General features: G+C 38.2%; 1 protein-coding gene across 2 annotated transcripts; it reads left to right on the top strand.

Annotated features, from left to right (window-relative positions):
• The first annotated feature begins 17,994 nt into the window (after positions 1 to 17,994).
• FGF5 (fibroblast growth factor 5) lies at positions 17,995 to 49,860 on the top strand. 2 transcript variants are annotated; one of them, XM_082389443.1, is made up of 3 exons: positions 17,995 to 18,786; positions 26,236 to 26,339; positions 37,215 to 49,860. In XM_082389443.1, the coding sequence occupies exons 1-3, from the start codon at positions 18,426 to 18,428 to the stop codon at positions 37,560 to 37,562; spliced, it is 813 nt and encodes a 270-aa protein (XP_082245569.1). In that variant the 5' UTR covers positions 17,995 to 18,425; the 3' UTR covers positions 37,563 to 49,860. The 2 variants fall into 2 exon arrangements, with proteins under 2 accessions (XP_082245569.1, XP_082245570.1); XM_082389444.1 differs by lacking the exon at positions 26,236 to 26,339 and having other exon boundaries at positions 37,215 to 37,324.
• The last annotated feature ends 22,229 nt before the right edge of the window (positions 49,861 to 72,089 follow it).

The raw sequence follows: 72,089 nt of genomic DNA, 5'->3' as shown, positions 1-72,089 counted from the left end.
AACGGATAAGTGACCTGGAAGACAGAAGGGTGGAATTCACTGCCATGGAACAGAATAAAGAAAAAAGAATGAAAAGAAATGAAGACAGTCTAAGAGACCTCTGGGACAACATTAAACACAACAACATTCACATTATAGGGGTCCCAGAAGGAGAAGAGAGAGAGAAAGGAGCCGAGAGAATATGTGAAGAGATTATAGTCAAAAACTTCCCCAACATGAGAAAGGAAATAGCCACCCAAGTCTAGGAAGTGCAGAGAGTCCCAGGAAGAATATACCCAAGGAGAAACACGCCGAGACACATAGTAATCAAATTGACAAAAATTAAAGACAAAGAAAAATTATTGAAGGCAACAAGGGAAAAACGACAAATAACATACAAGGGAACTCCCATAAGGTTAACAGGTGATTTCTCAGCAGAAACTCTACAAGCCAGAAGGGAGTGGCATGATATACTTAAAGTGATGAAAGGGAAGAACGTACAACCAAGATTACTCTACCTGGCAAGGATCACATTCAGATTCGACAGAGAAATCAAAAGCTTTACAGAGAAGCAAAAGCTAAGAGAATTCAGCACCACCAAACCAGCTCTACAACAAATGCTGAAGGGACTTCTCTAAGTGGTAAACACAAGAAAAGAAAAGGACCTACAAAAACAAACCCAAAACAATTAAGAAAATGGGAATAGGAACATACATATCGATAATTACCTTAAACGTGAATTGATTAAATGCTCCAAGCAAAAGACACAGGCTTGCTGAATGGATACACAAACCAGACCCATATATATGCTGCCTACAAGAGACCCACTTCAGACCTAGGGACACATACAGACTGAAAGTGAGGGGATAGAAAAAGATATTCCATGCAAATGGAAATCAAAAGAAAGCTGGAGTAGCAATACTCATATCAGATAAAATAGACTTTAAAATAAAGAATGTTACAAGAGACAAGGAAGGACACTACGTAATGATCAATGGATCAATCCAAGAAGAAGATATAACAATTATAAATCTATATGCACCCAACATAGGAGCACCTCAATACATAAGGCAACTGCTAACAGCTATAAAAGAGGAAATCGACAGTAACACAATAATAGTGGGGGACTTTAACACCTCACTTACACCAATGGACAGATCAACCAAGCAAAATTAATGAGGAAACACAAGCTTTAAATGACACAATAGACCAGATGAATTTAATTGATATTTATAGGATATTCCATCCAAAAACAACAGAGTACACTTTCTTCTCAAGTGCACACGGAACATTCTCCAGGATAGATCACATCTTGGGTCACAAATCAAGCCTCAGTAAATTTAAGAAAACTGAGATCATATCAAGCATCTTTTCTGGCCCAACACTATGAGATTAGACATCAATTACAGGGAAAAAAACGTGAAAAACACAAACACATGGAGGCTAAACAATATGTTGCTAAATAACCAAGAGATCACTGAAGAAATCAAAGGAAATCGAAAAATACCTAGAGACAAATTACAATGAAAACACAACGATCCAAATCCTATGGGATGCAGCAAAACCAGTTCTAAGAGGGAAGTTTATAGCAATACAGGCCTACCTCAGGAAACAAGAAAAATCTCAAATAAACAATCTAAACTTACATCTAAAGGAACTAGAGAAAGAAGAACAAATAAAACCCAAAGTTAGTAGAAGGAAAGAAATCATAAAGATCAGAGCGGAAATAAATGAAATAGAAACAAAGAAAACAATAACAAAGATCAATAAAACTAAAAGCTGGTTCTTTGAGAAGATAAACAAAATTGATAAACCATTAGCCAGACTCATCAAGAAAAAGAGGGAGAAGACTCAAATCAATAAAATTAGAAATGAAAAAGGAGAAGTTACAACAGACACTGCAGAAATACAAAGCATCCTAAGAGACTACTACAAGCAACTCTATGCCAATAAAATGGACAACCTGGAAGAAATGGACAAATTCTTAGAAAGGTATAACCTCCAAGACTGAACCAGGAAGAAATAGAAAATATGAACGGAACAATCACAAGGAATGAAATTGAAACTATGATTAAAAATCTTCCAACAAACAAAAGTCCAGGACCAGATGGCTTCACAGGTGAATTCTATCAAATATTTAGAGAAGAGCGAACACCCATCCTTCTCAAATTTTTCCAAAAAATTGTGGAGGAAGGAACACTCCCAAACTCATTTCATGAGGCCACCATCACCTTGATACCAAAACCAGACAAAGATACCACACAAAAAGAAAATTACAGACCAATATCACTGATGAATATAGATGCAAAAATCCTCAACACAATACTAGCAAACACAATCCAACAACACATTAAAAAGATCATACACCATGATCAAGTGGGATTTATCCCAGGGATGCAAGGATTCTTCAATACACGCAAATCAATCAATGTGATACACCATATTAACAAATTGAAGAGTAAAAACTATATGATCATCTCAATAGATGCAGGAAAAGCTTTTGACAAAATTCAACACCCGTTTATGACAAAAACTCTCCAGAAAATGGGCACAGAGGGAACCTACCTCAACATAATAAAGGCCATATATGACAAACCCACAGCAGACATCATTCTCAATGGTGAAAAACTGAAAGCATTTCCTCTAAGATCAGCAACAAGACAAGGATGTCCACTCTCACCACTATTATTCAACATAGTTTTGGAAGTCTTAGCCACAGCAGTCAGAGAAGAAAAAGAAATAAAAGGAATACAAATTGGAAAAGAAGGAGTAAAACTGTCACTGTTTGCAGATCACATGGTATTATATGTAGAGAATCCTAAAGATACCACCAGAAAACTACTAGAGCTAATCAATGAATTTGGTAAAGTAGCAGGATACAAAATTAATGCACAGAAATCTATTGCATTCCTGTACACTAATGATGAAAAATCTGAAAGAGAAATTAAGGAAACACTCCCATTTACCACTGCAACAAAAAGAATAAAATACCTAGGAATAAACCTACCTAGGGAGACAAAAGACCTGTATGCAGAAAACTATAAGACACTGATGAAAGAAATTAAAGATGATATCAACAGATGGAGAGATATACCATGTTCTTGGATTGGAAGAATCAATATTGTGAAAATGACTATACTACTCAAAACAATCAGATTCAATGCAATCCCTATCAAATTACCAATGGCATTTTTTATAGAACTAGAACAAAAAATCTTAAAATTTGTATGGAGACACAGAAGACCCTGAATAGCCAAAGCAGTCTTGAGGGAAAAAAACAGAGCTGGAGGAATCAGACTCCCTGACTTCAGACTATACTACAAAGCTACAGTAATCAAGACAATATGGTACTGCCACAAAAACAGAAAGATAGATCAATGGAACAGGATAGAAAGCCGAGAGATAAAACCACACACCTGTGATCAACTAATCTATGACAAAGGAGGCAAGGATATACAATGGAGAAAAGACAGTCTCTTCAATAAGTGGTGCTGGGAAAACTGGACAGCTACATGTAAAAGAATGAAATTAGAACACTCCCTAATACCATACACAAAAATAAACTCAAAATGGATTAGAGACCTATATGTAAGACTGGACACTATAAAACTCTTAGAGGAAAACATAAGAAGAACACTCTTTGACATAAATCACAGCAAGATCTTTTTTTGATCCACCTCCTAGAGTAATGGAAAAAAAAATAGTATAAAAGGCAGTAGGCTTATCGTTTTTTGTCTCCTTTTATTGGTCAGTTATTTAAAGGACTGAATAAACCAATGCAACACTTTGCACACTGTAGCGTGAAGAACTAAGGAGAAATGATCAGTCACGAGCACTCCCTTCTAAGATCTTTCTGTGCGTAAGCCATACTCTATATGACTGCTGGTTCTGTAGTAAGACAAAGTGAAAGAAACCTTTGTTAGCATTTTGGTTGCCTTTCTTACCAGTATTTGAACCTAGATCAACCTTTGTGGGCCAGCCTGGCTTAGAGCTGATTGTCCATTGAAAGCTACTGAAAAGTGTAGCTGACTATAGAGTCTAACCCTAAGAGGAGAGAGACTGGTGGTAGATCTCATGCCATTTGTTGGTTGGAAACAAGTTCAAACAAGCAAGCCTCCACATTTAACTTCATTTATGTACTTTATAAACCCTAATGCTGATTTTCAGCTGTACACACTGATCTTTACTTTCACACAGTTTTTACCCAACCATTAGAGAAAGGTTGGTATGGTATGGTCCCACTCCTGAGCATATATCTGGAGAAAACTATAATTCAAAAAGATGCATGCTCATTGCCGCACTGTTTACAATAACCAAGACATAGAAGCAACCTAAATGTCCATCGACAAATGAATGGATAAAGAAGATGTGATATATATATATATACACATACATATACACACAATGGAATATTACTCAGCCATTAAAAAGAATGAAATATTGCTATTTGCAGGAACATGGATGGACCTAGAGATTATCACACTAAGTGAAGTAAGCCAGACAGAGAAAGACAAATATCATATAATGTCACTTATATGCAGAATCTAAAAAAATGATACAAATGAATTTATTTACAAAACAGAAATAGACTCACAGATATAGAAAACAAACTTATGGTTACCAAAGTGGAAGAGGGGGAAGGGATAAATTAGGAGTTTGGGATTAACATATACACACTACTATATATAAAATAGATAACTAACAAGAACATGTTGTATAGCACAGGGAACTCTACTCAATGCTCTGTAATGGCCTATATGGGAAAAGAATCTAAAAATAAAAAAAAAAGAGTGGATATATGTATACATATAACTGATTCACTTCGCTGTACACCTGAAATGAACACAACATTGTAAATCAACTATGCTCCAAGAAAAATTTAAAAATAAAAATAAAAAAATAAAATAGATAACCAACAAGGACCTACTATATAGCATAGGGAACTATACTCAATATCTTGCAATAACCTATGATGGAAAAGAATCTGAAAAATAGTATATACATACATATACATATATATAATTGAATATCTTTGCTATACACCTGAAACTAATACAACATTGTAAACTATACTTCAATTTTAAAAAATAAATAAAACAGATAAAAAAAGAATTTGATAGTATTAGGCTTTTTTTACCCTTGAGCCTGAAAAAATTGTTGAAAAAAATACCATTTTTGGAGAGACTAGCAGGACCAATTGTATTCTCAACTCCTTTTTCAGCTTAGGTGTTGTGGGAGATGGACTTTGGTTAATTATCCCATAAAAAGCTATGTAGGATAAAGCTGTATAGATACAATTGTGGCAAGTAGGAATACTTTATAAAGAATGGGATACATTGAAAAGACATCAAGGGAGGACCTAATCTAGATTTGGAGTGGGAGATGAGTCAGGGAAGGCACTTGAGAGGAAATAGCTTTTAAGCTGAGATCTTTTTTTTAAAAAAGGAACAAAAGAGAAGAAATTAATTAAGAAAAATTGTGGGAAGTGGAGGGCTTATTTCAGAAGACAGAAGCCCATGTACCTTTCTTCTAACATTTCCCCCCATTCTTTGTGTTTTCCATTTAAAGGACTGAATCACTTACACTTTGTACTTATATTTCGTTACATATATCTTAGGGCCAATTACAACCAAATGAAGGTCTTGATTGTGGCGATGGTTACATGTCTATGCATTTGTAAAACTGAGATCAGTACACCAAAAAAGAATGAATTTTACTATCTGTAAATTTTTAAAAGAAAGAAAAACAAAATAAACAAAATGGAAATAAAGTAGAGCATTGACTACTGTTGTCCAGTTGCTCCTTGGGCTTCATGTAAAGAAGCAGCAAGTAACACAGAAATAAATGTGTGCTTCCTGGAAACTCTAATCTTACCCTGGACTGTTTGCACTTGTTTTTATTTGAGTGTTTTATGTTTTATTTTTCTAATACAGGAAGGACTCTTTAATATGCCTCTAATATGTGGACTGGCTAGGAAAATCCCTGCAAGAAGAATACTTTTTGTGACATACGGACGTGACAAATGGAGTGTCATTTGAAGGCTTTATTCTGGCATTACATGGCAGGTGTCTTTGCTACCTAGAAAAGATATGCTACCCGCACTGGGAGAACCCATGATATAGGTGCCTGAATATCATCACTCCAGTAATGGGAAGACATGAGTGTTCATTATTCCATAGCCTGCAAAACTTGTGTACTATTGTTGGTAAATTGGAGGCCTGTCACTTGGCTACGTGTCATCTGATGACATTGTTTCTGATATTTATGACAAAGGAAATCCCTTGTGATTTTTACCCATCCGGATAAAGAGCACTTACTTTTCCTTTCACAGAATTGAAGAAATCTGACTTAGAAAAGGAAGGTCCATTTAGATGCATTTGTTAACTTGCATCAAAATGTGAAGCCCTCTCTCTTCCAAAATGATTTCCCCCAAAATAAGTGAGTGGAAAAGAGGGACTGTATTTTGATGGTTAACAGTATTGAGGCACCCAACGTGCCAGGAAAGGATAGTACTGCTTCTTTTATAAATGTGCACTAGTTCCTTAGCTTTTACAACAATAATCAAAACAGCACTTGGAGACAGAGGTTATCACCAGTTCCATTTTACCAGTGAGGAGAGTGAGATTCAGAGAGGTTAAGAAAGTTGGTCCAGGTTGCAGAGCTAGGAGTATTGTGCAGAAGATTGAGTGTGTGTTTCATGTGCCAAGGTCAGGTGTGTTTGTGGAGAGGAGTAATGCTGCACAATTCATCCAATCAGCCTCTAATGCTCATGTTCAGGTGCTGATTTCTTCTTGTTGGGCCTGCATCTTGTTTCAATTTATATTAAGATCTCAGTACCGTACCTCCTGGTTCCCAGAATTTACATAGAAGTTAGTTTCCTGTGATTCCCTTTAAGAAGCTGTAACCAAAGTGTCCCCCAGATTTTGCTTTGTTAACTGTCCTGCTTTCAATGTCAATAGATTAGGTGTGAAACAATTGCAATGGAGAGTGCAAGAGTTTCCTACCTCCTTATTAATCAATGCAAAGGTAATATTTTATTTATTTATTTATTTATTTATTTATTTATTTATTTATTTATTTATGGCTGTGTTGGGTCCTCCTTTCTGTGCGAGGGCTTCCTCTAGTTGCGGCAAGTGGGGGCCACTCTTCATCGCGGTGCGCGGGCCTCTCACTATCGCGGCCTCTCTTGTTGCGGAGCTCAGGCTCCAGATGCGCAGGCTCAGTAATTGTGGCTCACGGGCCTAGTTGCTCCGCGGCATGTGGGATCTTCCCAGACCAGGGCTCGAACCCGTGTCCCCTGCATTAGCAGGCAGATTCTCAACCATTGTGCCACCAGGGAAGCCCAAAGGTAATATTTTTAATAACAATTTCAAATGTTTCAAAATGCTTTACCTTGATAACAGACCGACAGTGGTCTTTGCCACTGAAATAGAGAGTTTCTTTTTGATTCTTTTTTTTCTTAAAACACATTGACCTTTACAACTTTAAATCTTAGACATGCCCCCAAATTGTCCCTATGAGGCCTTGTTATAGTAAACCTACAGCCCTGTTGCTCATCTTTCTCCGAACAAATCAAAACACATTACAGATGAAGCTTAATGAAGTAAGAGGTCCTAAAATACTTTCTAAAAAAACTTTGAAAATTAATCATATATAAGGAAAACTCTTAAAACTGACACGTTTGTGTCTCAGTTTTACTCATGTAGAAAATGCGGTGAAAACAGGTTAGAGTTTGTTGCAAGTGCTCTCCTCTGGCACCTCAGACACTGTGAGGTTATTCAACGCAGTCTGCGGAAATTATTTGTTTGATTTTAAGACAAGTAGCTTTCACTACCATGGCGTCAATGTGTCTGCTACCAAGGTATTCCCACGTGGAAATCTGACCAGAACTCCTTTTCTTTCAAAGGACAAGTTATCTGGATAAATTCTCCTACTCCACAAACTGCTGTACCTGCTAAAGGCCTTAGAGTCAGAAAAGACGACACACCAGTGACTCCTGCTGCTTTTAGAAGTGCTAGCCGTATTAGGATCACTATTTGAAGCAGACAGTTGCAAATGCAGATTGGGCTTCTTTACTTTGATTATCTTCCTTTCCTTTAGTTTTCCTCAAAATAAGGCCGATAAATCTCATTCATCTTATAATTCACAAATGTTCATTGTGATTGTCTTTCAGCTGCTGAAGTACCTATAGGGAATCACAATCCAACCTTGTAAGAAGTTGCTGGACCGACCTCTTCTGTCACAAATTATGACACACCAGCGCATTAACTTTATTTATTTTACCGGCTACATTTCTCCAAAGGCAAGGTGAACCGATTAAAATATTTTTATACTCATACATTAGATTTTTTGTATATGAAGGAAGTGCATTATTCTGACAAATTTAACATGAACAACTATAATTTTTATAATTATATAATTTTAATTATAAATTAAATGTGTGTGATAATTTCACGTTTATGGTCACACCTGTGCTCCTATTTACTTCTCAAAACAAAGAACACCAAAACAGAAATTATTACCCCTATTTTTACAGAGAATGAAAATGAGAATCTAAGGTTTGAGTCACCACACAGTAACTGTGTGTGTGTTTACGTGTGGAGGTGAGCTGTGGAATTAGAATTCAGGTATATTGGTTCTCGTTAGGGATCTTTTCCACCATTGCCTCTGCTGTCTTTACAAAATGAACTGAGTTGTGAAGCACTGCAGGCTTCCACTTTGGAATTTTTAAAAATCTGGATGCAGGAGGTTTGCTTTGTTTTGTTTGGCAAGTGTGGGTACCACAAAGAACCAGCTCCATTGCTATCACATAGTCCATCCCCATTTTCTGGCTCCAGATCCGTCTGTCTTTGTGTTGTCATCACTACAGAATTCTTAGAGGAAGTAAGGTTTAAAGGCTAACTGGTGTTTAGTATGTGTGTGTGACCCTCACTTCTTTCCTTACTTCTCTCTTCTCACATCTACCCACTCCAAATATAGGGTGGAGAGAAGTGGGTGGAGTTGTAAAGGAAACTTGCAGTGAAAACAAATTAGAGGGAAATAACAGCAGCATCTGAGGCAGTTTCTCTCATTCAAAAATAATAGGGTGAAATAAAATATCTGAACTAGAATGCCGTTTCTCCTTGTTCTTAGTCTACCTGAAGTCCCTGGAGGATAAACTGAGAAGTGGATGTTTTGGTAATGAACCCAAAATAATGTATCTCAAGCTGGGGAGCTGACTCTCAATCATCCAGTTTATTTATTCATTCAACAAATAATTATTGGGCACCCACAATATATGTCAAGCATCATTCTAGGTGAATGATAAATATTTGTGAACAGAAGAAAGATCCTTACCATCGTGGAGCTTACATGCTAGCAGGGTGAAACAGACAATAAACAATAAATACAATAACAAGAATATCCTATAGTATATTAGAAAGTGATAAGTACTTCGAGCACATTTGTGAGGGTATTGCTCCTAGAATCAGACTGAGTCTGAACCTCAGCTCTACCACTCCCTAGCTGTGTGACTTGGGTAAGTTACTTACCCTCTCTGTGCCCCAGTTTTCTTATGACTATAAAATAGACAAGACAATAGGGCCTACTCCATAAGGTTGCTATGTGCACTTGATGAATTAATACCTGGCAAGAATGCCTGATTGATAGTAAGAGCCATATAACTGTGTATTAAACAAATAGCTGCTGTGGAAAAATAATTAAAAAGAAAAGCAGCGTGTAAGTTAGGGATTGTGGAGCCTGTAGTTTTTTATAGGGTGGGCAGGTAATGTTTGGGAAGAAAACATATGAGCAAAACCTTGAAAGAGGTGAAAGAGTTAGACAAATATATTGAGAAGAGTAGTCCAAACAGAGGAAGTGACCTTGGTGAATGTCCTAAGATGAGCGAGTGGCTGCTAAGTTTTGAGAACTGCCAGGGAACCAGTCTGGCTTGAAAGGAGTGAGCCTGGGGTTCAATTAGGGGCTGGAAGGCCACTGAGAGGAGTTTAGTTTTTATTTTAGGTGTCAAATGAGAAGTGATTGGTAGTTTTAAGGAGAGGAGTGGCATACACTGACTTTTCTTTTGAAAAAGATTACTATGCTGCATTGAAAATAAATTGAAAGGGTGGAAAGGCCAAAAGCAAGGTCTTTTGGGAGGTGATGATGGCTTATACCTGGGTGGTTACAATGGAGATGGTATGAGGTGTGTGGATTCTGTATATATTTGGAAGATAAAGCCAAACGGAGCTCCTGATAGATTGCATATAGTGGGTGCAAGAAAGAGAAAAATCAAGAGTGAATCCAAGATTAAAAGTTCTCTTAATGATTTCTCCTCTCTGCTCTCCTTACCTACAGTTTTATTCATGCACCCCCATTTCCTCTTTTTATCTAATGCCAAGAGAGCTCTGAGCCTAGGAAAAGTCATGACGTAGGGAAAGGAGACAGTGGGACAGAAGAGAGAAGCAAAATCCATCTGGAGGAGGAATTTCAAGCTGGCAGCTCCTCCCACAGAATATAGTGGAAAACAGTTCCAACTGGACAGAGTTACAAATGGAAAGGCTTGATGGCCCCATTCTTAAACTCCCTAGCTCTGTGGGTTATCTTTCACCAGATGAGGCAGGATCAAGACGTTTCTCTGAGCTGGCGTGGATTTCTATATATCTTGATTATGGGGAGCAAATGGTTAGGAAATCTAAAAATAAATATTGATGCTAAAATCTATCTTTGAAAAATGTAGGCTTTTAATCTCCTCTCTCTCCTTCCCAAACCTTTGCATCATTTCATTTTCTTCCTTCTCCATGTGTGGACATAAACTGTGTCTAAATAGCTAAACTGTCAAAGAATAATCGATAAGTTCAGGAACTGACACTGACTTTTTCCAGAGAAGTCCATTAAGCTGGTTATACCTGTCTCTACATAGAACCAGCCCAGTACCACGAATGCACTCCAAACGGTGATTTTCTGAAGGAGGCTGTCATATGGAAAAAATCTTCTTTGTCCCATTTTTCTTGCTCTCCCAACATTTCTTCCCATCCTCTCTCTTTTCTTCTTGCTTCCCTTCATCCACTCTTAGCAACTGGATATTCATACATAAAAGCCATTTATAGTTTGATGCCTCAAAGCCCTCATATCTGTTAAACTACAGTCTCCTTTAGAAAGGAATTTTCCTCAAACCTGACCACATTCATTCACTCATTAACAGATGTTGCGGCCCCAGGCTGCATTTCTGGGGAGTAGGTAGAGGGAATCGACATCTTCTGTCAGAAGTCAGTAAGCTATTATTCAGTCCTCCCGGGCCCTAAGCAGGTGCTCTTTCCTTTCTTCTGACAATAGCAAAGGTTCCCAAGACCCCAGATGACAGTCTCTACATCAGTACTTAGTGACTCCACTGACAGGTGTTTCTCTGTACAACCAGACAACAGGTGTTTGCCCAGTGCAGCCTGCCAAAAGCCAAGGAGCCAGAGTAGAAAACAAGGCCCATTTGTGAAAATGATTACTGTAATTAAGAGCTATGGTAATGCAGACGATGAAAACTCATACACATTCGCACTTACACTCTCCCAAATTCTCTGTTCCCCTGGATAGAGGAAATGACAGACTACAGATCACCCAGCATTACGATATCCATTTAAATGCTAAAGTTCTCGCTTCTTTTGGGGAGATTGAAACGATTATTAAGGCATCTTTTGAAAGCATCCCTCTTAAGGATCCTCATTTAGAATTTATGTCGTGCATTTGGGGGATTACAAGGCAGTGTATGCTGAAGGAGACTGCCTTTGAGGGGCTTATGATTTACTTGAGAGCCCCATATATATCCATAAGAAAAGTGAAACAGCTAAGCAATACTCAAATCACAATAAGTTTGGTGGTGACCCTCATTACAGCAAGTTCCACTGTGTGCCCCATGACCTCCCAGCAGGAAACTGCCTCATTTACAACCAAGAAAAGTCTTGAGAGTAATATGCTGTGTGCTTCTCAATTCTTCCCCTAGGAAGCATACATGAACTTCAGAGCTAGGGCAGATAGCAGAATGGTGTGCATAAGGTAAATATTTCTTTGTAAAAAATCTGTGAACATACATCAGTCACTCATTTGTGTTTCAGGAGCTAAGGATCCTCTCGCTGCTCTGATCTGAGTGGGCTAGTGGAATGAAAAGCAAAGGGTGGAATGCACCAAGGGTGAGGACACAGGTCAGAAGATGTCATGGACTTTATCAGTATGATTTTCATATTATGCATATATGATCACAATATGCAAAGTAAATTATAACTGTTAAGTCCCTATGCTCCATTTTTAATCTTTTTTTATATGTTTACATGGGAGCTGAAGGGAGGCATGTGGGTAGTTCAATTCTAGCTGTTGCATACTGTGATTACTATTACTATTATTTTTGCCATCAGGAGCTTCTTTATTTTAACAAATTTACAGAAGTGGAAAACTTATAGATATTTTTTTCCAGTAAACAATATAATTTTTATTCATCATATATGGTTTAAAAATGCTTATACAATTTTCAATTTTGTAGGCCTTTATATTCCCCTCTCCCAACTCTCTAGCCAAGTTTAAAATTTTTATGCTTTTTATTTTGATTTTCTTAGTGTATTACATAGTAAGATCATATTTTATTTCAGTTTTCTATAATTATTAAAGGGATAAGTAATGTATTATGATTCACTAAATTAGAGTAATAAATAACTTACATACTGCGATTATTAAATACTTCTATACTGTGATTGCCGAAAGAACGGTCCTGGATTTTTCAGCTAGATATCTTTCAATGTAAAAAGAAAACATTGAAAGAAATTAAAAAGGCAGTTCACAAATAATTCTTCTAGAGGACACAGGAATGGGATGCTTTTTTCCTTTTTTTTAACAGCTTTTGGTTAAGCCGAAAAAAATTTTGGGGCTTCTCAGAAAGTTCTTGATTATAAAAAAAGTATGAAAGGAGTATTTCTCTAGAACGTGATGTCTAAAGTTTTATTGGGAAAAAACTAAACCGAAGCAAAACAACCACTTGGTATTGTTGAAGATATCTTTCAAATTCTGTGTACGTCCCTGCCAACAGTTGCATCTTCAATTTTGGTCCCCATACTGCTTTAACAACTGAAGAAAAATAAGCATCTTATTATGGGAAAAAAAAAACTGTCTGTGTGGACTGGCTCTCAGACTTAGTCTGAGAAATCAGCTTTGATCAAATTACTTTCTGAACAAATGGCCTTTGACTGGGTCGGTGAAAAGATAGCCCATGTGTCCCGGGTTTCAGCAGCTTCCTATCTGTTTATCACTGGTACCAGGCTTGGTCTCACTTCTGTTCTCTTCCTCCTGTCTCATTTGGCACAAAAGGGATGTCCTAGAAGAGGACACTGTGCTTCCTTTCTCTTCATCCCCCCACCCTCATTTTTCTTGAATGAGTGCCCATTTGCTTACGGCCTGTCTCTCTGGATACAAACCAAACATCCAGAATGCTAAAGCTATTCCAATAGCAGCAACTCTAATTCACCCTCTTTATCTCTCATGATAAAGATGAGAGATGAGAAAAGTCTCTGATTCCTCACTCTTTTTGCTACCTGACCCACTTCTTACTGAGAATTAAGACTGGAAGTACCACGCCTCTCCTCCTATGCTCAGAACGACCTCTCTAGACATTATTAGATACAGATTGTGCCGGGAACAAAACCCATCATAAAGGCAAAGTGGGCTCTGTTTGGGGCAGGGGATGGTGGCATGATCTCAAATCACGACTTTTGTACACATGTGTAGCCAGCACAAGGAAATACATCCTCCATCTTCAATGGCCGGCCCTGGACAGGATAAGGGGCTTCTAGTACTTTAAGAGCAGTTATTTCCTGCAATTGGATATTGTGTGCTGAGATAACTGGGGGCCTGTAGTGCTTTGGGACTCAGTGCATGGACGTACCAGAAACTAAAGCAAAACTAGTCACCAGGTTAGTTGGAAAGCACTAGAAATGAGCTTTATGAGAAAAAAGTAACTGATTTCATTGAGTCAATTCACAAAAGATCTCTTTCTACGAGCAAGGGCTGCTTTGCTTTCTGACTCCACAGATATGGAGGAGACCAGCTGCCTGTGGCCATTTCAAAACAGCTGCCTCTTGAGCAAGAAGTAATAGACCCTGGAGAAAGAAGAAGAGATCTAACCTCCGGACCTGCGGAGTGCCTAATCACTCTGTCAGCACCCTGCCTGTGCGCCCTCGCTCTCTGTTTCCTTCCCGCACAGCCAGCCCTTCCCACCCTTCTCAGCCTGCTCAGGGCTCCTTTCGCCACAGGCTATTTGTTCCTGTAATTGCTGCCAACTTGGCTGGTGAGAAGCCAGGCCTGGAGGAAATAGAGGGTCCTGGCAAGAAGGCAGACTGACGGCCCCAACAGGGTCAGCGCCTGAGTCCTCCCACAATGCAACTGTGCCTCCGACAAAAATCCTATGGAACTAGAAGTCATTGTGGGGTCACCAGGGACCTGGTTAGCAAAAAGTGGTGCTGCTGTCTGGATTCAGCCTCTTGAGTGTGTGGAAAGGCGGCAGGGATGGAGAGGGAGGGCCAGATTCAAGCCCTTCACTTAGGAAAACTTGCTGAAATCCTCTGGGCTTTTGTCTGCTTGAATCAAGCAAAGAAAACCAGTCCTTGCCTTGCACTGCAACGAACCAGGCTAGGCAAACCTCATAGATTGTGGGCACCTCCAGCAGAAGAGATGAGGAGAGACTGACTTGCTCTGAACAGAAGCCTGTGCGAGGTCCGCGGGGACCCTGGCAACCTCGTTCGTGGGTTGGAGAGCCTTCGGGGCACTGTGGTTTGCACTGTCCAGGGTTGCTCATCCTATCCCACCATCTAACTCTGGTCCTTCCCTCTATCACAGTGTGATGCACTGTAGGACGGACCAGGCTTTGGCCTCTCCTCTGGAGCCCTGGTCTCAGAGACCTCCAACATCTGTTTACAACCAGAGGACGGTTGTAATTAGTAAGCTTGTCCCTCGGGTGAAGGGAAGCTTGTCTTTGCCCTGATCTCTTTCTTCCTAGACTTTGAAGTGCCAGCCTGAGGATACAAGTCATTGTATCTTGCTTTGAATTGACTCCTGTTGCTAGTAACTGGATCATAGCTATAGCTACAAAAGACCTACGAGAAATTCATCCTTTGGTTCCCACACAGAGCTAGGGGAGGCCTGGAAAGAAAGTTCAGGTGCTGGGGCTAGGAAAGGTGAACCTGAGCTGGTGAGGCTACAGAACGTGAGGCCGACGAGGGGTTGAACAGCTGAGGCAGGTAAACCCGAAGAGATAGGGACCAGAACTGATGCCTAGACGACTGGTGGGACCCATTCACCTGTTAGTTTTCCGGTGCCCCGTCCAGTGGAGGTGAGTGGAAACTAGCCTTTATCTCTGCAGGTAGCCAGGAGCCTGCACCTTCTCCCCGACCTTGCTTCCGCGGCAGGGAGAGCGCATGAATCAAGAACAGCACGGCGCAGCGGCCGCGGGCGCGTCTCCGCCTATGCCCTGGCGCCCTTGACCAGGCTCACTGGCCTGTGAATGGACTGAGGGATCGTCTCCAGCCAGGGGGCTTTTGATGATCCAGAAAATAACCAGGAAAAAAAAAAAAAGTGGTACAGGCTTGCACTCTCTTTTGAGTGGAATTTATGGGAGCAGAGCCCGGCTAGCCAAGACCGTGAAATGAGAATTTTTCCGACCGCAGATTTGCGGTGGACACAGGCTCCGCGGATCTGCTGCGCCGAGAGTGAGGCAGCGCGCGGGCCAGGGAGGGCGCAGCCGGGAGCGCAGGGCGACTGGCTCCTCTCTCGGCGGAGCTGCGCAGAGAGGGAGCTTGGCTCTTCAGCGCACGGGACAGGCACAGGGCTGTCTTCTTTCACTGTTCAGTTTTTGCGGGTCTTTACATTAAAAAAAAAAAAAAAAAGACCCAAATACATGTTCAACCCTCTTGTAGATTTTTAAAAGGTTACTGGCACCCATCCTACTTGCTCACGCACATCATACCGATTCAGTTTTAAGGGCGCACTTTTTAAAAAAGCCTCCTAGCATCCAGTAGAGTTGAGAAGGAACCTGGGGTCTAGTTTGCCAAACTCAGTCACAAGAGCTGGTCACTGCTCTCCACTTAGGGAATGCTCTGCTTTTCCAAAAGTTTCAACCTCGGACCCCAGAGGAGGTCGGAGTGCACCTTGCCACCCTCCAGGCTGAGCTGGGCTAAAACCTGAGCAGGTGTCTTGGCCTTCCTGGGTCATCCCTAGACAAGAGTTTGACCCCCAGCTGGAATCTTGCAGGACAGGAGAGGGGTACGAGAATGGTTGTTTCACTGGGGGTGGGGCTTGAGGAGCTGAAAGAAAGAAGAAAAGAAAAGGCGTAATCGCAGTTCCAGAGGCTCAGCCCCAGGGTGGTTTTGACCTCCTGGGTTTGGGAAGGAGACTGATAGTGCCTCTAAGGCCAGCCACTCTCCTGCTCTTTCAGCTGACTCCTAGGGAAGAGGAAGGGTGAGACACAAGCAACTGGATTTACTTTGGAAAATCCTTGTCACTTGAGGAATGGGTGACACACAGGGGAACTTAGTGATGGCATCCAGCACCACCAATGGGTCTTAAACCCTGACAGCTTTTTTAGAGACCCAAGGCCATCACTTGCAGAAGGCACAGTGCCCAGGCCCTGCATTCCACAATCATTCACCCCGGAAAGAGGCAATGTCAGTCAAGCGGATAGTCCTGAGGGACCACCCATCCTCAATGTCCACTTTCAGGATTGCCTTGCAAGGGTCTGCTTACCTATGGTGGTTAAACCAGAAGCATAAAGCTTGAGCCTAGCACAGCAGAAAAAGAAGGGGTGTTCAGCCCAGGGCAGCATCTTATATAGTGCCCAGGCCATGCACATCTATGGTGTGATGCGCCCTTTCTTCCCCCTCCCTCGCTGCCCCCCCACCCCCACCCCGTGGCTTCACTAATAAGTTGTCCAGGTGATTTTCTGTTTACAGCTGCCTTGATGTTAAGTATTCTAGCCATGGGAGATTTCCAATCCTGAAAAATAAACATATGTTTTATATGCTTTTCATTATTGAGATAGGAATCCTTAAGTGGGTACTCAAAAATGGAGAAAGCCACCTCCTAGCGTCAACGTTGGCTTATATGAATTGACCTTATCGGTCCAAATCACAGCCTTTTCATTAAAATGAGCAATGAATAATGTACCAGAGTGTAGTTTAAACCTTCAAATATGTTTTCAGATGGAAATATTTCAAGAATGCAAGCCAGGTATATTTCTCAGATAAATGACACGGGAATTCTCCGTTCTCAGGTTTCCTGAGATCCAGCGCGCGCATCATTAATCATTCATTGGAGTCGGCCCTTCAGTCAATGGCAGCTCTGAGTAAGCTGAAGCGAGCCGTTAGCTAATCCTTCCTGCCACGGGGATCCTGGGGCGAGAAAGGACAACTGGACAGTTAGTCACATGTGCTGGCGCCCAGACCCTACCCCTCTCGCCCGGCTCCGAGCACGGTGTGCGTGTGCGCTCTCCCTCCCGGGCGCAGACCTAGAGCTTCCCAGAAGGAAAAACAAATTCGGTGTCATTATGCTTAGAGCGACCAAGAGTTTCCCAACAGGAAAGCAGCTCGAGCCCTGGCGTAAAGGCTTAGGGCGGCTCTCTAAACGCTGAGTAAATCCATTCATTAGCTCTATTAGTAAATCGGTAGCAACAACAAAAGCCTTCTCCCCACCGCGCCACAGCAAAGCCTTCCAAGTTGCGCTGCGAACACTTGCAGCGGTGGGATCCCTCGGCGGGACGCAGTTCCCGAGAGATCCCCGGGGCAGGGGTTGTACCATTCGGGTCTGCCGGGCAAAGGGAAGGGAACCTGGAAACTGTGTCCTGGGTAGGCGAGAGCGCATTGCTGGGACGCAAGCCTGCGGCAGAGGTGCGAGGGACGAGAACTCACTCCCACGTTTCGCCCTCCCATTCCCGTGGCTGCCCCAGGAGGACTCAAGGGCTCGCGGGGAGCTGAGTTCCGCGCAGCGTTGGCTCGAGTGGAGGGTGGCCGTGTGGCGCGTGAGAAGTGCTGGGGTGCGTGGCCTCGGTGTGCGCGCGCCCAGCGTCGGGGTGCAGCTTCTTTCCGCCTGGCTTCTCCTCCTACTCACCCTCTCCCGTCTCCTCCCTCCTCCACACCCCCGCCCCCGGGACGGCGAGGCTCCCTCCCCGCACCGGCCGGAGAGTACACAAAGCGGCGGGTGAGGGGAAGCTTCGCAGGCGTGCACCGAGCAGTGAGATCACTGGCGTTATAAATATCCCAGTGCCAGCGCCGAGATCCGTTCGGGTGGCCTCTCTCTCTCTCTCTCTCCCCCTCTCCCTCTCTCTTCCCCGAGGCTATGTCCACCCGGTGCGGCGAGGGGGGCAGCGCCAGAGGCACACAGCCGCACGCGGGCTGCAGAGCCCAGAACCAGCCCTGCAAAATGCACTTAGGACCCCCGCGGCTGGAAGAATGAGCTTGTCCTTCCTCCTCCTGCTCTTCCTCAGCCACCTGATCCTCAGCGCCTGGGCTCAAGGGGAGAAGCGCCTCGCACCCAAAGGGCAACCCGGACCGGCTGCCACCGGTAGGAACCCCGGAGGAGCCAGCAGCAGCCGGAGCAGCAGTAGCACGAAGTCTTCCTCTTCTTCCTCTGCCTCCTCCTCCCCCGGGGCTTCTCTGGGCAGTCAAGGAAGTGGCTTGGAGCAGAGCAGTTTCCAGTGGAGCCCCTCGGGGCGCCGGACCGGCAGCCTCTACTGCAGAGTGGGCATCGGTTTCCATCTGCAGATCTACCCGGATGGCAAAGTCAATGGCTCCCACGAAGCCAATACGTTAAGTAAGTTGCCTGCTCTCCTACAAAACCTGTCCTAAGCGGGCGGCGGGAGTCTCGGGAGGGGACAGCTGGTGATTCCCTGGTCTGCAAGCCCACCTTCCGGAGCCCCGGCCACTGGGATCCAGCCGGCCCTCGAAACAGCCGGGCGGGTTGGGTGGAGATGCGTCTACGTGGCGGGCACACACTTTCCCCTCTCGTGGGTACGAGGAATGGTGATTACTGAGGTATAGGCCACCCGGAGGCTGGTGCAGACAGGCACCTTGTTTCCAGTTTGCCCTGGTCCCAAAGAGGAGCTCCAGCCTGTGCCTGGAGAAAAACCAAAAATCTCCTTTCTCCTCGTTTAGCTTCTGTTTACCAGACTCGCATTTTTCACTGGGCATCAAAGTGCACCCCTTTTCCCTGCCCATAACTGAACAGATTTATTTAGAATAATCAGATCTCACATACTGCCCCTCACAATGGCTACCATAACCCCAAATTAATATTACATATAATGTATATATACATATGTGCATACGGATATGTCTATTGTAGATACGTACATATTTACACATTATATACATATAGAATATATATGTATATTATACGGGAGACCAGACATTCCCTGTTTGGAAGAAGACAGTGATCTAGAAAACTGGACACGTTTAGAGAGGGAGACGTGATGGACATTAGAATTATTAATTGCGGAGTTGGGTTTAGCATCTTTTAGTATCTTGAAACCATGACCAGACCTTGTGAGGAAGAGTGGCCCGCCTTTGGTCCCCGAGGACAATTAGGGGAAAGTTCTTTATTTCAGAAGAAATTCAGAGGCGGTTCAATTCGGTACAGGTGAAAATTTTGTAGTTTTTTTTTTTTTAAGCCAAGTTTTAAATTTTCTTTCTGAGTTTAGCTCTCTCTCTTTCCCTCCTTTCTCATCTTCTCCTCCCTTCCACCCCATCTGAGTTTTCAGACCATCACTGCCACTCCTCTGATTCCTCTCACTGCCCCTCTAGGCAGCAGAGGGGAGAGATGATTTGCGGTTGTATGCGGGGCTGGGGAGATCTCTGCGGGCCTTTTCCTCCGTAGGGCCAGATGGTCTTCCAGCCGGGGTTAGTCCAACAGACAGAAAGAAGCACAGCCCGGGCCTCAGAGGGACCCAGGGAGAGCGGAAACATGGCCAGGAGATACCGACGCGCACACGGTCACCCGGCTCCGGAGTGTCAGCCTGGTGGCTCCCAGGTGTACTTAACTTTCTCCGTCTCAAACCAGTGACCCCACGGGTTTCTTCTTACCCAAGCTCCGGAGGAGCGCGGGCTCCACAACGGGGCTGGCATCTGGCACCCGCCCCCGACAAGGGTTGGAGGTGTGCACGTCTGTGGGATGGCCGGCCCGCAAGCTTCCTCCGGGGGATTCAGGAGGCTGGAAGTGGAAGAGCTGGCGGTTCGCGCCGGGAAGCGAGCGGGTCCACGCCAGCCTCCTGCCCCTGACTGGTCTTTCGGGCTCCGCCGCTCCAGCTGTCTGGGTTGCACGTGGTGAGGTGGCCTGGAGCACCAAACCCGAGAGAGGGCCTTCCCTGTCTGCCCCAGCGAGTCCCAGGCCCTCCCACACGCTCCTTAGTGGTGTCTGCTTTTATGTTTTAAGGTTCATTAAAACTCACTAAGCAACTGGCCATCTTCGGTGATAAAAGGCAAGGTCAGTTAGGGCGAAGGGGAATTTCCTAAGATTTAAGGGTAAGCAAGAGTTGTGTCTAGTTCAGTCTTTCCATTTGTCCTCATTTTGTCCCATCAAACTCTTTTCCTCCACCAGCCATCAGAGCTCATTCCCCACTTCTAGTAATATTTTCCCCTTTCACTTACATGAACACTGTTTCTATTCTGTTCTTCTTGCAGTTTATCCAAAAAATCAGCCTCAACAGAGGATAATTTCTGTGTTCTCAAGGGAACATCCAAAGTTAGCCTGCAAGGAGGGCAGGTTGGACCCCAGGGGGGTAAAAGGATGTGCGGGAGGTGGGTTTCGGTGTGCTAGGGATATCTGAAAACCAGACTTATTCCCAAGATATTCACCCTCTTCTCTTGGAAGAAACCATAAGAGACAAAGATTTTTGCAGCTTAGGCCTTGTGGAGGGGAAATTTTAGAAAAGGATAGAAAGGAAAATGAGAACAGATCAACAAAGAACACATTCAGCTAAAGAAGACATTGGCCAGTATTTATTTCCAAGGTACATTTTATTTTAAAATCCACTTTGAAAGATATCTAACAAAGAACAGACACAAAACACTGCTTTGTTTCTTAAACAAAACTGAAGTGCCTAAATAAAACTTTCTTAATTTAACGAACACTTTCCTAATTCATTTCAGTTTATAACAGCCTTTCAGAGTTTAGTCTGTGTCTTTCACTTGGCTTGCAATCATTCACTTATTCATTCATCCATTTATTCATGTACCCAACATAGGATACCTAGCTCAGCAAGCTTGTTATTTTGGTTACTTTTGGGTTAGTTGGGATTTTTTTTTTCCCTTTGCCTTCCATAGGTTTTTCTCACGGAGGAAAGTATAATTCAAGTGTTTAAATCATGGTGATTTTCAACTCTGATGTCTGGAATGTCCAATAATATATCATAAGATTTTGCTACCATAGACCCATGAAGAATTTATGAAATACGTCATGTTTAAAAGGATAGCAAGTAATTTGGAAGTTTAAAATGAATCTCTGTCTTTAAGTAGCTGTGAAAGAGAAACAGGCCCTGCTAATTGCAGTTGGTCATATACCTCTTTGTAGATAGCGCTTGATGGTTTCCTGATACATAATGTAAACTCAGGAGTTGTTTATGGAATGTTGGTTAGAGTAGATGAGGAACCATTTGTCCAAGTCTCTCAAGAGAAACTGAACGAGCTTGGACCATGAGGATAATGGAGAATACATCAGAGTTTTCTCTCATCATCTAATTCTACGGTCTGTGAGTTAGTAGTGATAGAAAACTTACATTATTTTGTCACAGCTTGCTACTTCTGTAAAGAGTCAAAACTTTGCCATGCCAAACAATCTAACAAGTTCTTTTAAACTCAATAATTTTCTGTAATGTTTGTCAGAAGAAATAAATATATGTTGGAATATATGTTTCACAATTATCTTTTGACATTAAAATTTTTGCAAATTGTGAATATTTTCTAGTTTGGCTATCAGAGGTACACTGGCCATAGATTTGAAACATAATTTGTTCAGTTAAGGAATACCACTTAATATATTCTTAGCTTCTCTTATACAGTAGTTATCCCAGGTTTTGAAGACAGGTAAACGAATCAAGCTCATTGCACATAAACTCTTATTATGAGGAAATACTAGGGAAGGATGAAGAAAGATGGGCAAGACAAGATAGATGATAAAATCCCACTACTGAATAGAAACAAAGACTTTGTTTTAATTTCTATGCTTTCAAGTTTAGTTCCAAAACAATGCTTCTGTTGGCTTATCTTGGGCCATTGAAGAATAGGCAATCAAGTAATTGTCAATTTAGGGAGCAAAAGCTTAATGCTATAGCTACACAAAGCCAAATTGTTCACATAAAATATAGAAATTCCAGTTATGTATTTTGGCTAAACCAAACCCTCAGTTTTACTAACTTTTAAAAATCTGAATTCACTATCAATTTTGATGTTAATGTAAAGTCAACCTTTATATAGTCCCCAAAGCCTAAATAAACCAGAATCTCTATCTTCTGTATGGAAAAACTCAAGCAGAAAATTTCTATGTTGCTAACTTAATCAATGAAGACTACTAAACTGGATATTTCAAGACTCAGATTTGATAAAGACATGGCATATTTGTTGCTGTGTGAGCACAAGTAGAGAAACTTCAGTTTTAAATGATTTTTCTTTGAGGATTTTTCAGATGGGCTGTTGAAAGCTTCTGAATACATGGAATATCTGTATATCTTTCTCATTCACTGAGAAAAGAGAGAAAAAGGAGAAGTCTACATAATTTATCAGCCATCATTGATAGAGTCCTAATGTATTAAAAATTCTAGAGGGGACTAAGTAAGAAAACCTATATCCGGAATAATTTTACTTTGTAACGCATACTTATGCTTGTAAGTAAGTGGATTAAACAGTGTATAATCTGAGAGACACTGAGTTCTTGCATCCTTCAACCTAGATGTCAATTGCAAAATTCCACCAAGAGAGAATAACTCCTTCAGTTAAGCACTGCTTTTTTCTTTTGATCCTCTTAAATGTGAACACCCTAGGAAAGATAACACATTGTCACTTGCACTTTAACTCTCTCCCTGCCCCACTCCCCCAGCAGTAGAGGGCCAAGATAGCAGGAGAGTACTAAGACATGTGTCCATACATGTGTACACATGCGGTGTCCTGAAAAGGAAGAGAGGTAGTGAGAAGGTCAAAGAAACAATCCAATTTAGCAAACATTCATTGACTATCTATGATCTGTGAGACACACTTGGCCTTCCATAATTTTGCTTAGGGATACCATCTGGGCTTCCACGTGAATTGTAAATTCCCATCAAATTTATTATTACTGACTCCTAAGAGGAAATTACTGAAATTGAAAAAGAAATCAGTTTTGGAGAAATGTTTTCTGGAATTTATATACGTGTGATTTAATGCACATGGGTTTAAAATACTTAGAATTCTTTAATGAGTTACTGAGATTTGGCATGAAAAGTCAATAGGCCTGTGATCTTTTTGGGGTGCGGGGGCAGGAGGTTGAATTGCGGGGCTTGTAGAATCTGCTCCTATATTCTAGGAAAAAAGACATCATGAAATTGCTGTTGAAATTACTTTGGAAACTATGATCTTAACAAGGTTCCTAATATTACACCATAATTACATTATTTAGAACATCATACCAAAGTTGCCTATTTGAAAAAACAATCATTTCATCTAATCTCATCTTTTTTATTTCCTGCATTCTTCATAATTTTAAATAGAATGATGTATGTAACAGTATGTTTTTAAGCTTTCAATTAAATATAATTTTCTTAATATTATAAAATCTTTTCATTCTCAGGCATTATATCATTTTTTATACCAGAACTTACAAGAAAAGAAACCATGTAGTATGTAATAAAATAACACTTTCACATATATTATTTCATCTTCCCCATATTTAAAATTTATTACAATGCAAATTTATATAACATATACATGCAGAATGTACAGTGTGTTGGGAAACAAGTTGAGTCAAATGGGTCTTTCTTAAAAATAGAATATGTTGTCAGAAACCAATAGTTTACATAAGCAAAGCAGTGCTCCCATTAAAGAAATATTTACAGAGTCCTTTTGTCTTGACCTCTTAAATGATAGTCTGCAAACATATATGCTTAATGAGAATTTTATCTTTTATGCTACCATGTATTTTTTTTCCCACTAATACACAATAGATTTGCATTTACAAAACCAGGTAATTTTCCAGACAATGGCATAAAAAAACCTTTAACAATGCAGAACCAGGAGTAAACTGGGGGAAACATATGGTCAAGTCTCCTTTTCTAGCAACTCCACATTGTCTCTTTTGTGGCTGTCATTCTACACACAGATGATTTCTCATGTTCTCCCTGTCTCATTTTTTAACAGACATTTACACAGTATTCACAATCACATCCCCCATCTCTGAAATATCCCAAATCATTAATACTGTTTTTCAATATCATTCTGTAATTTTGATAGAAATATAACTTTGTATCAGATGTTTTATTCATGTTTTATTAATAATATTATTACAGCACTGCATTGTGTAGTAAATTTATCTTTACAAAGGATTCTGTGTGCTTTGTTACTATTTGATAAAATGATAATGCTTTTAAATCTTTTTTGGGTATGCATCACAGTCAAATAATTTGCATAGCAAAATCTATTGTAAATAGCATTTTGAAAACATTTTGAAGGAAAGAAATTTTTGAGACAGTGTTTTTTTAGGAGTTTCTTCCTAGAAGCAGAAGTAGTTCCTTTCCAACAGTTTTTAGATTTTTTTGGTTTGTTTTAAAGCAACAGCCACTAATAAAGTGGTAGCTGCAGTTTTCTTGAGATGTGTTTTATTTACTCTAGGCTAAGAATGCTTATCACAAGAACAATAGTTCCTTCATGAACTTTCTGATCAAGTATTCTTAAGAAATCAGGTTGAATAAATAAGCGGCAGTATTTGCTACAATTATAGGTATTAGGTCGCATTGTTCAACATAAGTGCTCTATAAAGATATTCATATATGTGTTTACATGTATTATACATATATGTGTATCCACAATACACTCCATTTGGTAAGTTGAATAATTTTATATGTACTTCCAATACTGCAGGGGGAGACTGCTATTTTAAGAAAATCTGGTGAATTTCTCTATTCGTCATAGTCCTATTGACATATTCTAATTAGAATATGTACTCAAAATATTACAGATTGAAATGTGGAGATGTTTTTTCCCTCCTCCCTTCCATCCTTGCTTGCTTCCTTCCTTTCTTCCAGGACAAGTCCTTTTTTAGCTTTAGTGGACCATATTATTTTGTCCTTTTTTTTTGCATTTTGTTGTAGGCAATTAACAAAAAGCTCTATGCTTTTCTTCTGTTCATATAACATTACATACAAGTTTATGGTAAACAGGCAGGAATCCCAATTATATACAAACTATGAGTTTCATCTTCTTAAAATACTCTAAACTGTGGTGTGTGACTTTCTTGACCCATTGGATGTGGACTTTCAAATTATTAAAGGAGACAGAGGGACATCGACTTGATAATTCTGACTACTAAATGCCAAATATAAACAATAACATAATAAATACCTCATTAAATTTTTCCCAGAAAAGTCACTCAAAATGCAAGATGTCTCAAACCATAATCCATCAAACACTTCACTGAGCCAATAGTCTCAGATTATTTATATTGCTTTCAGTATCTTATGTATAATCTTTAAATGAGCAACTCACTAAATGATAGAGTGTGATATATATTGATTTATCGATTTGTATTATGATCATTTGAGAAGAGGGATTTCTTTTATGTAAATAAGTATTATTTTCAAGGCTTCCAATGATTTATACTAATCTTGAGTACCGTCTTCTGTGCTTTAATATTAAAAGTACTGTATTATCTCTGACAGAAAAACAATGCATGAGGACTGTTTTGTAAAACATTTTAAAAAGTCTTTGCCATTCCTTTAGAACTTGAAAAGATTCTACTGTCAAACATTGATTACTAAAAGTGACTTATCATTTATAAGAAGAAAAAGAATTACTAATGAAGCACAAATTTTTGAACCTTGAAATTTATCATTTTAAATGAATACTTGAGTGCTAGACCTTTTTATTTCTTTTACATAATAAATGTCACAAAAAATAAGGATGTTAAATACTTTTTAAAAAAATCACAGTGATAAAGAATGGAGACAATGTACGTAGAAATTTAATTCTTCACAATGGTATATAGAAGAGTCTGTGTTTTATTTTGGGATTTCTGTCATCCTAGGTATTTTGGAAATATTTGCTGTGTCTCAGGGGATTGTAGGAATACGAGGAGTTTTCAGCAACAAATTTTTAGCGATGTCAAAAAAAGGAAAACTCCATGCAAGTGTAAGTAGAACCACTTTATATTTGTTACAGGTGTTAAAGAGATTTTATATTTGTAAAATGGAATGAAGTGATTTTCCAAATTGATAGATAGGACAATTTGCCCAGAGAACTTAATGTTTTTTTGTTTTTGTAAAATTATATGTACATTAAACCAAGAGAATTGTATGTGTTTTTGTAAGTGATCATTTAAATGTTTTATTTACTTGAGAAGATAATATAGAATCCACAAGAAGTTTTAAGGGTAATTGTATTTGAAAACAGCATTCTCTAAGTGATTGCCATTATTTATTTCTTAAAAGTGGTCCAAGTGAGGAGAAATGTTATGGAAATACTATATTTTTAATTTACATGTTTATGGTGATTGTGTGTGTGTGTTCAGTAGATCATGTTCTTAATTTTAAAAGCTACTCATGATGTCAAAAATGGAGTCTAAGTAATATAACGTATATTCATATCAATAAGTATGGAGGGAAGAAACCAATAGTGAGAAGACTTTGACCTTTAATAGAGAAATTTAATTTGATTCATTTGAGAAATTTTCATCTTGTTTTTTTGTTGCATCAAAAACACTTCTTGAAACTATGAAGACTAATTTTGCACTCAAAAATTTCTTCAGCCCACTTAACACAGTTTGTAATCAATTTACAAATTATAGATTTCTATGCTTTGTTCTGAAAATGCTCATTACTTGGGAAGCACTAAAATGTTTTAAAGATAATAAAATATATTTAGCTTAGTTTTCCCGCTCACAGATTCTGTTTATTTGTATTAGTAGTATGCACAGCCCTTAAAAGTGATTTATGCTTTTTCTGTAGTGTACTGAGTTTTGTCATATTAAATCATTTTAAAAAGCAATTCTTCTTTAAAGCTACTCCTTTAATCCTTATTCACTTTAATTCTTATTAAACAAATTGGAGAAATACCACTTTTCCAGTTTTCAAAGTATATAGGAAGTTTTAATTGAGTGCAATCAATTGGAACTTGCTAATTATGATTTCTTCTTTACAGACCTTTAAAAAATTGAATGAGAATTTCACTTGGTTTAATGTTTAAGACTTTCAATTTTCCTTTCTCTAGCATCTAAAGGTGGTTTGTTAATATCTCTTGGAGGAGACAGTAGAATTCAAGCTATTTCTACAGTTATTTGAGGATTAAATGAGATAATATATATAAAGCTTGTTAGAACAGTATTAGATACCTTGTAAGTACTCAGTAAATATTACCTATTATTGAATGATAATTTAAATATAATCTAAATATAATAAACTACTAAAATCTCAGTTTATTAAGATAGATGGGAAATCTTTGGTAACCTCTTTGATTATCCATTACAAGAATTATAACCAGATTTACTTATTTCATCTTCTGAGCTGGTTACTATATTCTAGTAAACCACAATATAGTGTTCATAAAATAATTGCTCTTTGATTTATTACATATCTTAAGGGGAAAAGTTCTTCATTGCTGTGGAAAAGTAGGACATGCCATTTTATTTTTAAAAAATATTTGATTTTTAAAAATCCACATACAAAATAAAAAACAATGATCAAATGCATCTACACTGAATAACTTTTCCTTGATCTACTTTAAGGTGGTAAAAGATTGAAACACCTTCAAAATCTAAGCATCATAATAATATGCAATGCCTAAAAAGAAATTCTCTATTGGTTTGCTTGTTTTGGGTGAAAATCTTAATTTTTTAAATATTCTGATTCATGCTTTAGTACATGCAAAAAAATAGACTACCTTGGGGCAGCTTAAGGATAATTGCAACAGAAAGCGAAGTACTACAAATGGATGCCAATTAGAAAGGTCAAACTGAAAGGTTAGGTTACATGATTCCTCTGTCAAATGCAAGTAACAAATTTCCAGAAACTTGACCCAAATGTCTAAGGATGGCTGGCTGAAATAATGCAGATAATGCAAAAACAGCATCTGTTATTCTTTCTCATCTTGGCAGGCTAAAGTTATTTCATGGAATAATGACTTTTAAACAGTACAAAAGCAAGCCTTGCTCTTGTCACTCACTGAAGCCCTTTGATATAAAAGTCATTCTGATGACTTTGAGCTGAATTGTAGATAAAAAATTAAGCCCTACGATTATGTGGATTCTTTCTAAACCATTTGTCCAAGCCCACTTTCTCTTAGCATTTATTAGCACTTTTTCTCTAGATGGAAAACTAATTAAATTATAAAGTGATTTATTTTTAAGGAAGTTGAATTTAGAAATAGTATTAATTCTAACCATTATTAGTTTTATGCCAGATGGTTTCTTTCCTCTTTTCAGTTTCTAGTTAAACATGTTGAAAAATTTTTCTTATAGCTAGCTTTAAATATAATTATTTGATTTAGTTTTGGTTTTTACAAAATTTCATCACCACTAAAAAGGGTAAAACCCCTTATACTTTTAGGATTAAATGTTGCTTAGGATTAGTGAGTTGCTTTAAATTAATAATTGTGCAGAGGCATTTAAAGAGTACCTTTATCATCATTTCAAAAATATATGTATATAAAACCGAGTTGTGCATCTTAAACTTACACAATGTCGTATGTCAATTATATCTCAATAAAACTGGAAAAAAATTTTAAATAAATAAAGAGTAACTTTAGGGTTTTATTTACAAAGTAAATGTGAACTATAAATCTAAAGTATTCATATAATTCTGGGGAAAGTAAACCCATAGCGTATCGAGAAATACTCATGGATAATAGGAGATTTTCAACTTTGTTTTTATAGTAACAATCAGACTATTAAAAATTAGCTACTTGGCAGAGGTAAAAGATTTGCATATTTCTTTAAAATCTCTTTCATTCACATTATCTCATTACATAGTTAGGTGAGGAAATAGTCTCAGAGATGTTAAATATTTTCCCAAGTTACCACAGTTAACGATTGAACCAGAATTACATACTTCAAAAATTCTCTCTCCCTTTAAATGCTATAATACTTGGTAGGGAAAAGTTAGCTTGAAAGAAGATATTTTGTTTCATTTGGAACTATTTACACTGTTTTCAGCTATTATTTTATAGGAATTAATAATTGCATGTTTTAATAATATTTTTGTATTACGTTTTAAAGAATGAATACTGTGGTTCATCCTTAGAATATTTTTGCTTGTTTCTCTCTCTCTCTCTCTCTCTCTCTCTCTCTCTCATTACAAACCCTTTTGGAGGATTTTTTTTTCCCATCTACTTCTGTGTCTCCTACTTGATTTTAAAGTCTAGAAAGGAGGGGATGTGTGCACCACAAAACTTGTCACACAGTTTTATAAATGTTGGTTATTCAGTGTGAAGATGAGTTGCATAGGGAACCCCTTTTAGGATGTACTTTCAGGACAGAAGGAGATCTGTTTTGTTCACAGAAACTCTTCATTTAGAAAATGCTTCATTGTCAGTGGACAGGAAGATGGTAAACACTATTATCAGGCCAGAAAGTTTAAACTTAGGCAACACATATGCTGATTTCCTCTGTGTGCTAAGTTTGTTAATTCGGTAAGAGAAGTTTTCATTGAACTTCAGCCATCTCGGTGTGCTCTGCTCATGCACTCAGTCAACCTACGTACTCATATTAATCTCCACGCAGCTCTCCTTAAGACCTTGACTGATAGACCCTAAGTAGACAATGCATTTAAATTCCTAGTGTGCAAGTTTTTTTCAGCATTCTTTACAAGGATGAAGGTGTCTGGTCTTCTTCTCAAGATGCCTTGGGAATCACTGAGAGTAAGAGCAGGTAATTGCTTCCCCAAGGGCCATGAGGGTTAGTCAGAGCCTTCACTGTGGCCTGTATCCTCTTTCTCAACTTATTCCCAGACTGCGGTGCTTTGTGGGGCTAAGCCCCCTTCTCTTTTGGTCTCTATCTCTGCCTGCCTGTCTGTCCGTGCTCCTCCTCACTCTGTTCTTGCTCTCTCTTCAGGTTTATTGTCTTTATCCAAAGTTGCATAGTGAACCTTTCTGGATTTATCTGAGGTGGGTCCAGATGTAAGAGTAGAAGATCTTGAGTGTGGTGGTGAAGAGCACAGTTCATTTGTGTCATTCTACTTAAGATACACTGTGTCATTTTACTTAATCTTTCTATTCCTTGGTTTTATCAGCTATAAATGGAAGAAAATTAAAGTAAAAATACATGGTGATAGTTGAGCATTTTAAATGAGATAATACGTATAAAACACTTAGAATAGTTCCTGGAAAGTATTCAGCATTTAATGTTAGAACAGATCTTCCTGAATTTGCTCTCAGGCAGCTGTTTGATGATCCTCTATCTCCTCTCAGAATACTTTCTGATTTTGGGGTCAGGCAGCTGTGACCCCCTCAGAGATTTAGACCAGCCGCAAATCCCATTTATTGTTGGCCTCTTTTTTCATTAGGTCCAAACTCGTCTTGCCTACAGTAGCCCCTTTTCTCCTGGGTTTTCCTTTTTCCAAGGAACCTAATTTGAAAGCAAAATTCCCAGATTCAAGATCTTAAAGAGACAAGGATTTCCAATGGTCATAATCTCATAATTTTTTAAGATCCTTCTTGTGCATCGTGTTTTTCCCCTTAAAAAATCTAAATCTTGAAAAAGGTGATTATCATGAATTCTTCAATCTTTTCATAAAGTATGCATGATCACTTATTGCCTGTTGGGGAAAAACATTTTAGCTCATTTTAAAGATACAGAAAGAAGCACGTGGTGGAATAATTTTTGTTTCTCAGGGTTTTAGGGAATCATGTTTGGAAGGAAAGCTAATTGCAGAGTTTATGAAATAGGTGTGGAATGTGTGCTTGATCAGCCCTAAGCAAGGACTAGAACAGCCTCCTTTCCTGGTTTCAGAGGGTGCCAGCTGGCTTGCCCGGGATGAGAGTCCGGACTAGACTTCCTGAGCTGGGGACAGAGTGAGGAGGAGTCCGCAGCCCCTAAAGCTGGGCATGTTTACTGAAAGGGGAAACGGAGGCTTGAGTAATGGTTATCAACATCTTAAAAAAAAATAAGTTATTAAGCACTCCACTCTTTTTTTTTTTTTTTTTTTTTTAAGCACTCCACTCTTGCAGTCAAGACCCTGAGCTATATAAAGGCATTGAATAGAAACTCGCCTTGCCCTCTAAGAGCTTTCAATTTACATAGTAGAATTGAATAGCTAGTAATTCAGGCTAAAAAATGGGTTCAGTGTTCTACCTTCGCAGTAAATGTCAGTTTTCTCTTAATTTCACACTATGTAAATCTGGTTAGAGGGCTTATTTTATTGAGGAAATCTGCCTGTGATGAATCGACTTGTAATTTCAGAGATCCATTTCAGCCTAAAGTGAGAGATGGTGTTCTACATCTTAGATCGTTGGGGGAATGGCACTTGTTTTTCATCAGTATTTTAATATGGAGCAACTTCAGGGCAGGTAGGACTATATAGAAGCCTAGGCGATGCCTTGGGTTTGTACAGTGTTACCGAAAGAGCTTGAATCTAGGAATCAGTGATGAGATTTAAGTCACAGGCCTACCCTGGCACGTGATAAATGTGGGGCTTTAGACGAATCCTTTTCTTTACTTTTCTGTCTGGAAAATCAGGTAATAACTTCCTAATAGTCATGGAATTGTAGCAAGAATGAAATAATATATGTAAAACACCTGGCACGTGGTAGCCCTCAATAGCCCAGCTTTTTTGAGCTATTAAGAGCATCAGACAGTAAACTATCTTATACCATGTTTCTCCAAGTGTGGTTCTCACCTCACCTGCATCAAGATCTCACAGGATGCTGGTTAATGATGTGATTCCAGGGTCTCAGCTCAGACTTATTAAAACAATCTCTGGAGATAGGGCCTGGGGAATCTGCGTTTTGACCTGGCTCCCTGAGTAATTTGCAGTCAAACTCAAGAGGTTCAGAGGAGGAGAAATCATGTGGCTAACATTCTTCACTACCTTACCTCAGGCTGATTTAAATCCAACTTGTATATTCCCTTGGTTGCATGAAGAACTGAGACACAGAATGACCAGATACCTAGTGTCAAGCAGGAAGTATGATCATGCTCTGGAGATGGTCATACGTCAACTGACCCATATGAGGCTTGTTGTAAAGTAAAGAGAAAGAGGCAGCTCCTGTGTGTGCATGCTGCCCTGTTCTGGGGTTCTCTGCTTGGGGGCAGTTGGAGAAGGGTCTGGCTTTCAGCCTTCACTCACCACCAAAGGTGGGTGCTTTTGTGCTGGGAACATCCTTCACAACCATACAAAACAGCCTGGGCTTAGGAGACCTGACCCGGGCAGACCCATTGGTGGGACTAGGGGTGGGAACCAAAATGCATTGAAAGGAGGCAGGGGAACCAGAAGTGTAGGGATGCAGGCAGCAAGAAAACTTTGCTTAGAGCACAGTTTGGTCTTTAATTGTTTTCATTGCAGTCTATGATAATAGTTTAATTGTTTAATAATATTATATAGTCTATAATAGCATTTTAGTTACTTATATTTAATTATTTCTTAACTTTATAAAGTTTTTCAAGAGGAAGAGGCAAATCACAGAAAACAAAGTGAAATAAAGAACTTAACTTGATTAAATGATTAAATAGCCTGCAGACTCCAGGGTTTGTACTGCTGTTAGTCCAAATTCAATCCTCTTTATATACCTCTTTCATACAATGGATATTTACTTCTTCAGTAACACGTAATGAGAATCGGGACTTGTAGGCATAGCCCCAACTCATTTGCTACAAGAGTCTCAATCATCACAGAGCATGTTTACTAAGGAACAAAACTATGTTAAGAGGTTTTAGAAAGTTTTCTAAAATATTGTTTCAGAAAGAATTCTCTGTTTGGTTTCATTGACCTTCAGATTTTAATTAAGCAGAATTAGTCTTTTCTGGAATATCACAGTCAAAGTTTTACTTTCTTTGAACTGAATTTGACCTTTCTTTTAAATATTCACTGTGTGCCCTCATCACGCGAGGAGATGAGTAGAATCAAGGTAAAGTATCCTCCTAAGCCAAAAATTCTTGTTTTATTTAATAGCACTATATTGCCCCACCTCTGAATAATTTGCATATTCAAGCAAAAGTAGTTTAATTTAATTTTCATCTGTTTTTTTCAGTTAAGACTCCTTTAAATTACATAGAAATCAGCCAATTTAAACAGGTTAGTTTTGCAATTATAGCTTGTTGACTATAACTTATTTTTACACTTGCAAGATCAAGGAGAAATTATAGAGAAAAACATAGATAATTTAAGTCAACAAAGAACATGGGCAGGACCATGGCTATATTGTTGTTCATTGTAAAAGTGACAACCAGCACAGTGTCTGGCATGTGATATACAGTCGATAAATATCTGTGGAATGAATCCACAAAAAACTGAGTTTGAAACAAAGATAGGGCCTCTTTACGAACATTTCAATGAATGCATTTGTTGTAGTGGCTGATGGTTGTAGGGTGGAGGTTGTGGGGGTCCTGATTTCAATAGCTTATTTGAAATTAGATTTACCTCTCTACTTCACAGCTGAACTGTAGATAAAGTCTTTACGTCCACTTCCCATTTTCTAGGGAAATAATCCAGTTCTATTGTTTTAAAAGTATATATATTGCTAAAGCACTTTTTATAATTCAAAGGAGATTTCACAAATTAAAAGTAACCTGGAAAGTTTATTATCTAAAATTGTGTAATGGTAAATGGTAAATATATTGAAATGGCTCTGCTGCTTGGTGACTCTGTTGTGAAGATGCTTCATGCGTAACATTAGGGACAGAGATGAACTGCTTAGCGTCGCCGTGTTGTCTGAACAGGGCCGGGAATACTGACAGGAATAGTCCATCCCTCCAGAAGAAACCAGATCTCCTGATGAAAAACTCACTATGTTTGTTTCAAATGGTTCTGTTCCATCGTAGCTGGAAGAATTTTTCAGACAAAATATTAAATTAGAAGTCAATTAAGAAATCCAAAACAGTCTGACTGCCTTCACTCCTGTTTTAATGTGGGGTTTGGAATGGCTGAGGGCCAGCAAGTAGTGTGTGGGTCCTCAGAATTCTGAACATCTCTACCCCATGTGACAGTTAGGTGACCCTTGAAAAATCTAGAGCCTGAACAGCCATCCTCTTTAAGGCTTCTCTTAAGAAAGAACTTAGAACATGAACCTTGAGGGGGAAATGAGAAAATTTTCAGATGGAATAATTTTCGGGGGTGGCGTCGGTAGGTTTTCACTCCATGAAAGACAGTAAGATGGAATTGCTATAGGTTAATATACCGTGTGTGTGTGTGTGTATGTGTGCATGCACACGCATGTGTGTCTGTTGGCCACATCAATTAAAAAAGACAAAAAAAAAAAAAAAGACATGTTCCTTCTTTATTTTTTTTGACACCATTAAGAAAAAAATAAGGTTAAATTATGCAGTACACTTAAAAAAATCTGTCAAAATTGAATAAAGCAATCACTGCTATCTTTATTTCAGGAAAATGATTTTTTTGTGGGTGAAACAAGGGTAGAAGTCAGGTCTATAATGTATTATACATTAAAAATGTTATTCAAATAAATTTTAAGAAAAAAATCTGAGGCAGGGTAAATATACCTGCTACCTTTTTTAATGAAATCTCCCACACCTTTCTAAAATGCTTGTTCTTTTCTGTAGCGGAAAATATTCCAGATGGTTATAGCTTTTATCTTAAAATAAAACTTTGGGATTATCTAATTGAATGGGAGAGCATTGAAGTCCTTTTAAGAGCTAGGCAGGGGGCTTCCCTGGTGGCGCAGTGGTTGAGAATCGCCTGCCAATGCAGGCGACACGGGTTCGAGCCCTGGTCTGGGAAGATCCCACATGCCGCGGAGCAACTGGGCCCGTGAGCCACAACTACTGAGCCTGAGCGTCTGGAGCCTGTGCTCCGCAACAAGAGAGGCCGCGATAGTGAGAGGCCCGCGCACCGCGATGAGGAGTGGCCCCCGCTTGCCGCAACTAGAGAAAGCCCTCGCACAGAAACGAAGACCCAACACAGCCAAAAATAAATAAATAAATAAATAAATAAACTCCAATCTCTTAAAAAAAAAAAAATAGTGGCTTATATCCTGCTAGAGACCAGTCCAGGGAATCGTCAGTAGACAAGTGCTTATATATAGCTTCATCGCCTCCAAATAAAGAGCTTTATTGATTGAACTACACTCGAATGTAAATAACCTGGATAGACTGTTGTACATAAGATAAATGTGCTGCTGGAAATACTCTGAAACTGGTTGTCTTCTGATATTGTCAGTACCTTGCACAAGTCAAAAATTCCATGTGGCCATCAACAGTAGTTCTGTGTAGACTGTCTTGCAATGTTCAGACTTCTAGATTACAGTGTTGGGATCTGCATTGCAGAAGGAAGTTTGGCATTATTAGAAAAGCAAGGGAATTAAAGGACTTTTAATTCCATTATAGAACCTCTTGGTTTGATATAGAAAGAATCATCTGTGTGTGTGTGTGTGTGTGTGTGTGTGTGTGTAGTGTTCTTATATATAGGGGTCAAGATATTTGGTATTTCCAAGCCCAGGACATTTATACAAATGGTGCTCCCTGAAACTGTGAAACATGTTGGTCTAGTCCAGCTTAGGAATTTGAATTCTTTGGGGGCTATGGACTCTTGTATTTGATGAAAGCTCCAGATCCTTTCCTTAGAAAAATATTTTGATTCTCACAATAGCCCTACAGTTGCAAGGATTGTGGATAAAGAGCCTAAAGCTAAGAACTCAATTGGCAGGATTGGCAGTTGATCGCATGTCTGTCTGACACATTCTCACTTGCTTCCCCTGTACTGTGGTCGTTCAATTTCCTCAATACGGCAAACTCAGCCTTTTCAGAGCTTGTTGTGGCCTGCTTGGTCATCCTCATCTCTTCTTCCTTTCTCCGTGCGTCCTAAGTGGAAGTCACACTGAACTACTTATAGTGGTGTCCTGCTGACCTGTGAACACACCATTTCTGCTCCCTGAAATCCTTTCTCACGTCACTTGCCTTGCTCACACCTTGTTGGACTTGAAGACTCAGCTCAGAAGTCATCTTTTCTAGGAAGACTTCCTGCCCTCTTCCCTGCTACCTCCATCCTCTCAGATGCCCATCCTCTATGCTATCATTGTATCCTCTGCATACCGCTGTCATAATTCCATTTATCAAGCTGCATTGTGATGGATGTCTACTTCTTTGCTTAATCCGCTGTTCTGTGAGCATTTCAAGGGCAGAGTTGTGTGTGTGTGTGTGTGTGTGTGTGTGTGTGTGTGTGTGTGTGTGTGTGTGGAGAGAGAGACAGAGAGAGAGATCTGGCTGAAGTATTGTTAGTGACTCCAAAGGTAATTTTTTTCTTCCTGCCATCAAATATACTCTCCTGTATCACTGTGTGAAGATACATTCTTTCCTAAAGAACTCTAACATATGCAATATTAATAGGGCCATATGCTACCCCTTTCTCAGCACCATGAAGCACACTGATAAGATTGAAAAATGTATTCTTGTTTCAAAGGATAATATGACCCCATTTCTCTGAATGAATTCATGTTTTACCCAGCAATTGTTTCTTAATAATATAGTACTGTTTATTTTCTTGAGAGGGGGAAAATCTTATAAGTTAAATTTTTAACTAAAAATTTCAAAGTAATTAAAAAGAGTAATAGAATTTAAATATACTGAGTTCCTGTTATTTTTATATACATTGCTATTATTTCACGATTGTACATAGTAAACAAAAATTAGCATTACAAAGATGAATAAAGTAGGAATATAGAAATGAAAATAGTAATTTTAAAGCAACTCTAAAAGAAGCAAATGTGTCTTTATAAAAGAGAATGGAATAGGAGGGCAGGGGTCAATGGAATTCTTGGTTTTTCTTTACAGTAAAAGACCTCATTTTATTACATGCTGAAAATATTATCACTACTTGAATTTCCTCTTCTTCTTTTATTCCCCAGGCCAAATTTACAGATGACTGCAAGTTCAGGGAGCGATTTCAAGAAAACAGCTATAATACCTATGCCTCAGCAATACACAGAACTGAAAAAACGGGACGGGAGTGGTACGTGGCCCTGAACAAGAGAGGGAAAGCTAAACGGGGCTGCAGTCCCCGTGTTAAACCTCAGCACATCTCTACCCACTTTCTGCCAAGATTCAAGCAATCAGAGCAGCCAGAACTTTCTTTCACAGTTACTGCTCCTGAAAAGAAAAAGCCACCTAATCCCATCAAGCCAAAGGTTCCCCTTTCCGCACCTCGGAGAAGTCCCAACACAGTGAAATACAGACTCAAGTTTCGCTTTGGATGATATTCATCTTGGCCTTGTGAGAAACCACGCCTTCCCCTCAGGAGTTTCTGTAGGTGTCTTTGCGCTCTGAAGACAACTTTTTGGACACAGCTTCAGTTACACTACACTGTACTGAAGTCAGGACATTTGTTTCAGTTTGGCTGAAACAAAAATGTCTCCCGACAGGAACTAAACTGGAATTCTTTGTACCAGTATAGGGAGCTCACTGCTTTAGTTCAGTATGACATAAAGCCTTTTGCTTTATGTTTGGTGCATACTGGGACTCCGTTTCCAGAAAGTTAAATGGTAGGGATTATGTATTTTTCTGACTTTTACAGATCAACCTGAAAAAGCATACGATACATTTTTATTTTTGGTTTCCAAAGACTATTTTGATGCAGATAAAAGTATTTTATTAACGTTTGTTTTTTGTTTTTTTTTAAAGTACCTTGCATCGAGCATATTTTCTTACTTTTGTTATTTTTAATTAATAAGACATAAAACAGCCATTTTAATGCAATTTATGAATTATAAATGTGTTTATAGCCCGTTTATAACATGTGGATTTCTTTTTCATTTTTCTTATTCATTGCACTTTTAATTTTTATTGTGATTATTTTTTTTTACCATACCTCAGATAATGTAAGTTTAGTCTTGCATCTTAAAATGTTTAAATTCTCTTCAACAGCACCAAATGTTGAGCTTGGGTTTGTATGTGTGTGTGTGTGTGTGTGTGTGTATAAATTCATGCTATTATATGGAATCCTGTCTCTTTGGTGGCTGGGCTACAATGAGTGGGAAGTAAGGAGAAAATATAAGGACTTTTTTGGTGGAATTAAAAGTTGGAGATAAGGAAAGGGATTAGAGGTACAAGTACACTGAGTTTGCAGCATTTACTGATATCCAATTCTGCCTTGCCTTCACTTCTCCTTTTATCTACCCTGCCCTCATTCTTTAACAGCTGGAGGAATACATTTTATTCTGTCCATCAAGCATACACTATGAAACCAGAGTGCTTAAAATACCTCTTTTATGACCCTCTGCTATCTCCACTCTATAGATCCACAGGGAGCAACCCACTTAGTGGAAAAACACAGAGAACCAAAGGAGATGAATCACGTAACAGTTACCCATGTCAAGTCCCACTGTCAAAAAATATTCTTATTACTCAGTTAAACACACTTTGAGTTTCCTATCCTAAGGGTAACCATCCCAGTGAATAGATCTGCCCTTTTATAAGGAAAATTTCTGATGTATGTTTTTAAAAAGTTGGCTGTGCGATATGGGAAACTTAATTTGGGAATTTGATGAGTTGAAAATAGCACTTAATTGTCAACCCAAATACTGGATGTTGGGCATAAGTCACAGAAAATTTAACTTAAAAGAATTTACATAATTTATTTTCTTGGGTAATCATTTTTATGGAGTTCTATGAAACATAAGTGTTTATCTTCAGAAATGTGGCAATAAAAATGGTAAAGCTAATGTTTAAAAGTATGTCTCATAGGAAGAGCAAAAGCATTCACAGAAAGTTTATGGTTTGTATTTAAGCATGTTTCTTTTCTTTTAGAGAATATTGCTAAACTTCTTTTAAAAACAAAGTATGGTTTATTTTGATGCACAAATGCAAAATAGAAACTCAGCAAAATTGAACTTATTACCATTTAAGCAGACTGCTTTGTTTTAATGGAAACTATACACATATATATTATATACAATATATATAAAATCCATCCATCAACTAAAACATCACACATATACTCTAGTATGGTGTTTTATTATAAAACTAATAATATGATTAAACATTGTTTGCATTTAATGCATAATTTTTTATTTTTAAATTTTATTATTATTATTATTATTTTTGCTGCACCACGAGGCATGCAGGATCCTAGTTCCCCGACCAGGGATGGAACCCGTGCCCCCTGCAGTGGAAGCATGGAGTCTTAACCACTGGACCACCAGGGACATCCCTTAATACATGATTTTTTAAAAACAAAATAAAATGCTACAATAGTTTTAACTAATTTATACATTAAAAATCTCCTGGATTAAATGAAATGAAAATTTGCCAACACAGATATGTCTAACTCTTATCTAATTGGCATATCACATATATACATGGTATAAAGCTAAAAATAATCCTCTAGTTTATTTTAGTATATCGTTAAAAATTGTGTACTGTGTATCAAGTTCTTACTACACATGAGAAATAAAATTGCAGAACAGGAGAACAGTAGACATATATCCCTAAATGGGCAAGGAAAAGATGACTTTAATGATGATTAACAACAAGCTAAATTAATGTATATATTGTATTGGACAAATGTTGCGGGTAATTTATGTTAAACTAAAAAAATTACCTTATCTTGTACTCCTAGTTTGATTTGATTAGCATATGGAAGTTCAAGTAGAATAGCTACCAAAATATATTATGCAAGTCAAGACTCATTAATTTCAAAATTTAAAGCCAAGCTAAAATTAAAAACAAAAAACTTTAAATTACACTTCTCTTTAGTTTACTGGCCATACACAATTATATTTAATTAAAGCTCACTGAAGCAAAAAGTTACCTAAATTAATTAATTGAAAGAACTCATGTAGAGAAAATATGTATAAATATAATTCCTTACCAATACCTAGCACTTTTTAAAGGGGTCCTTGCTTATGTATTTTTGGTGATTTTGAAGTAACTAGACCTATCTAATATTAAATAAAATTGTTTAATTGAGATTGTGTTCACCTAAAAATGTCAATGAATTTTACATTACAATTTCGAAACCTCATTTGTCTAGAAGAGAGATGACAAACACCTTCAGAATGACATTTCAGTTTTATTAATTATATTATGTTTAATTTAATTTAAGATAATCTTTATTTGGAGCATCTGTAGAGGTAAATAGAGGTTTTCAATAAGATGTAATAATATCATGGTTTTTATTTCACAAAATATACCGTCACTTCTTTCTCAAGAAACTAATTTGAGAGTGTGGGTATGTATAAATTATCTTAGTTCTTTTAGCTGAGTTATAGTGACTCAGCTGTACAAAAACTGTGTGACGGTGATAAAGGACACTGACAAAAGTTATTTCCAAATTTAACAGTTATATCATCTGAGATGCTTTTATTTATTGTACTTGAAAATAAAACACCATAAATCTAGTAGGTAAATTTTCTATAAAGTTGATCTTGAAATAGAAAACTGAACAATTGTCTCACATTAACATTTTTACCCTTCCAAAGGAGAGAGGAATTAAACCATAACTTCCCACATTTTCAATCACGAAATGAAAATACTGCACTAACCAAAAACTTGAAATCTGGCACAATGTTTACAGCTACAGAAAATTTCTTGTACAGTTAATTTTAAAAATAAAAACAGTATTGTAGACAATGCTGCAATGGGAAGAAAACAAAAATATCTTGTCCAAGGAATTCTACACCGTCTTGAAGATTTATTTCATTGCTACAACTAAATTTTGATCACTTAAAATCTTTTTTTAAGACAATCATCTTTTTTTGCACATTTTAAAAGAAACTTTTCTTTATTTAAATTTTATTTATTTATTTATTTTTGGCTGTGTTGGGTCTTCGTTGCTGCACACGGGCTTTCTCTAGTTGAGGCAAGCGGGGGCCACTCTTCATTGCGGTGCGCGGGCTTATCATTGCAGTGGCTTCTCTTGTTGAGGAGCACCGGCTCTAGCCGCGTGGGCTTCAGTAGTTGTGGCACGTGGGCTCAGTAGTGCTTCGTGGGCTCTAGAGCGCAGGCTCAGTAGTTGTGGCACAGGGGCTTAGCTGCTCCACGACATGTGGGATCTTCCCGGACCAGGGCTCGAACCCGTGTCCCCTGCATTGGCAGGCAGATTCTTAACCACTGTGCCACCAGGGAAGCCCGAAAGAGACTTTTAGGTAAGTGAACATGACTCCTCTATTTTTCTTTTGTAAGTCATCGAATTGTACTAGTTGGTTTTTGAAATAAGATTATCATATGATTAGGCATTAGTCCAAGAAAAGCGTTACCTCCTCTATCTCATTCCACAGGAGAGAAGGGAGAAGAACGCAGCCTGAGTCAGTGGAGGCATTTTTTACATCTAAGAATCACATACAACATTCAGAGATACCATCAGACAACTCAGCTACAAATCATCCATCAGTATTCAAACAATTTTATGTAATAAAAATACTAGATTAGGAAGCAATAGCTCTTACATACTTTTAATTTTATTAAGTTGTCTTTTGTCCTGACTCTGATGTGTGATTATCAGAGGTCGATCTCTAGGCCTTGTTTCACCCATGCTATCTCAAATGTCATTTCCAGCTTTGTCATCAGTGATTGTTTGAGTCTTAAAATGTTGACGTACCAAAAAGAGGACATGGTTCCTCTTCAGGCAAAACTAAAAATCTATGTCCAGTTGAAATTGGACAACCACATGAAAAGAATTGTCAAGGAAATAATAAACAGATATTTTAAAAAGGCCTTGTCTTAGATTAAGAAAAAAAATAACCTGAGTGTGAGATTGGATCAAGACATTTAAAAAATGGGGATCAATTCTGGGCTTACTTTTTTTTTCTTTTTTTCTTTTGCCCTGCCAAGAAGCTTGTGGGATCTTAGTTCCCCGACCAGGGATTGAACCCGGGCCCTTGGCAGTGAAAGCACTGAGTCCTAACCAACCGACCACCAGGGAATTTCCCTGGGCTTACCTTTTCATGAGGGACTTTGCAAATTTGCATTAATTTCCTATTAATTAAATCAAATTTCCTGTTAATCCGGATAGGAACGGTCAGAGTAGCGTCACTGTTGATAATACATAGTTCATGACCTTAACTAAACATGTAATTATTGAACATCTCTGTTTTGACCAAAATCGCACTTTCTCCATGAAGCCTTCTAGAAATTCACGAAGAAATATGAGTAATCTCATCTTGACACCACTCCTTCAAATATGTATAGCTCATGGCATTCCACCACCATTCCCTTACTATCCCAATAATTCAGTATTTTCTGAAATCCTGCTTTGCCAACACACTCAGCTAGTGAAACAGTTCTTCATTTGCTCAATACTTGTTCAGTATGTTCCTTGTAGAGGTTGACATCAACATAGTCTTAGATTTTGAACTCCTGCAGGTAATATAGCTGCTCTCTCCTTGCACGTTGCCCAACCCAAGTTCAGGCTAATAAAAGGAACTTAAGAAATGCTCTTAGCTGATATAGCAATTTTGAATGATGTGTTCCTCTGACTTAAACACTTCGTGGAGGCTATTGGACATTCTATTTATTCAAAGTACTGGGCTATATAATTATATCTACAGGTCTCTATATGGAATATGTTAGGTGCTCAAAAAAAAAGCTTGTAGGATGGATATTAGCGCTGAATAAGATTTACTTGATGAAGAGGATGATGATGGTTAAGAGAATTCCTGTGAGATACAAAATGGCTCCAACAAGAGTCAGAACACCGGCTGCTTCCCTCACTGTACTTGGATTTCTCACACACAAATCCCAAGTCCAGACTAGAAATATCAGGCACTTGCAAGCTGTATTTAAATATCAATAAATTAGTCGTCGTACAAAACTTCAGTTTCATTGACAATCAGAAAAATAGGTGACAGTGCAAATCCCGATGATTTTGCTGTTTGAAGGCCAAATAAGCAGTCCAGTGGGATGTCAGTAGGTATCAGTGGGAGGGTGAAGACATTACTTTTTGGTAATTTGTTTCTAGATGTGTTTTTTTCCCTTTTGTCAGATAAACTCTCTCGGAGAAGTCTGCCTTTTTCTGTACCCTACAGAGAGATTAGTGAATGCATAATCACACAGTGACAGGTCCGGTTCCAATGTGTTTCTCATTAAATTCTCTGTCATTCCCTCTGTGGGAAACTAGAAAATTTAACAGATTTTCATACAGGGAGGTGAATTTCTGCTGAGGAGGCAACACAATGTCTTTTACTCTCCGGAGTGCAATTATCATTCTGCTGCCCCAGCCCTGCTTCGTTTTCCATAGGGCTCTCTTTGTGGGATGTGTGCATTCCATAACCATACTTTGACACAGGTTATATATTTACATTTTTAAAAGTTTGCTAGTTGTTCTATATTCTTCTCCATAAAAAGTTCCTGAGAGCAAGTGGAAATATCCTAGAATATTAAATGCACCAGAAGAAGATACAAAGATCTCCCTAATAGTCAACATCTTAATGGAGAATGGGACAGGATGAGTTTAAAGTCTAGAAGCGAAAAGCAGTCAGAAGTTGTATGTTCTCTGTCTATTCTCTCTCTCTCTCTCTCTCTCTTCGCATACAAGATGCATTACAAAAGGGCGAAAACATGTTTTCTGTTTAGGTAATGAAAGAATTACAGTCATGGCAATGACTACTATAAATCTCCTCTGAGATCTGCAGTTCCTGTAAATGATGATGAGGAGGGAAAGCTATGCCCATTTATGTTGCCACATTTATTATATCACTGGGTTATAAAATTGAGTCAACTCTGAGTGAGAGTTTGCTTTCACCTTGGAAATCATGCTACCTGAGATTCTCAGCCTTTACCGGCTGGAGAGCAAGAGAGCAAATGAGAAAAAGACAGAGCCCGATGTGCTGGTACAGAGCACAAACCACAAGATGTCTCTACTAGTTAAGGGAGTTTAACATTTAATGATGAGAAATCAAGTCTGTCCAGCAAACTCCAAGGTCCAAAGGAACCTACTCAAACTAAAGGGGTAATGATTTCTTGGCTGCTAATAATTTATGGCAGAAATCTCTAATAAATTTCTAATAAAAATATTCAATGTTCATTTAACCCCTTACAGGACACTGGCATAGTGCTGGGGTTCTAGGGATAGAACTAAACATAGCACCTGTTTGGGAGGAAACTTAACATTCTTGCTTCTATTGTCAGGGTAGTGGATTATTTCTTTTGAGTGTTTTATCCAGTTCTCAGTTAGTTAAAAAAGACACTTATTCTTGCCAAAGGAATGTAATATGTTAGGATACTATTTACCACAATAGACCCTAAAGCTTAAGCTGTAGGTTACATTATAACTTTGGAAGTACTTCACAAAATTCTTTGGTGCTCCCTTTGGAAATTCATAGCATGTTTTCTCTTGGTTATTGGAAAAGATGGAAAATTATTCTACACTCATTGAAAGACAATTAGGAAGACAATAGAGCATGGGAAAATGGGACGTACATTTTTCTATGGAGACCTCTAATTCTATCTTTTATAACACTGACCTGATAGCCGGGATTGGAAGGTCAATGGCCAACTAATTTCAGTATTGCTTAGAAATGGGAAAAACGGACTTGTGCTTCCCAGAGTCTGATTTTTTTCCCACGACAAAGATGTCCATAGGATAGGAACAAGTGTGTGGGTAAAAAATCAAGATGTGAACGTGGCCCTGAGTCTTGCCTAACTTTTCAGCTCTTTTCTACCTGTTTGCAGGAAGCTGGAAAAATTGTTAACAATTTAGAACTTAAAAAAAAACACAAAACTACCTCCCACTGTTGGTCTTAAACAAAGGATTATATCAGACTCCCTTTGAGAACAGCTGTTGCTTCGGGGGCTGCTAAGATTACTGCAAACCATCCTCCCCCAGGACATGTGAGGGGGTTGGCAAATATTGCAGTGTCTACCTTGAGTGTTACAGAGGCACACTTGCAGTGCTTTCAGCCAGCGTTCCTGTAACGTTGGCCTGCAGTCAATAAGTATTTCATGTCTCTCGCCCCCAGGGTGTGCTCAGAGGACCACCCTGCAAGTGTCTGCTTCTGTGGTCATGGTCATGCTGTGGGAGGAAAGGTGAGTGTGGAGCCAGAGGCAGGATGTGCAGGCAAGATCCAATGTGGTTAAAATTTGGGCTCACTGGTCTGGCTGTAGGGAATCTGAAGACTTCTTCATGTCAACACTCATTCTGGGAGGAGAAGTATGTCCACCAGAGGATTATCATCAAGCATCAGTGTGACTCACTCAAGGGGTAATGGAAGGAAGCATTCCTAAGAGGTGAGGTTGCAGGTTAAGAGAGAAATAGAGGCCTCTTGGACTTCTCACCAGGGCTTTCACTGTTGAGGTAATGTACAGTGTCACCTTCCATTTAGGAAGGAAACTCTCAAAATTTCCCAAAAGCAGGCACACAAATGGGAATGGGTTCTTGTCTCCTTACCTCTTTAAAAACCTGTCATGAATGGTGCCTTGAAACAGTAATGCATTAAGTGAATATCTAATAAACCGAATGATTCAGGATATGGTCAAGGTTCTGATTGCCTAATAAAGAAACTCAAAGGCCAGAGAGGGTAGAACCAGTTGTGTATCGCTGAAGAAAATATAAGGAAAAATGAAAATGAAGTCTCACATTGATTTTGGGGCCTAATATCACCTTCCTTGCACCCTAATGGAGGGTGGGTCTAATTGTTGTAAACCATCATTTGGATGGCTTACTTATTCATCTCCTGCCTCTTTATTTTCCATTGACACTGGTTGAGTACCTACTGTATACCTAATACGGTACCAAGTATTGGGTACACAGAGATAAATAAGACATGGTTTCTTCTGTCAAGAAGCTTCTAGTCTAGATGGGAAGGTGGACAATTCAGCAAATAAGCCCTATACATGCTATAGTGGAGGGGCTTGGTCCAGGTAGGCAATAATATTAGTATCAGAACTTGACTACTCTAATTACTACTACTACCTTATATTGGAACAGTGCTTTTTGGTTTTAACATAGCACTTTTGGTTTGCAGAATATATTTAGCTACCTTACCTAATTAGATGTATAGTTAAAACGCTTCGAAGGAAATGAATAGTTTCTAAAGTGTTGGCATTTGAACCTTGAACCCTGTGGTGCTCCGTGCAGATTCCCTCTTCAGTGCTGTGACACTCATTCCCCAGCTGCCAGAAATGCACCTACTCAAGGCTGTGGCCCTTGGCCCTTAGATAACAGTCCTGTCCAAGATTATACCCACTCCCAGGGGCATCATGAGGCCAGTGATTGGCTGATTCAGAGATTCAATGGCCTAGCCCACTTGCCACAATTTGCAATAAATAAGGAGGACCTCGCTAGCTTCAAAGTGCCCCAAGGATCATCTGAGGCCTTCATTGTAATCATACAGAGGATCACCTCCTTCTAACCTGCCTTCTTTACCTCCTTACAGGTAAGGATGCAGATAAAATAGAACACTTTCAGTTTAATTAAAATTCCAGGTATAAACCAAATAATGTTTTAGTATTAGTGTATTCAGATGTTGTATGGGATCCCTGTATTTTTATTTGCTAAGTTTGGCAACCATACTTAGGGAAGTTACTCTCGAGCGTACTCCCCAATAAACCTTCTGTGTGCTACTGTCAGACACAGATTGTTTCCAGGGAATCCATTCTCCAGGAAAAGGTACTATGGGCACTAAACACCAAGGGTTACCTTGGATTGCTAATGAAAACTCAGAGAGGAACAAGAAAAAGATCTAGAAGTTTCTCCTTCCACGTTTGGGGGGATGTATTTTGACATTTTCATGGGCATAAAGACTGTTATAAACAATGCCAAATTCAGAAGTTTCAGTGGCTATACAACCCCTAACTTACCTTTTATCCAAAGTGTGATCTTAAGGCATCAACCCTTCACTCCACCAAGATATTGGCTGTCAGTCTATGTGTTTGTATGTGTTATAATACCAAAGCATTTGGACTGTATTTTCCTAAAATTATGCAAGGAATGTAATCATTTTGTGACTTACCACCAACATTTCTGAAAGTCTCTTAAAAAGTTGGTCACTCCCGCCTTCGTGAACCGCCTGTTTTGGTTATTTTCCAAAGCGCCACACACTCTTGGTCTTCCTGCCAGCTCAGTGGCTAGCTCCGTGCAGATTCCCTCTTCAGTGCTGTGACACTCATGAGCCCTTCCTTCCTCATCTGTTGGGCTACCCCTCTTGCAGCTGACCTCTAAATCTTGCAGGACCCCAGGGCTCAGTTTTCAGCTCTTTTCAACTCTCTCTCTCAAAACTCACTCTCTGTGTGACTTCATCTCTGCTTTAAATACCATTTGTATGCTGATGACTCTCCAATTTAAATCTCCAGCCTCAACTTCTCCCAGAGCTCCAGGTTCACATAATCAGCTGCCTACTCGACATTGCTCCTTGGATTTCTAACAGGAATTTGAGCTCTAGACTGTCCAAAACTCAACTCTTGTTCCGAAACAGCTGAAGTGTCCAGATTTCCACAGTTTAATAAACAGCATGATGATATATTTAGTGACATGAGCCAAAAATCTAATAGGAATCATTCTTGTGCCTCCTCTTTCTTTCGTAACCCTCATCCAACGTATCAGTAACTCCTTTTGCCCAAACCTTTGAAATAAATCCTGAATCCGCTCTCTCTACTCCATACCTCAGTCCAAGCCACCCTCATTTCTCGCTCCATTTATTGCTACAGCCTCCCAACAGGTCTCTCTTCTCACAAGATTGGGTTTTACAGAGAAATCAGAGTAAAATTCTCAAAACTTAAATCATGTCAAAGTCCTGCTCAGAACCCTTTATTTCCTTCTCTGCCCACTAGAATGGACCTGGTCCCTTCTTCACTCTCCCATCACATCTCCCACTCTCCAGCAGCCTCACTCTCTCTGCTCCAAACACAATGGCCTGGAATGCCTTCCCTCCAGTTCTCCACCAACTGCACTCTCTCTCTCTCCTCAGAGATGCCTTCTCTGATAGCTCTGTTTAAAACCTCTTCCCCAAGTTAACTCCATCTCATCCTCTCTTTATTTTCTTTAGCGCATCTTACACACTCCTTAATTATCTTACATCCTTCTGTGTTTACTGGTTCCCCCAGGGGAATGTAAGTAGTCTGTCTCCTCCCAGTAGAATGTAAGCTCCTTGAGGGAAGCCACCTTGTTTGGTTTATTCATTGCAGTATCTCAGGCACCAAGCAATGTGCCTGGCACATAGGAGGCACCCAATATTTATTGATTGAATGAATGAATATGGTCAGTTTTGTTGCGATGCTTCTTTTGAAAATGCTAATTTGTTCCAACTTGATTGATATGTAAAGGAACAACTTGAACAAAATGAAAATTCGTGTTTGCTTATATGAAATTTCATCCATGAGAAATATTATGCATTTCAGATAAACCAAACTGCATAGACATACACAATATATACTGCACACTTCTCATGAAGTCAACGAGCCACACCTGTCCACATCTGGTTTTACAACTTTCCACTTGATTTAGACGACCCTCCTTCAACAATTTTATGGACTGAATTGTGTCTCCCACAAATTCATATGTTCAAGTTCTATCCCCCATGTATTTGAAGATAGGACCTTTAAGGAGATAATTAAGGTTAACCAAGTGTATAAGATTGGGGCCCTAATTTGATAGATTGGCTAGGATTGGTGTCCTTATAAGAAGAGTAAGAGGCAGCAGAGAGCGCCCTCTACCCTCGCACTGATGCACAGGTTCACGCAACAGAGGAAAAAGGCCACGTGAGGACACAGAGAGCAGGCAGTTATCTGAGAGCCCGGAGGAGAACCCTTGCCAGAAACTGTCTACTGGAACCTCAGTCTGGGACTTCCAGCCTCCAGAACTGTAGGAAATAAATTTCTGTTGTTCAAGCCATCCGCTCTGTAGGTTTTGGTGACGGCAGCCGCAGCAGAGTGTACAAACAACTTGGCAATAACTCACAAGCCACACCCCTCCCTACAGCCACCCTGGTCACACAGTTTGGCACCCTCCCTCCTTTTCGTTTCCCCCTTTCTCCTCTTAGCCTTTTTGGTAATTTTTTCATCTCTGTTCTTTTCCTCTCTTTAGTGCTCTTTTATTATAAAAGTATTGTCTCGCTTTTTTTCTACCGCTTTCTTTCTCTGTTACTTATACTGGAAACTTAAGTATAAGCAAACTTAAGACTTTTGAAAAGGTAAAATGGCATATTTATATTTATATCTATACATATGTATATATTTCTTAACCATTTAACATGTATAATCTGTGCTGTCATTTTTATTAGGTTTCTAGCCCTTTTTAATGGGTCACCTGAGGAAGTTTTGAGTGTTGTATTCCTAACTCCCCCCCAATTTTCTCCTGTGGTTTTTACTGCATAATTTTGTGTATTGCAGTGATTTTTTAGAAATGCATATGCTGGGTTATAGAAACAAATATATCCATATATTTGTGTAAATATAAATATATACAACTATACAGATATGTTATATATATATAACAAATATATAGCAAAAAAGTATCCTTACTTTATAGATGAAGCAAAGAATTGAAGCCTTAGGCATAAGTCATAACGTATTCTTTAGTGTGCCAGGTGAGCTTCTGTCTTGTATTTTCTGACATTAACCTTCATTTTTAAACATTAGCAACCATCTTTAATCTGATCAGCTTTGAAATGCATTGTCTTTTTATGATGATATTTGCCTTGGCAAAAGACATGAGGATATGGCTTAGATAACTTAAGTCCAAAGTGTTTCGTTGACAATGCTGGACAGGTTGAAATTTTACATGGTATACCCTTATTACTGGATTCAATCGAGTTGACAATTGTTTGATTCATGCTTTATTTCATGTTGTAGGTCAAATATACATTTATTATTAAATAATATCAGTTTCAAATCACACAGGTCAGCAGCAAATAAAAATATAAAGCAGATTAATATATAAACAATCATTTTATTACAGTTTTAAGAAGCCACACATTTTATTATCAGATAATATTTAGCAAACACGAACTATGTACAAATCTGTAAAAATGACTAAAGACAACTTCTTCTGTTAGTTGTTCCATTTACTGGGTGCATTCTCCAAGGTGAGGAGCCGTTGGGTGAACTGCTTGTAATAGAAAGAGCTGCAATTGGCAGATGTGAGTCAGTGCCCTGACCTTAGCCCTGCCATGAATTAACTGGAAGGGGTTGGACATCTTAATGGGGATTAACTTGATGACTTGTAAAGTTCCCCGGCAACGTGAGCTGGTGAATTAGTCAGGGTTCTCTAGAGAAACAGAACCAATAGGATCGATCTATCTATCTGTCTATGTAACTATCATCTATCTATCTATGTAAAGAGGCAATTTATATAGGAATTGATTTGTATGATTATGGAGTCTGAGAATCCTCCCATCTGTCATCTGCAAGCTGGAGAACCAGGAAAGCCAATGGTATAATTCAGTCTGAGTCCAAAGGCCTAGAACCAGGAACACTGATGTCTGAGGGCAGGAAAATATGGATGCCGCAGCTCAAACAGAGAAAATAAATGTACCCTCCCTCCATCTTTTTATTCTATATAAGCCCTCAGTGGATTGAAGGATGCCCAAGCACATTGGGGAGGGTGATCTTCTTTACTCAGTCTACCCATTCAAATGGTAATCTCTCCTGGAAACATTCTCCCAAACACATTTAGAAATAATGTTTTGCCAGTTATCTGGGCATCCCTTAGTCCAATCAAGTTGACACATAAAATTCACCATCATAGCTGGGTTTTCTGCTGTCTTCCCTCCAGGCCAGCTTCCAAATTGGCTGCATTTAGGGCTGAACCTCTGTTTAGGCTGTAAATGATATTGTGGAGAATGCTTTGTTCTTCCACCAAAACTCCACAGACCTCTGTAAGCTTCCTTTAGGAAGACCTTAGTGGATGAATAGGAATAAGACAAAGTCTTCTGTAAGAACACAGAGTCCTTCAGACTTTGGAACATGGTGCACTCAGAAATGATCTACTTAATAATTACAGACTACAGGGGGAGAAGGGGGAGAGGATACCAATAAGACATGGTTAGTTTAATCAGTACAGTTAATTGAATGAATGAAAAAATTAACAAAGATTACTACTTTCTTTGCTGGTGTAGGCCAACTCTCGAAAGTCTTTTAATAACATTCCACTCTGGGGTAGAAGGAGTTGATGAGATTATTTCAATTTAGAGGTAACCAAAACTTTTAAACTCTCCTACTAGATTTAAATCTTGTTTTCAACTTGACTTTCCCAAAATAAGTCACACTTCCTAATGTAGCTCCCGTTAATCTATTGACATAGAAACTCAATTCTCTTTTAAGACTTGTTTTCCTTTCTTACAGCGAATATTTTCCAAATTAAAGAGAGAGAGAGAGAAAATCTTACAGTTATAAACACAAATGTGACAAAAAACAAGACAAAGATAGAAATGTTTATAGTAAGATGTAGGAAGTTGCATCTTAAATTGCTTCTAAGGCACTATCCAAATTTAAGCTTTTAAAATTACATAAAACTCACTAGTTTTAGATATGTTGATTGACCAGCTGCTACATTAATTATAATTTAAGTCATTTTTTGAAAATCTCACTGAAGTGGAAAACCATGGTAATAGCCCTCATAGGAACTGACCTTAAGATGTGCTTAAATATTTCAGTGATAAGCCACACATTCTAGTAGTGAGGTACTCATTTTACAAGAAAGGAACAATACCATGTAAATAATTTAAAAACAATAAATCATTTAGAGTGGCTTTAAACCAAGCTTCTGATCTTGTCTCTGAGAGAGTTAAGATTCATTTTCCACATATCTTGAGTGGGAGAAATGAGAACACTCTTGTTATCAACAACAACAAGAAAATGAACGGACGGCTGAGTTCTACAAAAGATAGTCTGTTTTGTCATCAGAATACAGTAGGGGGCAAAGGAAAGGGCACTTTAAGGAAAATGACACACATATTTTTAGCAGAAGTTACGGCCACTCATATGATCCAATAAAAAATATGTCCCATCTACATAATAGCGTCATGCTTGCTATTGTGTTAATTGAACTCTGTACTTTTGATGCATTCTCTATTCATGTAAAAGTGTGGGTAGCAAGTGATAGAAGTCAACAGTCATGGCAATTGGACACTTTGAAAATCTTTCTTCTGTGACTGAGTCAGTCTCCTCAGTGGATTACTAAACACATTCCAGAAATCTCATAAGTTACTACTGGTCTAAAAATGCATATAATTAAAGATGAGTAAACCTACCACAGAGCTTGATGTAATCTTTTACGGTAATTAACACAAACTATTTACAATGGACTTTTATTCCACTTTTCTAAAGATTGCATGTATGTTACTACAAGCTCATATACCTTAGCACTACAAAAGCAACCCCTCCCCCAACATATTCACACAAAGCAAAGAGATATCTGCATTGTAACAGTTCTAGAGGAGGTAAATCCAGTAACTATGGTTGTCACTTTGACCAGAGCCCGGCTAAGATCTGGGGATCCTTCATGAATTTCACTACTTCAGAGATTTACCAGTACATACCTTTGGGTTTGGGAGTACTGTGATTTGGGGTGATAACTTCCTAAGATATGATTGTCTCAACGTTAAGTTGCTTTTATTGCTATGCCACAAGCTGCTTTCCATGGTCGGGGGAGAGAGGATTCATTTATAAAATTCTCCTTTTTTGTTCAGGTCTGGTGGAGTGTTATTAAATTCTAGAAAGTAAGGCTCCTTTTCTTGCTGTCTCATAGTTTTCTCTTAACTCAGACACTAACTTTCCATAGTAAAGCTTTCCATTCTATGTGGACTTGCTAAAAGACCAATGAAATAAGGCCGTTTCCAGAAAATTAGCTCTATTTTTTCATTCATAATCGACCATTACTTCTCATAGGCCAGGTACAGTGCCCAGTGCTTTCATCCTATATCTTTAGCCCTCACAACCACTGCAGGTGAGTGAGTAATTTCTCGCTTCTCAGGCTGATGAAACTGAGGCTGAGGGATTAAGTCTTCTAGGATCACAGGGCAAAACTGAGAATCAAATCGGGTTTGTTTTTTGCCCCTGTGTTGCCCAAGTTTTAGCTTAAAAGCAGTGTGTTCATCCTTGAAACTCTGTTATATATTACATCGTTCAAAACCTAAATGTTACCTTCTCTATTGAGACAGCTATGGGGGGTAGGGTGCAGGGGGGATCTAGGGTTTAGAAAAGAAGAGCAAATGGTCAGATGTAAATTCGGTTTTCTGAGCCTGCATGTGGAGAGTTTATGAATCTGTGTGTTGGTATACAGCAGAGATGCACCACGCTCTGAGAAATAACCAAATGACTGGTTGGATAAAGATTATGGGTATTGAATGACATGTATGTCACCCTATACATCTGGAGATGCCCACAGATCTTTTAAGGTATTGAATCCTTTTTACTTGTCCATTCTGATTTTTGATGAATAACACACAATTTTTCTTTCTGTTGTTACACCTACATATCAGGATTAATATCACCTTCAATTTAAAACATTTTTACATCAAAGAACCAGAAAACAAATGGTAGGAATCAATCATCACAAAACTCAGGACCCAAATCCTGTCTTTGAGATACGTTTGTCTCGTTAAAATTTGACCTGATTGTAGCTGAGGAGTAGTTGAGAATACTTCCCTTTTTCTTAGCTGTCAAAATTCAGTTGATACATCACAGATCCCTAAAACTATGTAGGGAACTCTTCCCTTAATTCCACCTGCTTCATTTCTAAGCATCTGTAATAGTCACGGCTGGGTTCAGTGAAAGTTCTGCTTGCCATGAGAGTGAGATCATGACCTAAGTAATTACAGTGAGCATGCAATGAAAATATGTGGTGAGTATAATGTCAGGAAATCATGCAAATTTTATTATCGTCAGTGAAGTGGTGGTTGGCTGGTGGAGAACTTGTGAGTATTTGCAACTGGTAGCTTCTAATTCCCTTGATTTACTTGTAGTTCCATTCATAACCTTGCTGCTGTGCTGTTCCTGACAGCACTATTGCATTTTACAAGAAAGGAACAAATACCATGTAAATAATTTAAAAACAATAAATCATTTAGAGTGGCTTTAAACCAAAACCTAATGCAGTAGCTGGCTGAGGACTTGCTACACTTGACAGGTAGCTGGCATGCAGAATTCATCTATGAATCATAAGTATTTACTTTAAAAATTCCCCAATCCAAACCAGGCACATTGAAGCAAAAATAAGACCTAAGCCTCCTCCATTCTGCCTCTCCTTCTCCATTCTCCTCCTCCTTTTTGAGGCAAAATGGGAAATAGACAAATTAAGTTTTATATAGGATAGTTCTACTGAGAACACAGATCTGCTGAGTTATGCTAGGTAAATGACTAATTAAGGCTGTCTCTGATCAGAGCTGGCTGAGTGTTGGAAGAGTACATAGACACGCCTGTGGTGGCATCCCACCCCACCCCCTGCCCTGGAGGGAATGACTGGAAATGTTGGAAGGAGGATGAGAGAACAAGCTGCTACGTAACCAGTTCCCACCTACTGCAGGGGAGGACGGAGCTCTTTCTCTTTGGTCATTTCCATTCACACAAGACAAAGCAGATAATGAAAAGCAAAAACCCACCTAGAAAAGCTTCAGCTTAAGAAAAAAGGTAGGACTACTTCCATTATGCCGGAGGGAGTGTGGGTCTGCCAGCTGCCTTTGGACAATTGAGTTCCTACTGGGTACCAAGCATGTCATTATCTCTTGTAATCCTCTCAACAATTCTCTGAAGTAGGTATGATTATCCCCTTTTACAGATAAGGACAGAACCTGAGTTAGATTAAGTAATTTGCCTGAGATCACCAGCTAGGAAGTGACTTAAGGAATTAAGTCTGAATCTGACTCAGGCAGCATTTTCCCTCCTTCCTCTGCTTTGTATCGCCCACCCCTCCCCACAAGTCCGATTTCTTTCTTAACTCCATGTATATTTTTGACATGCTCGTGAGGCCGTCCTGTGAACATTCAGAATGGTGGAATGCCGGTGTGAGAGGCATCCTGAAAGTCACTGAGTCAGGCTATGTCTAAAACACCACTCTTTGAACAGACTCGTGGTTGCCAAGGGGGAGAGAAGGATTGGGAGTTTGGGGTTAGCAGATGCAAACGATTATATATAGAATGGATAAACAACAAGAACCTACTGTATAGCACAAGGAACTATACGCAATATCTTGTAATAACCTATGATGGAAAAGAATCTGAAAAAAAAAAAATATGTGTGTATATATATATATATATATCTCGGAATCACTTTGCTGTACAGCAGAAATTAACACAACATTGTAAATCAACTATAGTTTAAAATAAAATAAAATAAAATAAAAGCTCCCTCTTCCACCTCTCCAAAAGGGATCCCCTAGCATATTCTGCGAGTAACCCATAGTAAGGCAGTAGGGCACACACATGGATTGCTTGAAACAGATGACAGCTCTGTTCCTTCTCTATACATTGCTCCTGCCCGCCCCCAGTAATCTCCCCAAGTTCCCAGCTATCTTGTTTTCTCATCAAATATTTCTCTTTCAGGGGAGACCTCACCAGACCTGTTAAAATGCCAAAGTGTTTTTTTTTTTTTCTAAAATACCAACATTCAAATATTTATTTCTTTAGATTAATGGTTCTCCAACATTAGTCTGCATAAGAATTACCTGGAGCACTTGCTAAAACACAGATGGCCATCTTGTGAATTAAAAATGTGTAATGCTCTGGCTCCTAGTAGGCACTCAATAAATGTTAGTTCCTTTTTTTAGTCTACATTTTAAATGATCCTCATATCTTCCCGATTTATGTTTACCTTGGTGTTCCCCAGACTTTGAATATCAGTTTCCTATTAACCAACAGCAGGTTTCTTGAATTAATACATTTAGAAGGAAAATCAGGGGCATTTTTACCCACTTATTTGTACTGCACGAAGAAGCAAAATCTACCTGGCATGGACAAGAGACAGTGTAGTGTAATCACAGTTGTGCTGCATTTGTGGAAAAAGATCATGTCTTTAGAAGGTTACTCTTCAAATGTATTAGAAATATTTTGAGGGAAAGAGAGTTGTTCTTTAAGGACTAAAAGTAAATGGCAGAGTCTAGCTGATAAAATCTGCTAGAAGCTTACTGAAGCTACTGAGAGGGAAGTACATTTGCGAGAGGTTAGGTACTGATCAGAAGGGGACTTGGCAGTTAGTTGTCAAAGAATCTTGCCTTCTGTGGGGAAAGATCATTAAGGAAGAAGGAACCTGGTGGGCTTTTATCAACTGCTCAGAGTAGTGGTTCTTAAAGCGTGGTCCCTAGACCAGCAGCAACAGCATCCCCTGTGAAATACAAATACTCTGGTCTCATCCTAGACCTACTGAAGTAGAAACCTTGGGCGAGGGCACGGAAATCTGTGTTCTAGCAAGCTCTCCAGAGGATCCTCATGAATAGGAAAGCTTGAGAACACAGTCTTAGAACAATTTTCCTAAAGAAAGGCTCAAAAGGTAGAAAATACATTGACCTCGGATATTAGCTGTGACTTTGGTCTGTCACTCGCAGTAGAGTCTTTCATAAGGACAATTTAACAGTGGAGCAGGAGAAAGGTGATTCTCAACTCGTGGTTGCACATTAGAATCACTTGGGGGCACTTTAAAAAAATACCACCAACCACCAAAAAAACCAACCAACCAAATGAAAAAAACTCCACTCAGGGCTACAACCTAGCAATTGCATTTTCCTTGAGGTGGGGTCCCAGGCTTCCATATTTTCAAGGCTCGCTCAGATGACTAATGTGGTGGCCTGGGTTGAGAATCACTGTTGTAGAGACCTGAAGTTTGGAACTTAAAATACCATAAGAGAAAGTTAGTGATATTTCCTTAAAAACACAATTTAAGTACTGGATGGTAAGAGCCACCAGTTGGCTGAGTTGTCAGAGTTCCTGTCACAATTAGGAGACTGTCTAGATTGCAAGGCCACTGCCATTGTTCCTAGTCTGACCTGTCAGCAGCCTTTGCAGACTGCTGGACACATGCACAAGTAGAGTTGTATACCCTTGAACAGATCCCACTGCCCCTTTTGCAACTGTGCTCTGTGCGAGGGGAAAGTAGTGAGGCTCATGGAAAGAACTTGGTCTCAGAGGGAGAAAATCTACACTGGAGCACCTGCCTCACCACTAACACGCTCTACAATGAGGTCAAATAACTTAAGTACTCTGCACCTGTTTCCTTGTCTGTGCTACTCAATACCCTTCCTCCAGCTTCTTTAGTTTCATGCAAAGGGAATATTTGTACATTTACCTATTAAGAGACAACATGGTCTGATGCATCACAGAGCTCAATCCTTGAGTCTTATTCCTTTGGCTCTTTCACTTATTAGAGTTAACCTTTCCCCTTTTGATAAATAAGATTGATGCTCTAAGGGAAACACAGAAATTGCTGGAATTAAGTTCACACTATGAACTGAGAGTGTCCACTTTACCTCTTTCAACTGTAAAATCAGTTGAAAGCAATCCATTCAGGTACCTGTAAAATCAAGTTTTCATGAAAGGAATGGAATTGGCTATAGAAAATAAGAAGCTTCTCTGGCTGCCTTTTTAAAAAAGCTGCGATTAGATGTGCTTAAATTTGATTTCATATGATTCTTTTTTATCATCAAGTCAACTTATAAGCTGAGAAGGGTTTGAGTGCAGCACATTCCTGTCCTCTCATAAATGATGCTCCAGATAGTATGTGATTCTGACAGGTACCATATGAAGCGTATCATATAATTATTACGGTCCATTCATCATGGTTGGTTTCAACCGCTGGATTTGGAAACCGTACAAAGATCAGATTCTAAATGGAGTACTTAGGAAGGAGACAGATATGGCCTCTGGCTTTATTGCTCCTATACTCTATCCTTCTTACGTATTAATATTGTAAATATTCGTTCTGCTGTAGCATAAAAGGACTCTTTTCCCATCTCTCTCTCTCTCTCCCTACCTTCCCTTTTGCCCTTTTACTCTAACGTACCTCCAAGTATTATTAAGTCAGAAAAGTTCACTTAAGAGGTTCATGTAAACTTTCATTTTTGTTGAGGCATAGGTCAATTGATAAATGTCAATTTTCATTCACATGCTTTTAACAAATCTCAAAATACATATGTGCCTATGGATACACGTGTGTGCATGTGTGCATGCGTGCACATGAGCACGCGTGCACACACACATTTGCAGCCTTAATAGCAAAACTATTCCCTTCTCTTTAACCAAAACATGGTCTTGGAGGCAGTCATATGGGCCAGGATTAGAGGTTGAACCAGAAAGTACTGAACTGGAGGAAATGAGATCTCTTCTAGTTAAAGATGCACAGTATTTTCTAACTAGCATGAAAGATTGTTATCAGGGAAGACAGAGCTATATTTGCTGGATTTCAATAAAACTCTTTTACCTAATTGGCAGATGAGATTGAAAAATGCTACTGTGATTCAATAAGCAGTGCCTACGTTGCACCTCTCCCATATGGGTCTATGAAGCTTAGGAAGAATATTTTTCCGTTACAACAGCTATTTAAAATCATGTATTGAAACATGCTGAATTTAGACCCATAGCTTTGAATTGCTGTACCACAAAAGGTTAAATCAAGTTAAAAACATTACAAGACACCCAATCATTTTGCTCTTAATTAAAATATTAATATTAGTGAGAGAAAAATTATTTGAACTATTGGTAAATAACAAAAATTATTTAAAACTTTATGAATTACATTTTATCTCATCCTTTTCAATTTCAATTTCATATATGTTTATAACACAAGCATGATATAAATATGTATTACATATTCATTTTTTATTGTTTATAAGGGAAGGTCACCTATATAGGGGACAATCTATAACAGAAAATTAGTAACAAAAAAGACCCCTAAGTGGGTGAATTAGAGTATTGGGTTCATCCACAAACAAAGGCAATTATAGTTCTTTTATGAAAACAAACAGACAAACCAAAAATAACAATCCAAAACCCCTACAAATCTTATTGAGGACTTATAAGAAGGTGATTGTTTTAATTCAGCAAGAGAGATGCAAGCTGTATATCAAGACAACAACTATGAGTTGTGAAATATTTCTAATACATATTAAGAATTTGACAAGTAGAGTTTCTTGTATGCTATGATGTGCGTAGTACCTATGAGGCTTGGGGAATTAGATGTTAAGAGACTTTTCACAATCCATTTTATAACCACTGATGATCAATCGTACCTCCTGTTTTCTCTTCCATCATATCTGGATTTAAACAAGAATTTCAGGTGAGAGAAATTTCAAGCTGAAAAAAAAAGATGGATGGATCAATAGGTAGATAGATGTATAGGTAGATGAGTGAAAGCTATTTCAGCACTCCTCACCAAAGTCTCCATACCTTTTAAAATTAACCTTATTAATAAAAGATTATTTGGACCCAAACCCCAAATTTTATATCTTTATTTATAAATTGCATAAAGTACTATTGTACCAATATATAATTAACAGTAATATGTATCAAAACAGAGTAAATATTTTTATATTGCTTTATAGCATATCCAAGGGGACTTTTTTTGTATTATTGAGTTTTTAATCTACCTTATCATCTCCCCCCTATCTTTCACCAGGTACAGGATGTAGTTTTTGTTCATTGAACACTTTTTGAACTCCTACTATTTCCTAGGTACAATACTAAGACCTCTAGGTGATACATAGATGAAATAGGCTTGTCATATCTCATCTATTGTGTGACTAGTGCCTCTGAAAAAGATACACCCTAGACATAATAGCAGCTGTTGAATTAATGAGGGCATATGGTTCAATGCAGGCTGTGGTTTTTTATCTTCTAGTCCTCCATCCAGGGAGTACTGCCTTCCTGGAAGTAAAGGAGATAATAAAGTGAATGTTAAGGTACAAAAGTTGGAAAATTATATATATAATATATATAGCATATATATACTTTATACATAAATATATATGCTTTATATACAGCATATATGGTATATATATATGTTATATATTTATCTTTTAAATTTAAGGTGCTTCAGTAATATTAATAGTAGACAGTATCAATGTATATGTTATAAGAGGAAATTATAGTGTATTCTTATTGGCTCTCAATTATAATGAAAATAAACGTGAGTGTAAGACAAATTATTAGTTAAGATTTTCAGATTAGTAGGCAAAGAAAGGAATAGAATTCAAAGTCTATATGAGAACTTACCATGTGCCAAGCATTGTGCTAAATTTTTCAATGTACATATTCTCATTTCATCTTTTAAGATAACTCTTCAGCTAAGTAGTTCCATTACTTTCAGTTTACAAAGAAGAGAGCAGGCTTAGGAGAGATTTTGTGATTTACCCAATATGACACAGCCACAAAAGGGTAGATCCAAGACTACAATTCAGATTATTCTGGTTAATAGCTAAGGCTCTGGAGTCAATTCTAGACTGACTTTCCTACCTCTTTACTAATAGGGATGCTCCAGTGTTTTCACTGAGATTGAAATCAACAGCATTTAAGTACAGTTTGTGGAGGCATGTTCAGATAAGTCACTTGTAAGTAAGTGTTCTCGCGGTTTGTTTTGTTATGAATTAATGATAACTGAGGCTATCAACTCTGCCAAATTTTAATATATGTTTGATAACTGCTTTTATAACAGTTAAAGCTTGGTTTTAAAAATATGTATGAGTGGCAACGGTTAAAAATATGAAATATAGCCAGCCAGACTAGAAGACTAATTACTTAAACTTTTCCTGTGATTATGTATATTTCACTTCTAGAAGCATATAATACAAAATATCTCAGAACAGAGCTGAAGTTCTATCAGAGATTAATCTATTTCCTTCTGATTAAGGATTTTAACCTCATTCTAAATGCAGCATCTTTTTCTGTGTGTCACTCTCCTAACTTCTAGATAAAACTCCTTAAAAGAGATATTTTCTCAGAAATTTCATGGCCATATTCCTTATAATATACATTGGTTCTGGGATCACCCCACATCCTGGGGTCAGGAGGTTGCTCCTGAACTCAGTACCCTCTTTGGTAATACAGTAACCCATCAGCTGAGCTCCTTAATGAGTGCCTCAGAAACATAATTCTAATGAAGACAGCCATATGTGGGTGATAGATGGAGTTTGGACAGAGACAGAGAGACATGTTGAAAGCTTCACAGTGTTCCCAGAATCAGTTATATAATTCTTGACTAATTTTTATTGCTTTGCTATTAGTCTTGTGCCAAATGCTGGTAGATTTTTTTTTTTTTAATTCAATATGTTACAAAGTGATTGCAGGGGCGGATTTTTTTATGTAGAGGGGAAATTAGCCATAAGTGGCAGGTATTTATGTTTTGTGATGTGGGGGACACATACATCAAAATTTTAATTGGCCTCTTGTGGGCAGATGTTCTATTGTCTTATTTATATTACTACAAATTTACTGCCATAGTGATGTGACATTGCTATTCTGTACTTTTGATTGCTGTGTAAAACTCTATTCTAAAAAAATTTGTCTTATTTTATTGAATCAAATACTACTGACCCTGTGATTGGTTAGATAACATAATCCTTTCAAAATAAATGGTAATAACATCTTTATTTTTGGCAGAAAGGTAACAGTTTTACTATGGGGAAGTAAAGTGGTCAGAGGAAACAACTGTCCAAGCATATATTTAAGAACAGAAAAAAAAGGGAAGAAAAGGAATATTTATCAGAGAATCATATATTAGTGAAAAGTAGATTTGACAAAAATGAAAAATCCATGTATAAATTCTTACATTTGGACTTAGTATACTCAATGATTTCATTTAAGGATAAAATGTGGTAAATTATTATTTTAAAGGCATTACTAGGAAGTAAAACTATCTCTATTTGAGATGACATGAACTTGTATATAGAAAAAACTAAGGAATCAACTAAAAAACCATTAGAGGTAATGGACAAATTCAGCCAGGTTGCAGCATATAAGATAAATATATAAAAATCTATATTGTATATACATATAAGAGTATATATTGTGTACTCTTGCAGTGAACAATCCAAAAATGAAATCTAAAACAATTTCATTCATATAATAGCATCAAAAAGAATAAAACGCTTAGGAGTAAATTTAACAAAAGAGTATGAAACTAATACTCTAAAAACTACAAAATATTGTTGAAAGAAACTAATCATCTAAGTAAATAGAAAGACATCCTGTGTTCATGGATTAGAAATCTTAATACTCTTAAGATGGCAATGTTCCCCAAACTGATCTATAGATTCAACACAATCCCTATCAGAATCCCAACTGGCTTCTTTGTAGAAACTGACATGCTGATCCTAAAATGCATATAGAAATTCAGAGCACCCAAAATAACCAAAGCAATTTTGAAAAAGAACAAAGTTGGAGAAATTGAATTTCCCAATTTCAAAGCTCACTACTACAAAGCAACAGTAATTAAGACAGCATAGTATAGGCATAAGGATAAACATATAGATCTATAGAAAAGAATCAACATCTCTATCATCAGTTGATCTTCAATAAGGGTGCCAAGACCATTCATTGAGGAAAGAAGAGTCTTTTCAACAAATGTCAATAGGACAACTGAATATCCACCTTGAAAAAAAAAAGTTGGACTACTACCGCATACTCCATGTGAAAATTAACTTGAAATTTGTTAAATGGAAACTCTAAAACTATAAAATTCTTAAAAGAAAACATAGGGATAAATCCTCATGACCTTGGATTTAGCAATGATTTCTTAGATATGCTACCAAAGACATGAGCAACAAAAGAAAAAGATTAAATGGACTTTATAAAAACTTACAACTTTTGTGCTTCAAAGGACACTACCAAAAGAGTGAAAAGACAACTGTCAGAATGAGAGAAATTATTTGCAAATCATATATCTGATAAGGGGATTGTATCTAGAATATAGAAAGGATTCCTATGATTCAATACTGAAAAGACAAGTAACCCAGTTAAAAAATAGGCAAAGGATATGAACAGACATTTCTCTCAAGAACATATGCAAATGGTCAATAGCTTCATGAAAAGATGTTCAATACCGTTTTTAATCAGAGAATTGCAAATCAAAGCCACAATGAGATACCATTTTTCCATTCACTAGGGTGGCTATAATCAAAAAGTCAGATAACAAGGGTTGATGAGAATGTGAAGAAATTGGAATCCTCATGCACTGCTGGTGGGAATGTAAAACGGTACAGCCACTTTGCAAAGCGGTGTGGCAGTTCCTCAAAAAGTCACACATGGAGTTACTATATGGCCCAAGAATTCTAATTCCAGGTATATATTCAAAAGAAATGAAAACATATACACACAAAGACATGTACATTAATTTTCATAGCAGCATTATTCATAATAGCCAAAGGGTAGAAACAACCCAGATGTCCATCAACTAATGAATGGATAAACAAAATGTGGTATATCCATAAAATGGAATATTATTTGGCTAAAAATAGGTATGAAGTGTGTATACATGCTATAACATAGATGAACCAGATGTTAAGAGAAAGAAGTCAATCACAAAATACCATGTATTTTGAGATTCCATTTACATAAATTATTCAGGATAGGCAAATCTACGGAGACAGAAAGTAAACTAGTGGTTGCCTAGGACTGGGGGTGGGAGTCTGGCTGGCTGGGAATAACTAAAGGGTACAGGGTTTCTTTGGGGAGTGATAGAATGTTGTAAAACTAATTGTGTTATTGGTTGCACAACTCTTTGAATAGACTAAAAACCATTGAGTTATACACTCTAAATTTGTGAATTATATGGTATGTGAATTATATTTCAATACAGCTGTGACCAAGAAAAGCATTATTTCTGAGACAACAATCACACACTTTTAATATTAAGTATCCAGCCCTTCAACATGGGTTTTCCAGTTATACCTGTGCAAAATAAGGAAACATTTCTGAAGAGAACTTTATTTGGTCTGGATGAAGAAACATCCAATATACTTCAAAAATGCAGATTCATTTAAACTTTGGTATGTCACAATGCTTACTAGCATTGTGAAGTTATAGTTGAAAAGGTCAAAGGATGTGAAATAGGAGAACAAATTCTTTAGACTTTTTTCTTTTTTAACAGGTGCACCATATCCAGAGAAACAGTTGGTGTAACCCCTATATCCATCTTTTTTGTTGATATCTCAGTAGAAAAGACTATTTTCAGAAAGTATTGTCTTGCCAACGAGTTATACGTTTACAACCTGTCATTCTTGCCCAGCTACAAAAATAATCTTAGGGCATCGCACCAGAATCCTGAAGAGCTGGCGCAAGAGCCAATTCTGTTTGCCTCTTGTCTCTCTTTTGCCTCTGAGCCTTTCTACTTAATAAATCTGAAAAATGTATTAGTCACAGTGGTTTTGGATTCTGCTTTCCTAAAGCTCTCTTCTAAGTGGGCTGTTGTGCTTCTGAATTAAAATTTCCCCGCTCTTTGCCATCTTTCACCCTGTGCTTTTCCAGACCTAAAATGTCAAAGTATCAAGCAGATGGAATTACATTTGGAATCATGGGTTTAGTAGGGAATGACTCCATGCTTTTAGCAGATCTGTAATTGTAGTATTTTTATTTATTTATTTTTTGGCCTCGCTGTGGCATGTGGGATTTTAGTTCCCTGACCAGGGATCGAACCCATGCCCCCTGCGGTGGAAGCATGGAGTCTTAACCTCTGGACTGCCAGGAAAGTCCCCTGTAGTTGTAGTATTTTTAAAAACAATAGACTATTAATAAAGGACTCATTGAATCCGGTTCTCTGTCTCAAGTAACTATTGTGTTAAAATATTCAATACTGTAAAATAAAATCAGCACTGGCCATTTGCTAAGGTATCTAGGAAGTTATCATAGGCCAGATTTTTGTCTAGTAATTCTTTAGAAGAAAGAGTTTTAGGTACATTTGGATATACTTCAAAACTTTTTTTTTTTTTTTTTTTTTGGTGCATCTGGGCTAAAGAAGTTAAAACACTTCTTCAAACCTCATTTAAGCAGAAGGTTAGAATAGCTTCCTTTTTGCCAGGGTCTTATGCCCATGGAGCATCAGGCAAGGACATTTTGTTCTGCCCTTTAAAAGGATAGGCATTATGTTTCGTTTAACTAGAAGTATACAAAGATGCATTTCTGTGATTGGGAGTACATTCTTTTCCTTACTGGATTTCAGACCTACATGACTACAATTATGTCTTATTGCATTGCTGACTATGGCTAGGGAAAATGTGAGGATGAATAGTGCCAGAACAACTGACCAGGAACTAGGAGTCCTTCTGGCTTCTAACACTGGCTCTGTCACTAACTCTGCCTTTGGGTAATATTTCCATCATCCAACAAATATTTATAAGCACATACTGTGAATGCGCAAAGTACCGTCTAGATGTCTATACACTCATAGGATTTCAGTTTCCTCATCTGTAAAATGAAACATGATTTTAAGCTGTAAAGTAGATTATTCTCCTATGATCCAGAGAGCAGAGGTTAACACATTTGACCTTTGTTCTAGAGAAATCAGAAATTTTACCCATATTGGTATACCATGATTTCTCACTCATAGGGAAGCTCCCTCTATTCTAAGTGGTTAATAAAGTCTTGTACATGCCTTAAACTAAATTTTGAAAGTCACTTTAAATGAAAATGGTGTGTGTGCATACAACCTGACAGGAAAGTCAGCAGTGGAAATGTGACATTGGGCAACTTATGGTGTGGTGTCACAATTTTAAATGACTTGAGATTCCCTCCAGTCTGAACAAGGAGGAATGACAAGATATTTTGTTAGTCTTGAAAAACTGCTGGATTCTACTCCACTTTCTCCTTTATTTTTCTCCCCCTTTTCAAGAAAAAAAAAATGACCAAATGCAATGAGGACCAGTGTAGCTGTAGCCCAGTAGGGGCTAGCACGTGTTCTTAGTCGCAGTCACATTACGGGATACGGGCCACTTTATAAACTGCCCTTTGGTGCTTCAGCCCTGCTCACAATCAATCTCCTTCCTCATGATGGGGGATAGGGAGGAGGACGCTGAAACCTGGGCTCTGTATTTTTAAGTGTACCCTCCTTTTCCTGCCATGCCCCTCCCAATTTGAAGAGTTAAGTGGCTAAAAGCGCAAGTCCACTCAGATCTGGATCCTTTCCTTTTAGACTGGGCTTTTGGTACTGGGATTCCAGAATTCTCTGTTAACAGGGCCTCCACACTGCAGGTGTACGGACCCTGCCTGAAGGGTGGTCAGGCTAGGCATGGACCCAGAATAAACCTTTGCTTGTGTATCAGGGATGAGAGGAGAGGGGAGAATTGGGCTCAAGGCCATGTAAATATTGGGGCTGGGCCTGAGAGGAGATATTAACTACTCTTTCTAAGACATCCTCCTATGTGTACGTTTCCATGGTTACTCCCACACATTTTCAGAACAATTTAACTCTAAACCCTGGGCAGAATGGTAAACTTGGTTAAGATCTCCCTTTGGGGGAGGAGAGACTGGTGCAAAAATCAGTATAACTGTAACATTTTAGTAGGGGAGAGAGAGAACAGCAAATAGAAGGAGAAAAAAGGATTTGGGAGGATACTGGAAATACTTCTCGTCCTTGGGGGAATTAATATGGGTATTCACTTTGATATAAATCATTCTGGGTATTTTTCTTTTGGTGTGTTACAATTTTCAATAAAGAAAAATTTTTTAAAGCTTTAGAAAAAAAAAGATCCTTTGGTTTCCTCTGCCCCTCCTTTATGTATCTCTCAGTCATGTTGGTGATTCCTTCCCAACACCCCATCACCCTGTATTCCCACATGTTTATCACTGGCTGCTCTTAAACCTCTACCAAACAGGTTACCTCACCTGGACCAAGTTCACTCCTTTGATTCCTCATCCCTCCCTACCCCAAATCAACATGGCTAGGTCTGCATTTGTTCCAGGAAGTACTGTGCTGTTGTAAGCAGCTTAATTAATTAATTAAATGTATCTTTAATGATCCATTTACTAATTAACGTGTTCTTTGTTCCAGGCAGCAAAAGGCTTAATCTTGTTAAAATCTACTGCTCAGAAGGCATTTATAAGGAAAATAACCTCCACAGGGAAAGGAAAACTCAGAACTTCTAGTGTTTTAGGAAGTAGAATCATCTGGTGAGGAATGTTCCCTGAGTATCTGTGTTTGCTTGGATTTTTCTCATTCTAGTTACAGTTTCCATTACTTCTGTTAACATCGCCCCCGGGCTGCTCTCTTCTTATGTGCGTACAAACTCTTGTCTTTAGGCAAACTTATTTTTAACACTTTTTCTTTTTCCTTTCTAAATACTGAAGTAGAATAAAAGGATTACAAGAAACGTAAAAATCTTGCTTACCAAGCACTGTCTGTTCTGCTATAAAGCAATTGTTAAAATCTTAGGAAACCTTGAGTTCTCAATAATCATGTAGGGAAACAATTATTTCAAAGAGGAAAAGGTAGGAGGGGGCCAAGAAGGATTCAGAGTCAAAACAACAAAGTTATTTTAAGGAGCAACACTAATGGTCCTTGGCTGGAATTTCAGGTAGGCTTCCCGCGGAGTTTTTGGCTGACAGGCCCGATGCCCTTCAAACCACACCGTATTACAGCTTTCACCTGTAGGTAAAGCTGTTCCTGAAGGGCACCATTGGCAGACACAGAAGTAACCATTGCATCATGCTTTCAGGTTGGGGAGACTCGGGCAGGAGCGCCACCCACAGGAAGTTGGAATAAATGCATTACTCAGGGAAAGACAAAGAAAAATCCATCTCCAGGCCAGAAGCAATGGCCAAGGTCATAACTGGGGAAGTAGGGTAAAATGTGGGGCGGAAAGGCAAAGTCAGATTGTAAATGGAAGAGTAACAAACTTCATCAGTAATAGAGAGGTCAGAAACTGGTTGGAACACAGTGCATAAATTAGGGCAATTGGTTCTGGACCAAGAACCTTGAATAGTGATTAGAAGCCAGCTGTCATCTAATGTCTTGGGTGCAGAGTTTATGGATTGAAGGGCTCATGACTTAAAAAAAAAAAGGAAGAAAACATGGTCTCTGTTTTATGTAGCTCATTTCTTTTAATTAACGTCACTGTTTAACTATGACTTGAAGCTGTAATTATCACTGTCTCTCAATAAAGTAAGATATAAAGGATTTATAGGATTTGACTATGGTTCTCAACTAAATAAACATAATTGGGCCTTGATTTTTTAGAATCTAAACCAACGCAATATGTTAAATGCTGGCTTCTCAGGAAAACTGTCTTAAGTAGTTTTTTCTAGACCCAACAAAAGGTTTAATTACTTTTTTTTCCTGTTAGTATCCAAAGACCTACATAAAAATTACATTAGCCTAAAAAAGGTATTGATTAAGATTGATTAGCATGTGGAGGAACAAATTAGTTATGTAATCATGTATATTATAATGGTCAATAAATTATATAGGCCTATAATAGAAAGTGTGCAAGTATTTTATAAAAATAATATCATTCTTTACTCTTGAATAATTATGCAGGCCAAACTTTCAGAAATCAGTAGAAGTGTTAATTCTATTTTAAAATTACTTAGCATATTTTTAGTTTGTTTTAAATTAAAAATTAGATTTCCTCCTGTGTATTAATAATTATTTGGAAACATTGAGTGACTTAGGTTAATCAGAATGATTGGCAAAAGACATCTTTTTTCTTTCTTTTTTTAGATTAATTTTTATTGGAGTATAGTTGCTTTACAATGTTGTGTTAGTTTCTACTGTACAGCAAAATGAATCAGCTATACATATACATATATCCCCCCTTTTTGGATTTCCTTCCCATTTAGGTCACCACAGGGCATTAAATAGAGTTCGCTGTGCTATACAGTATGTTCTCATTTGTTGTCTGTTTTATACATAGCATCAATAGTGTATATGTGTCAATCCCAATCTCCCAGTTCCTCCCCCCCACTTTCCCCCTTGGTATCCATACCTTTGTTCTCTACGTCTGTGTCTCTATTTCTGCTTTGCAAATAAGATCATCTATACCATTTTTCTAGATTCCACATATATGCGTTAATATATGTTTTGTTTTTCTCTTTCTTACTTCACTCTGTATGACACTCTCTAGGTCCATCCATGTCTCTACAAATAACCCAACTTCGTTCCTTTTTATGGCTGAATAATATTCCATTGTATATATGTACCACATCTTCTTTATCCATTCCTCTGTTGACGGACATTTAGGTTGCTTCCATGTCCTGGCTATTGAAAATAGTGCGGCAATGAACATTGGAGTACATGTGTCTTTTTGAATTATGGTTTTCTCTGGGTACATGCCCAGTAGTGGGATTGCTGGGTCATATGGTAGTTCTATTTTCAGTTTTTTAAGGAACCTCTGTACTGTTTTCCATAGTGGCTGTATAGATTTATATTCCCACCAACAGTGCATGAGGATTCCCTTTTCTCCACACCCTTTCCAGCATTTATTGTTTCTAGGTTTTTTGAAGATGGCCATTCTGACTGGTGTGAGGCGATACCTCATTATAGTTTTGATTTGCATCTCTCTAATAATTAGTGATGTTGAGCATCTTTTCATATGTTTCTTGGCCATCTGTATGTCTTCTTTGAAGAAATGTCTGTTTAGGTCTTCTGCCCATTTTTGGATTGGGTTGTTTGTTTTTTTGATATTGAGCTGCATGAGCTGCTTGTATATTTTGGAGATTAATCCTTTGTCAGTTGCTTTGTTTGCAAATATTTTCTCCCATTCTGAGGGCTGTCTTTTCATCTTTTTTATGGTTTCCTTTGCTGTGCAAAAGTTTTTAAGTTTCATTAGGTCCCATTTGTTTATTTTTGTTTTTATTTTCATTACTCTAGGCGGTGGGTCAAAAAAGATATTGCTGTGATTTATGTCAAAGAGTGTTCTTCCTGTTTTCCTCTAAGAGTTTTATAGTATCTGGCCTTACATTTAGGTCTTTAATCCATTTTGAATTTATTTTTGTGTATGGTGTTAGGGAATGTTCTAATTTTATTCTTTTACATGTAGCTGTCCAGTTTTCCCAGCACAACTTATTCGAGAGGCTGTCTTTTCTTCATTGTGTATTTTTTTAGCCTCCTTTGTCATAGCTGAGGTGACCATAGGTGTGTGTGCTTATCTCTGGGCTTTCTATCCTGTTCCACTCATCTATATTTCTGTTTTTCTGCCAGTACCATACTATCTTGATTACTATAGCTTTGTATAGTCACATGTTCTTGATAGCTGCCATTGTAGTAATACTTTAAGGCAAATAACTAGATTTTTAATTAAAGTAAGGGACAATATTCTTAAACTACGTTTTTGAAAAATTCAGGAATTTATACTACATGTACACTCTTTCTGGAATATGTAATCTACTGGGAAACATTACGAAAGAACACAAAGTAAAAAACTGTTTTTCTCCCGGAGTGGTTATCATGAAAGGCTCTCAGAGTACTTTGCAATCAATTTTTATTATCAGCCCCTTTACAAACACCCTCAAAATCCAGTAACTGACTCATAAACTAAATAGTAAATGGAAAGGGAAAAAATTAGAAGCATAGTGCATTACACATGGTATCGTAAACAGACGCCTAAGTTATCATTATTAATGCATTGGGTTATTGATAGGTATGCATATAGAGCCACATTTTACGTGACAAAACTTTATCACAGACTCACTCACAGCCATTTCAGTTGTGTTGTTGCCATCACCTCATCTGTCTCAATGTTCTATAATGCAAATCAGAGATACTAACACTAATGTGTCCTGGAAGAAAACAAGTTTTAAAGAAATTTGAAATTCTGAGAATAGCAACAATTTTGAAAAAGAAAATGTGGGCCAGTAATTATATATGACAGTAGATATTCTGAATGGACATGGAAAAGGAGAAGTCTGAGGAGAAAGGTAAAAGGAATCTGAGAAATAAAAGTGTTAATGAGGTCCGGATAGAAAAGATGGCAGCTGGGGATCTTTTAACACGGTCACACAATAACGCATTCGTGTTATGTTCATTAAAATAACTTCACATTTAATGTGCGTATTGCTGAAACACTGTAGTTGCTAGAGATATTCACTCTTCGTAATTGAAATTCATATTTTTGTGTGCCTTTGGCTAAAGTTAACCACATCATTTTGGCAAGTGGTAACAGTGTCTATTTATATAAGCTTTTCATTTTTCTTCATAAATACATTCTAAGATATTAATATATTTTGTGTTCAGATTATTTGGCTAGGGTTAGCTTTATCTGTCTGAATTTTCCTAAAAATAATATTCATCTTATCTGTTTTCATATTCACAAATTAAATTGCTGTGTAGATGTCAATATTGGGTGGGTAGTAGTGGTGGAGGGAGGGAGAAGGAAAGAGACAATTCTGAATAAGAGAGAAGATTGTAAATTCACATTTTTTGGACACACTAAGACAATATGATAGTCTTGCCAAGCGTGCTGAGATTTGTGGTCGTAAAATAATTTAGTACAATATGTGTTTTTCTTAAGGCAAAACCCATTATAGGGGAGCAATTCTACTCTTTCCCCCTCTTTTCAGAGACTTTCTTTAGGTTAAATCCAGACACTTAATAAACATTATGTTATGTTAGAATATCACAGAATTTTGAAGCTAGATGTGATCTCACGGATCATCTAGTTCTCTTAGAGAAGACAAAATTATTTTCTGACTTCTTAAAATACAACATTCTTGCATTCTTTCTATTAAGTATGTCCTTCACACATAGAACCAATTTTTCTCACCTATATCCCACTCTGTACACTGTAAATATTTTTATCATAACTCCTATAAATTTTTCATTTCCTCATTTATTTAAAAATGTGTTTCCCAATTCTGCTTAGTTCATCTCCTTCTTTTCCTTCACTCAACCAACTACCAGTTCAGGCCCTCTATCTCCCATGCCTAAATTATAATATCCTTGAAGAT

The sequence above is a fragment of the Balaenoptera borealis genome, assembly GCF_965194805.1.
Source record: "Balaenoptera borealis genome assembly, chromosome: 4".
NCBI classification, from domain to species: domain Eukaryota; kingdom Metazoa; phylum Chordata; class Mammalia; order Artiodactyla; family Balaenopteridae; genus Balaenoptera; species Balaenoptera borealis.
Note: the sequence above shows the minus strand (reverse complement) of the source record. Positions and strands in the feature narration are given on the sequence as shown.

Excerpts from the sequence above, each read along its gene's own strand:
- FGF5 (XM_082389443.1), top strand. The coding sequence starts at position 18,426 with ATGAGCTTGTCCTTCCTCCTCCTGCTCTTCCTCAGCCACCTGATCCTC. Across the intron at positions 18,787-26,235 it reads CCACGAAGCCAATACGTTAA|GTATTTTGGAAATATTTGCT; the intron begins GTAAGTTGCCTG and ends CTGTCATCCTAG. Across the intron at positions 26,340-37,214 it reads AAGGAAAACTCCATGCAAGT|GCCAAATTTACAGATGACTG; the intron begins GTAAGTAGAACC and ends TTTATTCCCCAG.